This window comes from Apium graveolens, chromosome 5 (genome assembly GCF_009905375.1).
Source record: "Apium graveolens cultivar Ventura chromosome 5, ASM990537v1, whole genome shotgun sequence".
Taxonomy (NCBI): Eukaryota; Viridiplantae; Streptophyta; class Magnoliopsida; order Apiales; family Apiaceae; genus Apium; species Apium graveolens.
In genome coordinates, this window is record NC_133651.1 from 53,085,596 (window position 1) to 53,157,684 (window position 72,089).

Below are 72,089 nucleotides of genomic sequence, written 5' to 3' on the forward strand. Positions count from 1 at the left end.
TAGTTCCCCTGGTTTACAGAAACTTATAAAATTTAGATTTCTGTTTTATTTATTTTAAAAACAGGATTTCTTTTTATAAAATGATTTTAAAAATAGTTTTAATTATTTTAAAATTCTAAAAATAATTTATTTTAATTCCAAAATTCGTTTTTAATTCAAAAATAAATCTAAATTACTTAATCAATTAATTTTAATTAATAAATAAATAATTAATTGGTCAATTAATTTAAATATTAATTGATTAGTTAGTCTAATGATTTATTAATGGATTTTAATTGATTATTTAATTATATTTAATTATTTTAAAATTATTTAAAAATTCCGAAAAATAGTTTCGAGCTTTAAAATAGTATTTTAAATTATTTTCAAGGCTCGATAATTATTATAAAATTGTTTTGAAGCCAAATTTGGCCAACCGAACCCTATTTATTACTTTGAAATTGATCTAACGACCCGTTTTAATTCCGAAAAATGTTTTAAAAATCATTTTAAATACCCGAAAGCCTATAAATGATATTTCATTGATTGTTTGACGTGCTCTGTGCTATATGTGACTTATTTGTTTGACTGTCGGTCTATGTGATCAATTCTTACTTGTTTTAGCATAACTTTTAATCCGTAAATCGGATTTGGGTAAAATGAAGGGTAGTTTAAACCTTATGACGTCCATGTGACGATTAGAATAGTATGAGATGAATATTGATAGATACTTATGGTGCCTAGCAGAGTAAATAAGGTGTAGGAAAGGGAAGCAGGTGATCAGAAAATGGAATTGACATGTAGAAAATAGAGCAAGTGATCAGAAAAAAGAATCGAGGCATAGGAAAAGTAGACGAGTGGTTGTTGAAGAAAGTCATTGGGCGAGTACAAGTGAAATTGGAATCGATTATGATAAGGCAAGTACTTCTAAACCTTTTTCGAGATATAATGCAAATATTTCTAAACTTTCTCGTAACATATTGTTAAGTATTCAAAATAGCTCTGTTTTATATTGTAAATACATTGAATCCTTCAGCCTTGAACCTGAACCACATAATTTTTGATCTTTGAGCCGCAAGCCTTATTCTTTGTGAACCATTTCTTGTTGATTTCCAGATACTAAACCACACAAATAAGACACTACTCTCCAAATATACAACCACCAAACACTGGTATAGAATGGTTTGAACATCCAGAAACTTTTATACCCAACCATACCTTGTGACATCAAAGAACTAAATCTTGTAAACCATTGTTCATCTAATACCCGATTCTCCTACAAGCTGAAGGCCATTTCTTATACATACTTCGATACCCCTTGTGATACTCATGAAATGCATCATGCCTTTATACGAATGTTTCATCACTGCTGATTATGATCTTGTTTTATTAAATTATATTGTTTATCATATTGAACTGCTTTAGAATTGGATAGTTTTTTTATATATAGGGACCAGATTCGTGGTCAGACCATATCAATGGTCAAGTTAGGCCAATGTGTGCCTTGGATCTAGTAATTAGAGCAGTGTTGTGTGCTTTGCTCGGGGTTAGTGCGTGACTGATCTGCAGCCTAACTTTGGTTTTAAAACTTAAAAGGAATATCCAATTCTAATGATTGTTTAACAATAAATTTGATTCCTCTGAACCATTTCGTTGATCATTGATTAACCTCAATTATTGGCATTGTGACTTGTTGAGCTAGTTAGCTCACTCTTGCGAATCTTTTTATGTATTCTACAGTTAAGAAAGACACGGTTGATAGCGAGGTTTTCCCAGTTCAATGTACGAGCTAGGATTCCAGATTATGTTGGATTGAGCTAGCAGAAGCTTATTGCAGTAGTGAGATAGTAAGATTGTAAGAATAATTTCATATCAGTTATAAATTAAATTAGTTGGGATTTGTATGTTATAATAAAAGTTAAGGTTGTGGCTTGTTTTCATACTTTAACCTGTTGCGATCCGTGGTTATCTAAAGCAGGGTCATTGCAAATAATATTTCATATACAGGTTTATATATTGTGTATGTGTTGTGGACCCCAAACTTATGACCCGGGTTTGGAGGGCGCCACAGGTTGGTATTAGAGCTACATGTTATAAGTCACTGAAACAAGCCTAGATTATCGGGATTGGGTAGAGGGTTAGGATTAGGAATAGGAAATAGAAAGATAAGTCATCGTGAGATTGAGTGCGACTGTATAGTAGGTCTCCGGCACGGTTCGTGTTGCGATTCGGGATTCTCAGCTTGTGACGTGATTTCCAGACAACGACAACGGAAGATCTTGATTTCCCTGCATCATCTGATCATTTGGATCTTTCCGTTCGAGGATCGTCATCTTCTCCCGGATTTGATTTGCACCTTGTTCTTCCATCGGTATTAATGGTACTACCTTCTGTTATGACAGTTGCACCTCTTCAAGTTATTCCACGCTATTCTATTACCTCTTGATATGAGACGACCTATTTAAGAAACCTCCATCTGTTTATTCTTATTTTACTGGACATCGGTTGTGAGTGTGTCTTTTCGGTTTACGCTACACCCTGTTCTATATCCCAGTTTAATACTTGTTCTATGAAGCAATTGTATCTATGAGGATGGATTCGGGAGTTGCAGTAAGTGGTGAGTATTGAGATACAAATTAAGGTGAGAAGAAGTTTAGAAAGAAGATTCAAGTGTTCCGGAGGATGGCTGTTACCAGGTTACAAGAAGCTATTAGTAATTAGGCCACCCATTACTAGCTTGTGGAATGGAGTAGATAAGTGTTGAAGAGAGAGAGAGTTAGAGGAGATTAGGGATCTGGAGATTTCTGGAAGTTAGATAATGGTGTTATGATGATGTGATATATATTTTAACAAGATGATGTGACATTAGCTGACTTGTTGACTATTGGATAGTCTGTTCCACTTAATGATTGCAAAGTTATTAACGGGGGTATTACCAGTATGGAAGCCTTGATGTAAATTCACGAATAAGATAATATGCCACGACATTTAAAGTTTTCATCGATTAAGGAAGGTAATAGACCCAATGAAGGAGAGGAGATAAATGGAAGTGAATGGACCTTTGAGTGATCATTTCTTTAACTTGGTATCTGGTTATAAGAAGGACAACAACCAACTCATATAGTAAGGACAGCCAGATGTGTGATTTTCAACATTTTTTTTAAACAAGTTTTCTAAAAAGATTTTCCCTTACAAAATTTCTAAAATCCTTTTTGGAATAAAATAAGTTTTAAACATCGGTTGCCAAGTTACTACTTGAGTTTCTTGTTTGTTAAAAGACCCGGATTATCCGAAAGGATGTTGTTTCAGACTTAGTATTGCTAATTCAGAGAACGAAGTAATCTGCGATTATGAAGAAGTTGATTATTCCTAACAGTAAGGTGCAAGTATTGTTTGATAAGATTAACAATAGAACCAGCGTACGGAGAAACTATTCATCCAATTACTGGAACTATCAGAGTTCAAGGAATTCATTGATTTAGCGGAAGCCTGAGCATGACCGAAGAAGATCGGGAAGATTTCCAGACTTTTCTAAAAGAAGAATATATTTAACAAAAGGATCGTTATGTTGAATGATTCATGGTTATTCTAAATTAAAAAGAGGAAACTCGAGGTTATCTGATAAGAACGCCATTATGATCAAATTGTCAAAGTATTATATGTGTAGATACGATGTTACAGATGCAAGACTTAACAAGTAAGGATTTACTATAATACTTAGTTTGCGAAGGTATTTCAGTGTACCTTCTAAAGTTGTTATATGACGCAATTGGGACATGATCAAACAAGCTCGAAAGATGAATACAAGTGAAATGTGGATGGTGACCAATGGTATTGTTCTTGTCTCCAATATTACAGCGTATATTCCTTTTTAATTCCTAAAAATGTATGAACTTCTTTTCTTAATAAATTCTTTCTGATGATATCAAAAAGGAGGATGTTGCATTCTTTACAAATTTAATTGTTCCCCTCAAGTTTTACTTTCTAATTGGGACAAACAGTGTTATGGTGAGACACTTTGTCAGAATGATGAAGAGTCAGGTGGGACGCCATCTAATCATGTGCTGTATGCCATATGGTATGAAAGACTGGCCATCTTAAGTACCAATATGGTTGTCTCACTCATATTCAAATCCTTGTTCCTTCTTTCTTTTCAACTCTAATTTTTGTTGAATTGTGAATCCTTCTAGTTGTTTTGTTGTACTGTCGTTCTTTGCAAGAGTTTTTCCAATCGAAATCAACGTATTATGGACCAAACGGGCAAAGTTCCATCTATCTCTCACGCATGGAAAGCAAACAAGGGCATATGGCGAAAATTGCAAATCACTAGCCCCAGTCAGGGATGCACTAAGAGTCAAGGGAATCTACTCTAATGAGGAATACATCTCCAAGGACGAGAAATTGCGATTTTCCTGTGAAATATGTTATTCAGAATACGGATATGGTGATGTGAATGATTATCGTGGATCCCTTATGCGTTAAAGTATTGAAAGATGTGAGAGCAACTTGATTATTTAGCTCCCAAGGTTTTGTTGATAAGATGAATTACCCTGTTGAATTAATAAGATTGTGATTAAAGGACTAGCAATTCAAGAACATGTAGTTGTTAAATAAGTGAGTACCAATGGTGGAATTGAGATTTCTGGCAATAAGTTGTGAAGAATTGATATCATGGAAAATAAGAGGATTAGACATTATCCTAAGGAATGGATTAACTATTAAAGCGTGATGTCCAGACAGACCGTCGTGATGAAAAGATAATTCTGAGGACGCCAAATGAGAAGGTGATGAGGTTCAAAAGATGAAGAAGGTAAATAATTTGTTAATGATGATTACGGTGATCAAGATTTGAGCATTATAGTGATTATGGGATACATAAAAGTCAGAAACAAATGAAATTTGAAGATTTTATAGAAATTAAGGAGTTTCAAGATATGTTTCCAGGTGAGTTATCAACATCTCCTCCAGATAGGGAAATGAAGCTCGTGATTGACTTAGCACCTGAGACGAAGCCAATGACCAAAGCCTTACACAAAATGGCACCAGCTAAAATGAGGAAGTTAGCAAAGCAGATGCAAGAGATGTTAGAAGAAGAAGCGATTAGACCCGGTGTATTCCATAAGGTGCCTCAGTATTAATTATTAATAAGAAAGATGGAAGTATGAGATTATGCGTCGACTAGCGAAAGCTCAACAAGTTTACTATCAAGAGCAAGTATTTGTTACCTCGACCCAATGATTTGTTTGATCAAAGGAAAGAAGTAAAGTACTTTTATAAGATTGATTTATGACTTGATATTTGACCAATTGAAGATTAAACTTATGGATATATCAAAGATAATTTTCAGAACTAAGTACTGTTCTCGTATTGTCACTTGGACTAACCAATATACCAGTAATATTTGAACTTGATAGACAGAATCTTCAAGGAATATATGGATAAGTTGTAGTGTAATACTTAAAGTCAACGGAGGACCATGCAAAGCATTTAATGATAACTGGGAAGTTAGAGAAGAAAGAAGTTGTAGAAAATATAGTTCTTAGCATAAATAGTCAATGTGGAGAAGATTAAAAGAAATTCAGCAGAAATTAAAGTTACTATGAATGAAAGAGACCAGAAGCACCAACAAAAATAAGAAGTTTTATCATGGGCTAGTTACAATTGAAAATTTGTGCAAGATTTCTTGAAAAATGCAATATTTTGGATGAAGCTAACCAGGAAAAGCAAGAAGTTTATATGAAATGGAGAAGGGTGAAGAAAGTTTTGCGGAGTTAAATGAAAGAATGATTACAACACCTGTGTTATCACTTTGAAAGTATCAAGGAGATTTGGTAGTCTATAGTGATACTTCTCGTAAGGGAATAGGATGTGTGTTGATGCATCACAATAAAGTTATTACATATGCATCCAGACAACCGAAACCTTATGAGCAGAAGTACCCTACTCATAACTGGGAATTAGAAGTAACAATAATATTCGTTTTGAAAGATTGGGAAATATTATAAGTATGGAGAAAGATGTGAGATATATACGGACCATAAGAGTTTGAAAGTGTGTATTCACGAGGAAGAGCAAATGTAGTGGCAAGCGATAAACAAAAAGGAGAGAACGAACATGGAGACTGCACCAGAAGGATTATCTATAGAATTTTAGAAGTAGGAATTGGAAGTCAGGGTTCATGATCCAAAAGGAGCAAGAATGGATAGTATGACCTTTCAGTCAAAGTTGTTAAAAGAAGATAAAAAGATATCAAAAGAAGATGATGGATCAGAATGTTAACGGTTAGCAAAAAGAGATAGTGGATCACGATATTAACAGCTTAATAAGAGGAAAATTATGCACTTAAAAGAATGATCACGGTACCCTTAGATATCCTTTCAGAACTTGGATGCTACAAGTGGCAGAATTTAGGAATGCGATCCTAAAGGGAATTTACAAACGTAAGTATTTAATTTGTTCAAGAAAAACCAAATTATACAGAAGTTTAAAGAAGAATATTGATAGTCAAATATGAAAAGGAAATTTCACCACGGATCAGGAGGTGTCAGGCATATTAAATAAATAAGCAGAGCATCAGAGACCAAGTGGATTACTACAACCATTGGAGATTCCGGAATGGAAGTGGGAGCATATTGCTATGGATTTCATAGTTGGATTACGAAGGACAAAAGCTAATCATGATGCCATTTGGGTTATGGTGGATAGAGACTTACCAAGTCAGCTCATTTCCAGCCTACAAATGAAAGATTTTCACTCGACAAGTTAGTCCATATGTACTTGAAAGAAATCATAGTTCGTCATGGAGTTCCTGTATCCATCGTATCCGATCGAGATTCAAGATTTAATTCAAGATTTTGGAAGAATTTTCAAGAATATTTGGGAACGAGACTGAATATGAGTACGGCTTACCATCCAAAGACGGATGGCCAGAGTGAAAGAACGATCCAGACAATCGAAGACATGTTGAGTACTTGTGCTATTGATTTCAAAGGAAGTTGGGACGAGCATTTACCCCTGGTAGAATTTGCTTACAACAACCGTTATCACACTAGTATTGGAATGCCACCCTATTAAGCTCTTTATGGACGCAATGTCGATCTCCTGTATATTGGGACAAAGTGGGAAAAACGCAAAATACTTGGACCTGAATTAGTGCAGCAGCCGAAGGAAGTTGTTGAAGTTATCCAGAAGAGATTGATAGCAGCACAAGACCGTCAAAGGAAGTATGCAGATCAATCAAAGAAAGATATGGAATTCGAAGAAGGAAGATTGGTATTATTGAAAGTATCACCAGGGAAGGGATTAACGGGATTGGAAAGGAAAGGAAAACTGAGCCCAAGATACGTTGGACCTTTTTAGATTTTAAAGCGTGTTGGCAAAGTAGCTTACGAGTTGACGTTACCTCCGTACATGGAACACATTCATAATGTTTTTCACATATCGATGCTTAAGAAGTATAATCCAGACTCCAGGCATGTAATGGAATTTGAGCCAATAGAGCTTCAGGCAGATTTGTCTTATGTAGAGAGTACGATAGAGATTCTAGAAGAAAGAGAGAAAGTATTGAGAAATAAAGTGGTAAAGTTAGTAAGAGTATTGTGGAAAAACCCAAAGGTTGAAGAGTCAACCTGGGAGTTAGAAAGTGATATGAGAGCAAAGTACCCTCATTTGTTTTCTTAGGAGATTCTGAGGATAGAATCCTTTTAAGGGGGAAAAGATGTAATATCCGGGATATATCGTGTAATTATTTTTGCTAATAAATAATTATTATGTATGTTCAGTATTTATTCTGTGAATTATTTGTTAAGTGTTAAATGTGTTTGGATGTTTAAAAATAATATTAATTGAGTATTTTAATTTTTATATGTCCAAAATAAAATATAAATAATTGTCATAACTTCCTATCTATTTTTATGTTGATTTATGATTTTATAGGAAATATATGGATTTTATAAAATCTTTTTTCCGAGTATTTAATAACTATTTTATACAATCAAGAACCAACCGAAGTCATCCGTTTTTACGTTTTTATAACCCGAAACTCTTCCGAGAACTCCTTCCTAACCTAATTGCAATATTCCGAGCATTTTCCATGTTTCAACTTTTTCGACTCGGCGTACGGTTTGTCCTGTGCGGGTCCCGGCGCAACATTGTCGATACATTATTCGTTTCGGTAAATCAATAAAACTCGTATTTTTGATAAACGGGATCTTTTTATTAAACTATCCCAATTATCACCTAGTAATACATGTAACCAGGCGCTGAAACCAAGACCGCAGTATAAATTGTACTGGTTTGGATAATTATCTCGAAAACCGGTATCGTTTGGATCAGTTTTTATAAATAAGCGTACCATTTTGTATCTGGAATGATCCAATGGGATACTAATTTCCCGTAATTATAAATAGCCTTTACCGTATTTTATTTTGTACCATAAATCATTTGCAAACAGTATTTACAGAGTTTTTAAAGAGAAAATACTATAATTATATTTTGTTCTTCGTAATCAAACACAAATTCGGAGGCGTTATCGATATCCGATTTTGGCGTACATATACTCAAAACGAAGCTACTGAAGTCTAGAATCCAAATCTTTCATCAAAACAAACCCAGAAACATCAGGTGATTTTCTATTTAATTAGTTATATTCGAATTTCTTGGTATTTAAATTATAAATTTTTGTTCGAGAGATTGTTTGTATGATTTGATAATTGTATGTTGTAGAGCTTGTTTTCCTGATCATTTTGGTTTATTATACTCTTGATTTGTAGTTCAATAACATGTTTAATTTTGGGTTTGATTCTCTGATTAAAGAAATTAGGGTTTATATTCGTTTGAATATTTTTAATTGAATTTTGGCGTTTCTTGTTTAGGGGTTATCTGCTAAAATTGTTGGTGTGATTAGATAGATCGTTTAATAACGAATTGAATGGTGTATTTGGAATCAACGAACGATTTGATTGCATAAATGGGTGTCTGGAGTGGTGTAGATGATTTCCTGTAAATTTGATCGAGTTCTGACCTCGATTAAAGCTTTCCGGCGAGCTTGCGCGGCGGCGGGTCGCCGTTAATGGCTTCCCGGCCGTCCGCCGGCGAAATGGAAGGGGGAAGACGGCAAAATTGCTGTCTAGTTCCCCTAGTTTATAGAAACTTACAATTTAGTCCCTGACGTTTTAAAAACTTATAAAATTTAGATTTCTGTTTTATTTATTTTCAAAAACAGGATTTCTTTTTATAAAATGATTTTAAAAATAGTTTTAATTATTTTAAAAATCTAAAAATCATTTATTTTAATTCCAAAATTCGTTTTTAATTCAAAAATAAATCTAAATTACTTAATCAATTAATTTTAATTAATAAATAATTAATTATTTGGTCAATTAATTTAAATATTAATTGATTAGTCAGTTTAATTATTTATTAAATGATTTTAATTGATTATTTAATTAGATTTAATTATTTTAAAATGATTTAAAAATTCCAAAAAATAGTTTCGAGCTTTAAAATATTATTTTAAATTATTTTCAAGGCTCGATAATTATTATAAAATTGTTTTGAAGCCAGATTTGGCCAACCGAACCCTGTTTATTACTTTGAAATTGATCCAACGACCCGTTTTAATTCCGAAAAATGTTTTAAAAATTATTTTAAATACCCGAAAGCCTATAAATGATATTTCATTGATTGTTTGACGTGCTATGTGCTATATGTGACTTATTTGTTTGACTGTCGGTCTATGTGATCAGTTCTTACTTGTTTTTGGCATAACTTTTAATCCGTAAATCAGATTTGGGTAAAACGAAGGGTAGTTTAAACCTTATGACGTCCATGTGACGATTATAATAATATGAGATGAATATTGATAGATACTTATGATGCTTAGCAGAGTAAACAATGTGTAGGAAAGGGAAGCAGGTGATCAGAAAATGGAATTGACATTTAGAAAATACGACAAGTGATCAGAAAATAGAATCGAGGCATAGGAAAAGTAGACGAGTGGTTGTTGAAGAAAGTCATTGGGCGAGTACAAGTGAAATTGGAATCGATTGTGATAAGGCAAGTACTTCTAAACCTTTTTCGAGATATAATACAAATATTTCTAAACTTTCTCGTAACATATTGTTAAGTATTCAAAATAGCTTTGTTTTATATTGTAAATACATTGAATCCTTCAGCCTTGAACCTGAACCACATCATTTTGATCTTTGAGCCTCAAGCCTTATTCTTTGTAAACCATTTCTTGTTGATTTCCAGATACTAAACCACACAAATATGACACTACTCTCCAAATATACAACCACCAAACACTGGTATAGAATGGTTTGAACATCCAGAAACTTTTATACTCAACCATACCTTGTGACATCAAAGAACTAAATCGTGTAAAACCATTGTTTATCTAATACCCGATTCTCCTACAAGCTGAAGGCCATTTCTTATACATACTTCGATACCCCTTGTGATACTCATGAAATGCATCAAGCATTTATACAAATGTTTCATCACTGCTGATTACGATCTTGTTTTATTGAATTATATTGTTTATCATATTGAACTGCTTTAGAATTGGATAGTTTTTTATATATAGGGACCAGATTCATGGTCAGACCATATCAATGGTCAAGTTAGGCCAATGTATGCCATGGATCTAGTAATTAGAGCAGTGATGTGTGCTTTGCTCGGGGTTAGTGCGTGACTGATCAGCAGCCTAACCTTGGTTTTAAAACTTGAAATGAATATCCAATTCTAATGATTGTTTAGCAATAAATTTGATTCCTCTGAACCATTTCGTTGATCATTGATTAACCTCAATTATTGACATTATGACTTGCTGAGCTAGTTAGCTCATTCTTGCGAATCGTTTTATGTATTTTACAGTTAAGAAGGATACGGTTGATAGCGAGGTTTTCCCAGTTCAATGTACGAGCTAGGATTCCAGATTATGTTGGATCGAGCTAGCAAGAGCTTATTGCAGTAGTGAGATAGTAAGATTGTAAGAATAATTTCATATCAGTTGTAAATTAAATTAGGTGGGATTTGGTATATTGTAATAAAAGTTAAGGTTGTGGCTTGTTTTCATACTTTAACCTGTTACGATCCGTGGTTATGTAAAGCAGGGTCATTGAAAATAATATATCATATACAGGTTTATATATTGTGTATGTGTTGTGGATCCCAAACTTCTGACCCGGGTTTGGAGGGCGCCACAACTGCAAACTCAACTATGCCATGCTAGAATCACCCACCATTTTCTGTGAGGTTGTTGAAGAAATGTGGTCAACTGCTGTGTACAACTCAACTGATAAGACCATCACACTCACTATTAAAGGTAAGGAATTATGTATTAATAGTGATGTTGTTAAAGCATATTTCAAAATTTCTGATAATACTGTAACTTCACCACACACAGACACTGACATTGTTAATATGCTTAACTCCATGGGCTATGCACTATCTACTTCTAAGTTAAGTGAAATTAGGAGGCTGGGTCTTAGAAAGGAATGGAGTTATATATGTGATATAGTTACTAAGGTATTCTCTGGTAAAATCAGTAATTTTGATTCTATCAATATCTCTATGCTTAACATGCTTTACATGCTAGTTACTGATAAGTTTTTTAACTTTAGTGATCTTGTTTTGTTTGAGTTGGGGTTTAAGTTAGGGGAGTTAAATAAAAAGGGTAAAAATATTTGTTATTCTAGATTTTTAATGATGATTGTTAACCACCTCTATGAGGATATTGTGCTTGAGAACCCAACCAACAAATTAGATTGTTGGGTTCAAGAGAGAAGAATTATTGCAGATTTGAACAGGGCAAACCATCACAAAGAGGTGCCACTCTTCTATTTCCCTGTAATGGAAGCACCTCAGGTAAGTGAGGTAATTTCATCTGTCTCTACTCTTCCAATCTCACAAGTTTCTTTGCATTCTAGTGTAGCTATGACAACCGTGTCAATGACCCAACATTTGCCTACCCAAGCTACCAAATCCAAAATTTCTAAATCCAAGTCAAAGAAAGCCCCCTCTCGCATCTCTCAAAAGATGCCAGTTACAAAATCCGCCAAATTTAAAAAGGGGAGTGTGAAGGTGGGTAAGGTAGGTGAGGGACAGGGTAAACATAAAAGAAATCCTAAGGATAAGGTTGGAGAGGTGAGTGTTTCCCAGCCTAGCCACACTGCAGTTTCCCAACAGACTGCAGTGCATAATAAGAAAATAAGCTCATTGTTAGTTGCATCCTCCCAAAAGGATGTGACTATTGAACAAAGCTCTCAGCCAAGAGCACATGCCAAAAGGGTAAGGGACACAGGCTCACCCCAAACCTATACTAGAAAGAAGAAACCAAAAACCCATGGGGATGCACAGGGTTCACACACTGTGTAAACTGGTGCTAAAGACACAATCACTGCACCTTTTTAAAGTCAGTTTGATGTGGCTCCAATAAATTGGAGTCACAGCCAAAATCTTTAGTTATAGAAGCACCTCAAACACCAAATTCTCCCATAAACTCTCTGGATGTGGATATGATCAACACATCAATTCCTGATTTCCCTTCTTTAACTCTGTTGGGGAAGCCAAAATCTAGTGCAAGTGAGCATCATCTTTTGGATGATTTGTTGGTTCACTTGCCAATTCTTTCAGGAACTGTTGAGACATCTGTGCCAAAATTCTCATCAATGTGCACAAAGTCCACTATAGTTTCCACTCCAAACTCATTTATTCCTACTCTCTCGATGGATATTGTTCATCTGTCGAGTAGTCATCGTATCCCGACGGATAAGCTTAACAGCAGTTATCCGTCGGATAGTCAAACTGCTAACTCGATGGATATCCCTTATCTGTCGAGTGTCTTTGCACAGCTTCAAATTCCATCAATTATCTCAAGTGCAGAAGACTTAGTGGTAGTACAATCACTCCTAGGATTGAGGGAAGAGAGTGTTATGAGTGTGAGTCTAGGTTGCTCCCAGGAAAAAGGAGAGGAAAAGAGTGAAAATATGCAATCCAGTTCTTCAGGATTGGCAAAAGAGAGTGTGAGGAGTCCCACCTTAGATGGTGAAGGTGAGGGTGTGAGGGTGGGGAGCCAAGGTGAGACCTTGATGCAACAAAAGATAGATAATGAGAGAAATGCAGGTACAGGAGATATAAGGGTGGATGTCATTGCAAGTTAGTTAATGAATGTCCAGGATGCTGACATGGGGGACTGTCTCAGCAACCTCAAGCTGTTATAGATTATACCTCCCTTGATGCTGAGAAATTTACTCACCCTGTTCTAGCATATCAATTTCTAGCTGAACATGGCAATGACAATGCAGAAAAGATGCTCAACTTTGTGCACACCACACAGTCAATGCTAAGAGCTAAGGATGCCATCACAGCTTTGCCCTCTATAACAGGTGATGTTGATTATGAGACTGGTGGTTCAGAAGAATTCTTTGAAGGTGAAGGTGGAGATAGTGAAGAAGAGTTATTGGACATAGGGGGAGAAGTAGGCTCCAGTTCAAGATCAGGCATGCCATCTTGGGCATTTTCAAAGCACCATGACGCACACTACTTCAAGACAATCCTGATTCAACTCATAAATCAGACAAATTCTGCTCTTCAAACCACCACAAATGCCAACACCAAAAATCTCCTTCAAGCACATCTTGTTTCTTTGCAACTATAACAAATCCAAGGTTTTCAACATGTTCAAGATGTCAACACTATCAAAGGTGATATTGATGAGATGAAAAAGGCCATTTCTTACAAGATGGACTCTAAACTTCCAGAAGCTACAATGCTTGACATTAAGAGACAACTCAGGAAAAATTCTGATCTTGCCACAAAGATAGATGCCTTGGATACAAGAATGACATCAATGGAAGCATCTCTTACAGCAATTCATCTACATCAAGCTCAACAAACAGATTTGTTTCAGAAACTGGTGGCTGCACAAACCTCCTCCTCTACTCAGCTTGATGATAACAAAAAGGGGGAGATAGAGAGTTCTAGGAGTGAGGGGGAGCAAAAAGTGCTCAACATTCAAGTTAGCAAAGTAATTGTGCCTACAATTACTATCTCAAAGCCACCAGCTAAGGACAACATTGATCTGATAAATGAAGTAGCAGCCACTATAAGAGCAGCTGAAAAGGAGCAGTTGAATCCAATCAACTGGGAGAAAATTGATGAGGATATTCAAAAGAAGTTTGGGCTAGCAAAGAAGCCAGAAAAGTCAACCATTCATCACTCTCAAGTCAGGCAAATCTCTGTGAATGAAATGAGCATAAACTATCTGGAAAAAGGACAACCATCCTGCATCAAATCTCCAAAGGCTGAAGTACTTTTGAAGCCAAGGGTGAACTATCCAAAATCATCACTAAAAAACCCTTTGGATACAGTGTATGAGACACCAAAGCCTGATGAGAAGAAACTGTTGTCAAGATCCATTGCCTTCTACAAGGATCCAGCTTATTCAGCTTTGAAAAGGAGAATTGCTAAAATTTTCAGGAATGGTAAAAAAATTTGTGTGGTGGCTAGACATCCTCAATTTGCTGAAGCAAAGAGAGAAGAAAAGGCAAGATTGAAGCAAGAAAAGAAGCAAGCTGCTCTAGATGCTAAAAAGGCTAAACAAAAGAAAGAGCAAGCTGCTATCTTGGCCAAACTACAAGCTGTGAAACCAACACAACAAATTCCTGCTCAGCCATCTGAAATCACTGAATCTCAAGATCCAAAGAAGCAATTTGAACCACAACAGAAGAAATCTCACAGATACAAGGAATTGGACAAAAGAACCAAAAGGAAATTGAACTTTGTTGGTAAGGAATTAGAGGATCAATTTCCCAAGGAATCCACTCCAACTACAACTCAAGCATCAAAACCCTCAGTGGTATTTGAAGACATTAAGGTAGTGGATCCTTACAGGAACATTCATGGTGAACCTATTGTGCCTAAGGATGAACCAATAGACTGGGAAAGTCTACCAATTCCTGACTTCAATTTGCCAATCCTTAACAAGCCAAAGAGAACAAAGTCAAGAGCAGTCAAGAAAGTGAAGTTGTCACCTCTCAAATCCAAATCTCTAACCAAAGCTCAATCCAAAGTCAACAAGGGAGATTATATGTACTTATGTGACATCAAAGAATTCTCTGATCTAAACCTCTATCTAGATGAACTGGAAGAAGTTAGAGGGATTGATGCCTACAGGAATCTACCTGAAAGGTTAGTTTTCAAGTACAAGGGAGGAAAGAAAATTCAATGGCCACTTCACAGGATCCTTTAAGAAAGCCAATCTGTGCTGATAAAGGTTTATTCATCATTCAAGAAGAACTTTGGATTTAATGTAACTCCAAGAAGACTTGTTCTAAAGAAGATTGAAGAACTGAGGAGTATTAGAGCTAAAGATGCACTCCCAAAAACTCTAACCATTCCTACACAGGGAGTATAGTGCATCTAAGGCCCTACTGACTGACGGAGTTCATGGATGACAAAGGAGTTAGAAGATTTTTCAGATTATAAGACCAATTGAGCATCATGGCAATGAGACTCTTTTGGAAATGCAAGAAAAACTAAATCTCTTAGAATCTGATGAACTGGAATTCCACAGACAGCTCCAAAATCAGATAGAAGAAAATAACAGAAAGCTTGGAAAGAGATCCAGACCTTTAAGGAATTAGATTAACCTGCTCAGACTAGAGGAGCACCTTGAAAATGACTGTAAGTTAATCTTTGTACATTTTGTTATTTGAAGCACTTTACAGTTTTATCTACTTACTTTTAAAGTTATATTTTTAGGGTGTTTTGTTATCATCAAGTGTCTCTGAATTTATGGCTACAATTCCAGTAGACATAAATTGGGGGAGATTGTTGTGGATATGTTGTGAACTTGATGATTTCATTAACAAAACATCTTAGTAGATTTTACTTAGTGTAAATGTAGCACTCGACGGATAAGGAATATAGTCCCGACGGATGACTCAATATATTCCTGACGGATGATGATCAATTATCCATCGAGTGAGTAGCTTGTGTAATAATTAGTCTGTAGCACATTTCTGCATACACCTTGTTTAGATTCTGTAGTAGCACTCAAGTCATATTGACTTTGATTAGATATGCAGAATAGGTTGATTAATTATACATAGATGATGTCTTGTAATTCTGCATAAATGAAATGAAGTCAAGTGCCAGATAGCTACCCGACGGATAAACAACAATGCCACTCGACGGATGATCAACAAGGCAACCCGACGGATGATCATGTACCCGACGGATAATCAATTCAAACATCTGTTGACAATGACAACACAGTCACATGCGTCGAGTTTATGCAAAAGGAATATGGAAGCCTATTCAACTGGGTTTTAGAGAACAAACAAGCATTGCCATTTCCATGCTATTATGAAGATATTCAAAGATGCTGGAATAGAGTAATGAAGCAGCACAGTATTAGACTTGATAGGGTTTGTTTTATTATCTTGTCTTATTACTTTGTAATCTTGGTGATATATAAACCAATAAGTAACAAATAAAAAAAGAGAACACTAAGCAAGAACATTATCTCAGAGAAACAATTGTAAGCTGCATCCTTAATATTTCTCTGAAAATTTAGTTGTTCATATGTGTAAGCAGCTGTGAGCTAATTTTGCTACACATAGTTCTCTTGATATAATATATATCTCTGGTGGATACATTCAAATCCACCAGAAAGTTTTTAAAGACTTGTGTTTTTAATTACTTGTGTTTTGATTTTACTAACTTCTTATTCCGCACTTTGCAAATCAAACACTTATATATTATTAAGATAGAACGTTTTATAATTTGTGAAAAAGGTTCAAGAATTCCATTCAACCCCCCTTTTGTAATTCTTGTTGCATTGTTAGGGACTAACAGTCTCTCATGTAACAAAACAGAAAAAGGTAAACAAAATGGGTTTTCTTTATTATTTATATTATATCCGGATTAATTATTATTAATATTACAAAATCTTTACTCAATATTTTTAATATTAATAATTGAATAATCAATATAAATAATTAAACTTGTAATTGGAAAAGAAAAATATAAGAATTCCCATCAACACTAGGCCACACAACTATTCTACTTATACTACTAGTTGTAACACAATATCAATATTAACTCAAGATGCTATATTAACTCAATATCTTTTTTTACAATATCAATGTGAGACAAAATCCCCATAACCCATTTCAAACAAGCAACTTTGCCTCAATATATTTATGAATTCCACTAAGAAAATGTCTTAGATCCAAACATGAAAGTTTAAGTCCTCATGCCAAGGAACAACCTCCAAGTGTTGGCTTCCGAAAATCATATCAAGATCATATATAAAATATGTCTCAAATTTTTCATTTTCTAACATGAATATATAAAATAGTTTATTAAATTTAAAATATTATATTGATTTTTATATGAATACTTATGGAATTTATGATATAAAAAGTATATATTTGTTAATAATAACTAATATAATCATAATAATATATTAAATAATATTTTAATATTATAATATATCCAATTTTTACGCCGGTTAATCCCCGATTCTCCGATTAATCCTAAATCTGAGAATGGTTAAATGTTACTAATTTGTTTTATAATAATATGAAATTCGTATATATTTATGTTCGCTCACGAATTAAATTTCAACATTTTCATTGTCACATTATTTTATAATTATTTTGATACAAATTTTAGCTTAACTAATATTACTCTTTCGGTTATTCTCTGGAACTTAAGTTGGGTCGAAAAGTATATTAGTGTCTATTTTCATATTTCGATAACTAAAATAATCTGTAAGAGAAAAAAACTGAAAAACTATATTTAACTTGTTCATAAACAGAAGAGGAGGTCCAACTTATAAAACACAAGTACATATAATTTATTGATATCCCATCGAGTATATCTTTATTAAAAAGTTTACGGGATAAATATCCATCCACTGGCTCTGGCTCTGACGACCGTATCAAAGGCCAATTGAAGTTCAGTGTAAACTAAAATCTTAATTTGTACTTTCCTGCATAAAATTACTAAATGATTTATATAATATATTGACGGACTAATTTTGAAGAAATTCGACCATTGAAACAGATCTCGCAACATCAATCCCCCCAATTTGTAGATGTTGGAGAGACACTACATTGAAAGCTCGAAAAATAAAAAATCTTGATAAAATATAATATTTTTTCTAAATTATGTAATGTATTTTAATCTCATATTTGAATCCATTTATAAATTTTATAAGTATTCTTTTTCTCTTTTTTTCCATCTTAACATTTCATCCCGTGCAATGGAGATACCAGTATATTAGAGGTATTCGGAACATTTTATGAGTAATATTCGTTTATCACAAATTGAAGAATACGTAGATATGCATCCTGCATGTATACATGTCTGCACACATATATGAGTAGTGTACATCCAATTTTTTACATTTCAAAATCTATCAAATACTGTTTTATACATATTTCTTAATCTTTCTTCCCAAATCAAATGTAAACAATCGGCGACTGAGGGAGCAGCAGTGTAGCGACGACTTTGGAGGTTGAAATCAAAGTAAATACGTGAAGTCTATATCTTCAACAAGTCTCTTCACTCCTCGACACTATACGCGTTCTTTATTTGCTACTCTCTCTCTCTCTCTCTGCATCTTCCACCCTCCTTCCTTCCTTCTCACCAGCTACCGCGTTGTTTCCCTTTGATTTTATTGTTATTACACTTTATTTTTTATTATTTATTTATTTTTGTACCATCAGTACCTTTCAACATATCGTTACGCGGTTATTTCAGTTACTACAATTATTATTATTGTTTGTACCCAAAAAAATATAAAAAAAATAGTTGCTACAGTTTTCTATTATTACGCGGTTATTTCAGTTGATATAAATTTTCAGTTTTGTGTGTAGAGATAAAAGTTAGAACTGTTATTGATAATGCCGATATTCTTGTTTTAGCTTAGTTGATTCCGATTGGTCCAGGTGTTTGGTTTATGTTTTATATCAAACACTTTATTTTTTTTGACTTTAAGAGTTGGAGTGTTCATTTTATTCTTGCCCTGAAGCTTCTCTGCACTTTCTTTGATTTTCTATTATAACACAACTAGTTTGGCTGTTTTTGTGTTTTTGAGATACTCTGTTTTTCTTTTTTAGAGTAACATTCTAGTGTTTGTTGAGGAGTTGTTTGTTCGCGATTTGCTCTTTTTCTTCGCAATTTAGTTGTGCTGTTATTTCTTTGATGGTGAAGCGGTTACTTGGCGAGAGGAGTGAAGAGGACTCTGACATTCCTAAATGGGAATTGAAGCGTCGATGTGCATCTGCAACGTGAGTGCCCCTGTTTTGATTTACTGTGTTATTTCAGCATGCTTAATTTTGATGCTTACGTGCGTTTGTGATGTTTGTGCAGTGTTCTGAGAGATGTGATGAGTGGAATCTCGCTTCATGAGTTTGTGCCAAGACTCGAACCTTTTTTCCGCAGAATTGTGAGTTAACTTTATACTTTTACTTGAAAATTAACTTCAATTTATTTTCTGGAAATTCTTCATTTAATCATGGAACCATTTACTCATGCTTGTTCTAGCTACTAGTACTTAATAGTAAGAACCACTGGCTTACTATTAGTTAGTCCATGTTTTACTATGATGTCAAATTAACACGTAAGTGTTAATATCCTGTAGAAGTTACCATTCTATTCTAGTATGTAAGATATACTTCAATTTATTAAATTTTTGATGTAAGCAGGGAAGATTCTGGCCACTAGGCTATTAATGAATCTCAAAAAGTTACCATTTGATGTAATTTTTCTGGAAATGCTATATAAATATGTATTGTCACAGCTTTAACAGTCTCCTTCAATTTCGTGATTTATGTCTTAATCTACACGAGTCTGAATTTCGTGATATCGTTTTTTTTTAACATTAATCATTGATTCTGAACTACTTAGGCTAACTTATGCTACTGACCTAAATGTGAAATAGGCCAAGTACCTACCTGCACACTATATGTGCTAATGTTCTATATTGTTGTTCCCAGGTGCAGGAGGAGGTGAACTGTGCAATCCAACGGTTCCTTCCCTCATCTTCAAGGTTTGTCTTCTTAGTTTATACTATATTACAATTCCATTAGAGAAGATAAGATCTACTTAATTTAATGCCATGTAAATTTTTTTCCCAAGTAATTTATGTAATTTTATGTAGTTCTATATATCTTTTTGCTTTTACTGATTATATATATGATTTGTTGAGGGCTTAACTGTCAGCTTGTAAATTGAATTAAAGTTTACTTAATGATGCTATTTGATAGTTTAAATTTTTTACGAGACATAATGTTTATGCCTTGTGCAAAAAATAATTTATCAGTACTAGATCACCTAGCTGAATTCTTCTCCCGCCATTGCCTATAAGCTTCTCTTTCTTTCATTGTAGTCTACCAGCCCCTGTTTCATGAATATCTATTTAAATCGTAGTAGAATCGCCTAAATTTTTCCTCAGATTTTACAATTTTGTTATATTCCTATAATTTCTTAGCCAGTGACTTATCTTCTCAAAGTGGCAAACTAAGTTGTGGAACTCATAGTTTACTTGATGTAACAGATCATCTATTAGCCAGACTGAGTCATCTGGAACATGCGCGTGGCAGTTGTACTTTTATAGTAAGATACCCTCTACTTTGTTCACTAGCAGCAGGGTCGAATCTGAGGACTGTGAACCTATAAAAGTAGTTCTGGTGGACACTAGTTCCAAACAGATAATCACATCTGGACCAATGTCGTCAATGAAGATTGAGATTGTTGCTCTTAATGGTGATTTTGCTGCTTCTAATGGAGAAGATTGGACCAAGAAGGAGTTTGATGCCTGTGTCATACGAGCACGAGAAGGCAAAAGGCCATTGGTGACTGGGGATCTGACATTGACATTAAGAGATGGAGTTGCTGATCTGGGTAACATCTGTTTTACCGATAACTCCAGCTGGATTAGAAGTAGAAAATTTAGGCTAGGAGCAAGAGTTCAAGGTAATTCTACCCAAGCACGAGTTAAAGAGGCAAAAAGTGAACCCTTCATTGTAAAAGATCATCGTGGAGAGTGTAAGTCATCCCATCCTACTGTCATTTTTATTTTACTTTCTCAAACTGTGCTTATATATAGTGGTAGCACGACTCTGCTTTTGTTATAACATATGTTATTCTCTTGATATGCTTGTGTGGCATTTATTTGGTCATACTGAATTCGGACACAGTTTTATATCATTTATGATATCTGTGGAATGCGGATGGTGTAAGAAGAGTAGTATTGATGAAGTGTTTCTTATTCACATGAGCAAGGAAGATGAGTGATATGAAATACCTCTGCTGTGTTAAAAAAAAAGTGAAAATATTAGTCTTATCCTCTATCCTCTTGTCCATCTTTGTATCTAGTTTTGTTTCTATAGATGTAAAACTTCTTTAGTTTGGAGTTACTATAGAAACTCTATTATAAGAGAATCAGCAGTAGATAATCAAACTTGTTCACTTAGGAGTTACTATAGAAACTCAATTATTTAGATATTTTTCATGTATAAGAAGAAATCAAACTCTTGGAGATCCGTCACATCTGCAGTTGCATCTACTTTTTTCATTTGATAGTTGACAACTATCAGGGTCTGAACTAATAATACTCTTGATACAGCATACAAGAAGCACCATCCACCATCATTATCTGATGAAGTATGGCGCTTAGAGAGAATAGCAAAAGATGGCGCCTTCCATAGACGGTTGGCATCTGCTAGAATCTTCACGGTGGAGGACTTCTGCCGTTTATATATTACTAATCCTACCTCACTACGCAAAGTAAGATTAATGGTCTGCACTTCTAAATTATTTAACCTATTTATATGAGCATTGGCAACTTTTGTTTTGGACAAGTCAGTATAACCCTGTATCCCAATTCCTCTAGGTGCTCGGTGGTGGGATTTCTAACAGAACATGGGAAACAATCACTGAACATGCTACTCGTTGCACTGTAGATGATAAAATTTACCTTTATCGTGGAGCTGCAGGAAGGGTTCTGCTTGTCTTTAATTCCATCTGGAAGGCAATTGGAGCAATATTTGATGACCAAAATTTTCAGAACTTGGATAAACTCGCTCCATATCAGATGGTTTGTACTCCTAATTTAACCTTTTTATTGGCGTTGCTCCTAATAGATCATTATTCTCCATAATACCCCACATAAATAAAAGTTACTTAATCATGCAGAGAGGGGAAGTGGATGGGAAATTCTTAATAGGCTGCCGCTCGGTTGATATGTTATTTTTTTAAAATTGATTGTGCAAGATCTCCGCACTAATTATAAAACATTCACCGGAGTAGAAGGCATGCTTTAAAAATACCCAGGGTTTCCCCCTCGAGGCATACACTTCACATATATTTGCAATATATTCACCTCTTAAATTGCACATCGAATTCAGCAATATTTGGCCAAAGTAGGCAAGTACTTAACGTGATGGGCAAGTGCAGAAATCTGTACTCAGCAAAACTGCAAAAGTATTGTTTCTTTGTCGATGAACATGTAGGAATAGAACAGAATACATATAAACCCTTAATAATGGAGGAACATATGATATATTTGAAATCCAGTCCATTCTAGTCTTCAAATTGTAGTTAGGAACTTAGTATTATCTCTAATCCGATAATGATGAGCACTATCATTTTATTGCAGAGTTTAGTGGAAGATGTGAAGCTGCAGGCTTATAAAAATTTACATGAGCTGGAATTGTTTAATGAAGGGTCTTTTATAGGCCCGCCAATGCTATTATCAAGTTTGCAAGCAGAGATGTCAAACAATTATACTGTAGGTCAGCAGCATGTCCACACCCCAGTTGCTGATGAAGGTATGCACGCTGATGAGAATTACTTGTTATAGTATTATTCTTGACTTTTGTAACTTCCCGTGTATCTTGATGTATAAAAGCCATCATTTTCTTTTACCAAAATTCAGTGTAATATCCGTGTTTAATAATATGAAGAGATTTATAAGATCATAGCCCAAGAGGCTTCCAGATGTGCATGGTTGTTTCAATCTCAATCAAATTAATTGCTAAATTACTTATGAGGAAATTATATTTAGTTTAATCACTGAAAAAAATATGACATTATCAAGGGAAATTTTGGTATTTAGTTCTGTGTTGAGCATCATTACTTGTACCTTTCACGCTTGGTCGTATTCTGAATTTTGTATTTGGTGCGCAGATCAACTGCCAATGCTGCTAGGTTTTGACTACATGAAGGTGGACAATGGTAGTCTACATGAAGTTTTTCCGGAACATGATTGTCATTTGATACAAGCGTTTTCTTCAACAATGAAGGACAGTCTTGAGACAAACAATTTTTGTCATGAATCATATACAGAAGGATATAGTGTAGCTCCCAGTATGTCTCAGGGGTCAGTGTTGGTAACTGGAAGTCTAGCTAATGATGACACCTACCTAGCTCAAATGGCAACATTCCAAGGGAATGGAAATTTTCTTTTTCCAAGCAACCAATCAGACTTTGATTCTACCAATATAGGGTTTTGTGTTTCCAGAAAAGGAAGACCAGGATCAAGGTGGTTCAAGCTTCGCGCTGCCCTGAAATGGGGGATATCAATTAGGCGCGATGCAGCTGCTAAAAAATTAGAAAGGTTTCTTTATTATGATTTCTAAGCTGAGTCCAAACTCCAAAGGGTAGTTCAGTCTTCTGGAAAGTGCATATTTTTTGCAACTTTAGTTTTTTCCCTCTAGCATAAAATGCAAAGAAGGGTTTATGTTCTGTTGTTAATATAGTTTTCATCTTCTAGTCATTACTATTAAAAAGCACACTGTTAGTGTTTGTGCAGTCAACACAGATATTAGGAACCTGATTAAAATTAATGTTGTAAATTCTTTCTTATGTAAATTTACCTCACCAGGGTGTTCCTTATTATATATTCTGTTTCATCTGTATTGTTTTTGCCTGCAATTGTCAAAGCTCTGCATGTTGTAAGAAAATGAAGAACATTCACACATTGGAGCCGAATTGTACCTTATCTTTTGAGTTTTCAAGTATTTGCCTAAACCAAAACACACATATATGCTGTATCCGTATTGTTTAACCAGAACAAACGTATCCGGTATATTCAGCCGGTGTTTGAAATATTTAGTATTGCTTCTCCAAACAATACTCTGTACTCACTTGTTCAGTTTTTGCATGACCAAAAGAATCAAAGATAGTTGGGAGATCTGGACAGGGAATTGTGCAATGTCTTAATCCAGAGAGTAAACTTAACCCACAAGAATGGTATGTTGTTTATTATGATAGTGCCCGTTTGGGAAATCTTAAAATAAGTAACTTATGACTTAAAATGATTAAGTGCGAAATAAGTGATAAGTTGATAAATACTTATAAGTTCTATAAGTGTTTGGATAAATTTACTTATAAGTCAGAATTTTTTTTACTTAAATGAATTAAAACAAATAATTATTACATATAATTATCTTAGTTCATGAATCTTAAATTAGAAAATATTTAAAAATTTATATTTTAAAATCAAAACTTTAGAAAAAAGTGAAAAAATGAAAATAAGTTGGAAAAAAGTACGTCACTGCCAACTTTCAACTTATCAGTTTATAAGTTGTAAATTTAGCTTATAAGTTGGGTCGACAAACACTCGTCGATAAGCTGTTAAGGGCTTATAAACCATAAGTGGCAAACAGACCCATAGTTTTGGACTTTGCCTATCCATCACATTTTAATACTAGTTTTGTTCATCTTAAACAGTTCGTGCACGCTATGCCTTGTTACTGTACCAAGTTTATTATGTTAGGCACGTTTGTGTTGTACTATTACTATCATCCAAATCTATAAAATTTTAAAAAATCAAGCACAACTTAATTACATGCCAGAACTAGAATTAAATTAAAATTATCTTTTCTCTATAAATTAAAAAAAAAAAAATGAGTGAATCCGTTTTGTCTTTTCGCCACAACAAGCGGTAAACAAAAAGATGATAATTGCAAGATCGATAAACTATGTGTTTTAAAGAATAAATTTTACGATTTAACAAATGTCTGTTATGTGGCGTGTCACGATTAGATATCTAAAATGATAAGATATATTTTTTGTGATCATATATTCAATTTTCCAAAAATTTCAACTCATATAAATAAAAATATAAAAATTTGCATGATTTATGTAGATTAGGGTCCCATAAATTGATTTGGGCTATGACCCCAAAATTTAAGTCTAATTATTCCAGAAAAATATTCTATAATTAATTTTAAAAATACAGTAAAAATTGAATTAAACAATTAGTTAAAAAAAGAGAGGGAACATTGAGAAATGGGGCTACTGGGTCCGAAAGAAATGGATCTGGGTTATTTAATTAACTCCCTCCTCCCCATGTTCCTCCTTTCCGAATTTATATCCCCGCCCTTCACCCTAAGCTTACATTAGGGGAGGGGGCATACATACATACATATACATACAATTTACAAACACATGTATGTATATATATCTTACACATTTTAACTCAAACTAACTGTTTCCAACTGAGGCTTTGCATTTCTTTTCACTACCAGGACCAGGCATGTCTTTCCTTCAATTTCACTTCATATTCTAATTCTATCTTTTTTTTATTTGTTTTGTTTTTGATGTTTTGTTCGTTGCCCATGATTCCGGCTTCTAATGTTGTTACAAAGTTTTGGTCTTTTTTATTCCTTTTGTTGTCCATTTTTGTTGAATTTTTAAATATTTTAGAGTTTTGTTTAGATACTTGGGAGTTGAAAATTGTTACTATAATTTAGGGGTTGAATAGATTTATTGGAAAAGGTTAAATAGGTAACTAACAGAATGTGTACATGATTTTTTTTTGGAATATGAGTATTCAGTGTTCACTTAAGCCTAATTACTTATTAGTGTACTATATTGTTGTACCGATGAACTTGCCGGTAGGCTTATCTTGCTAAAAATGTTAACAATTGATTATTTAATTACTTGTGTGATGTTACAGTATTCCGAATGTTAAATTTGTTGAAATGCTAAATGTAGAATTTAGAGGAACAAAGGCTGTTAAACATTATTGGACAATAGCAAAACCATGTCCAAAGAACAGCAGAATAGAATAATTAAGAAACTGTGGCAGAATGCAACAGTGATCATGACGTGGCTGAATTCAAGTAAAAAAACATGTTGACAACTTGAAATGGTAAACCTGAAAATATACGATGACCAGGCTACTCGAATTCGAAATTGCAAAGATCTGCCCATATGCTGAACGGAAAATACTGTACATGAAGTGCTTTATTAAATATGTGTAGCTTTAAAGAAGCATGTGATTGGTCTTGTCACACTGTCAGGTTTTTAACCCTAACAAAATACTAATAGGTTAGCAGTGTTGGAATGATGTTGGACAATGAGAGTATTAGTTTGGTTAGCGCTAACCTGGTCTACTGTTTGCTTCATTTGCAGGTTCAGCGTATCGGTTGTGCAGTTCAGCATTGTTTACTAATCGGCTCTTCTTAAATTCACAGAATCAGATGAGAACAGTCTCAATGTGCTTCTCACTTTTTCCAGTTCCCAGATGTAGATTTCATACCTTAGCTGGTTCTTGGTGGGAAAACTTCCACAAGCTAGGTAGGACAGGAGGAAAAGGTTCTAAATTAAATCATCTTCGTTCTAACAACAGTGATCAAGAAGGAGGACATACCAGGAAATATGTTAGGACCGTGACCACAAAGACAGATCTTAAAAGGAAAATCGCCTTGAGCAAAAAATCGGATGTTGTCGGACATGAAACAAAGTACGCAATGACTATATCAAGCGATGAGTTACATACAAACAAAATAGAGATAAGTAAAGTTGAAAGAAAGGACTTTGGCACCCAACAAAAGGTTACCGAGAACAAAGACTTGGTCAAACTGATGACTCTTATCATTTTTGACATTGAAACCACGGGTTTTAGCAGGGAGAATGAAAGAATTATTGAGATTGCACTTCAGGATCTTGTGGGTGGTGAAAATAGCACTTTCCAGACTCTTATAAATCCTGAATGCTATGTCCCTAACGCGCATGTTCACGGCATTTCAACGCATATGGTTAGCAGGCCTGATGTCCCAAGGTACCTATGCCTATGTTTTGATTTTTACCTTTCCATTAGAAATGTCCTGTGAATTAAATCCTTATTTTTTAATCTTTTGCCATGGTAAAATTATGTGTCTATACTGGTTGACGAGTTAAAGCAACTTCTTTTCTTATTGACAATCTTCTTTTCCCTATTATTAACTTTGATGTAAGTGACCTAGATTTCTTTATTTCTGCTGAACAGTCTGTTGGTTTAATTTTTGTTTAGTTCTGTTCATTATTGTTCAAGGTGAAATCATACAGACATACATATATAAATGTGTGTGTGTGTGTCTGTGTGGCCTAGGGAGAACATTTTTACTGTGAGAACAATAGTTTTGCACTCTAAAAAATTTCCTTCTTCTGCACATGTTCTACGCTTTTGGTATTTTGTTGTTCCACTTCCTTAAAAGTGCAAAACAATTGTTCTCGCGCATTCACGCTAATGTTTTCTTTTGCTTTCTAGAAATGTATAAATGAAACATAATACTTAGCAATACACGTTACATACCCATTAAGTCGAAAGCAATAATCTTTTTATCCGAAGCTTGGAAAGTTCATCTTTTGCTGATTTTCAGTGTTTATTACCTTCCAAGTTCCAAGTGCTCTATAAAGTTCATATGTGAAATGTGTATTGTGAAGTGTTTTCGGAATTCGAAGATGAAGAATGCAATGCGATATAACCTATAAAATATCATTTCTTGAAGGTTATTTAGTTACAGTGGAAGTGGTCTTCTGAAAACTGAAATGCATCTTCAATTTTTGAACAAAGAGAGTTTTGCTTTCTGAAATATAAACTTATCTGCTAAAAAGTTGTTTTTTGAAGAATCTGTATTATTGATGTTGTATTCTAATTGTCATGAACATTTTTTTAGGATGAAGGAACTCATTCCCATATTGATAGAGTATATACAGAGCCGTCAGAAACCTGGTGGACAGGTACTGTGGATTGGTCACAATGCTCGAACTTTTGATGTCCCTTTCTTGATTAAGGAATTTAGTCGGTGCTCCACTGAGATTCCAGAGGATTGGCTATTCATGGACACACTTCCTCTAGCACGTGAACTGGTGAAGTCTGGAGGTCTCTTTCTACATGTCTCACCCTCTATGTTTGCATGTGTGTCTATATAACCAAATTACTTACAAATTGATCTTTTCAGGACCAAATTGTCCTTCAAAAACGTCACTGCAAGCTCTTCGTGAACACTATAAAATCCCATTGGTCGGTTCAGCACATAGAGCCATGTCAGATGTGTACTCGCTGTCACTAGTTCTCCAAAGGATGACTTTTGACCTGAAAGTACCTATATCTGGACTGGTTGATAGATCTTTTAAAGCCTCAGAAATAAGTATTGTTAAGAAGAAGAAGAGTTCAAAGTAGTTTCTGATGGTGCAGCCACGCATCTACAGCCATGGTTGTAAATTTACTGCAAATATATGGCCACATATTATATCCAGTTACAACTAAATTGCGTCTTCATTATAAGACAATCTCAGGGTGGGAGAAATTATTGTTCAGAATATGTCAGTTTGCAACCAAATCATTTCAGTTTGATTCTCTGTCCATCTTCACAGCAAGTTTAACTTGCCACAGTGGTGGAAGATCGTTGAAGAACATCAACGCCTGGTCACTAATACTATCGAATTGTCTTCCCAACACCATGAAGTATTGTATCCATTGTTTGGCCGACACATGTTGTATAATGGCAGTTTAACATTTATAAAAAAGCAATAGCTGCGAATTCAGGACTTGGACGAGGTAAATTAGGTGTAGCAGCTATTGATTAATGTATGCAACAAATTAACATTCTAATTTTTAGTTCCATTACATTTATGATCTGGGGAATAATTTTTACTTTCGATTACTGAATTTATTGACGTGTATGCCCGTGTATATGCATAAATCACTTCTAGTTTATTACATAAGCTAGAACAGAAATGCATCTGCACAGCATCTGAAATATATGTGATGTAGGGACTATATTTTGAGTGTTAATCCTAGACAATTTTCCTTCAAATTTCCTTTGGTATCTTTAAGGCTTTACGTTGGAAATAGAAGCACCCAGTATGCAATGAAGAAAGAGACATGTGATGTACTCTTTGTCATAAGCCCAAAACACATGACCAACCAACCGAATTAAAAAAATGCTTTCATTGAGAGTTGAACTCAAGACCTCCCGCTTACTAAACGGGTGCTCTAACCAACTGAGCTATGAAAGCTATTGAACAAATTTATAAATTATTATACATATTGATTAAATGAATTAAAAACAAATAAATACCGGAAAGCAAACCGCTCGTGTTCAACAGGACTTTGTGCTGGAGTTGTGTTTGGCCCCAAGGACAGACGATCTCGCTAACTCATATTCTTTCTCAGGACTCAGGTAAAATCCCTACACTTCTTCTATATTGATGATGCCAACATGTCCTGTTTTTAGTTTTTGCTCTTTCGAACATCGAATTTCGAAAGCAAGGTTTTCGATTACTGTGGTTGGGGGCTACATGTTTGATAAAATTACTCTGAGAAATATTGCCCGAAGCTATATCATTAAGTAGTGTCCGACCCTTACTGCTGTTAATTTAACCCTTATACATGATTTTTTAAGTATATAATTATGTATCTTCGCACTCTCGGTATTATTTATACATTTAGCATTATTCCTCTGTATATGTGATGTTAAACGTAATAGTATGTTCTCCTTAATTTGAAAGAAAGAACATTGGTGTATTTCTTTTGATTGATTAAAATGCTGCTGATTAAGGTGCACAAGGTTTTGAAATTGTGGTCATGGTTATACATTTAAAAAAAACATTGAGTTCGTTATAGTTTAAGGTTATATTATGACTATAGAACACCTCATTACATTATGATTCTCACTTGAATAAGATTAGGTTTTGCACATCGATTAGTTATATAACTTTTTATATTGTCTTTTTTTACCCGTCATTAATTTTCTTTTTGAGCCCATGTATTGATTATACTCTTTTTACTGACTTTGTTAATCCATCAATAATTATCTTATTGAGCTCTGATTGAAATCGTGGGAACAAGAAATAGCTTTCTAACCTCTTATCTACAAGAAACCACAACAGCTACATACAAATATACAAAATGTTACAAAGTAATTTGTGCTTCTTAGCTCCTTAACTAAACTAGCAAGTACAATTCCTCCTGTCTTCAGAATGCCCGTAGAGTCTTTAGCTCCTTAATTGTACGAGTTAGGCCAACAGACTTAATTATACTAGTTGTATTTGGATATTTGATTATGTCCTTCCAGTATTCTAAATTGAAATACATTTAACCCTTGTGTGTTATTTTTGTGTTTTAGGGTAAAGGGATTGATGAATATCATATTTGCTTTCTTTTTGTGGTGCTGATTTTTTACTGGATTGATTTCCTAGTACTAGCTGTACATTAATGTGATGTAATACGCTTTTACTTAAATAATCAGAGTTAATTGGTTGCTCCGAGTTTGGATAATGAATTATATAGTGATTCACAAAAGTTTTGCCTGCAGATGGAACAAGAAGTGATTGACGCAGAGTTGGTACTGCCAGTCCATTTAAGCTTTAAAAAGATTCAAATGTATGAAAAGTTTCCAAAGGGTCAATCTAGAGGTAGACACTGGAAGCATCTGAAGCAGATCATTCAGGCAGAGAATTACCAAAACTACCCTGCTGATGAACCTAATTGTAAGCTATCCTCAAGTTCGATTTATACGCACAGCTAGAATGGCAGAAGGATTTGAGATAACTTATAGAATTTTATTATTTTTTCAATTATAATTTTATTTAGTTTTTTGTAGTTAGTAACCCGTGATTAGATAGTGCACTTATTAAAAATTATATATCAGGATTTTACATCAATCCTAGAGTTGACAAGACATGCGCCCACATATTTCTTTATTTATGATTCTCGAAGTGTTATGCTACATTTTTTTCATCATGTATTCAGATACTAGGTTCGAGATACTTTCAACGTACTAGATGAAGTGTAATATGTCATCTTCATATATCTGCAGATGTTAATATTGAGTCACCACCCTCTATGCACCCAAACAAAAAGATTTGTGACATTACTGGTTACGAGGTACGTTTTTAAAGAATGATAATTTTTTTCTGTTTTAAGTAAAAATTCGACTAAGTGATATTTTGAAGCCAAAACTTTTGACTTCAGAATAGTTCAATTTTTCATCACTTTTTTATTCTGGAAGCCAAGTGCAAAAACATTGAGTATTGTATTGGATTGTTCTTTGATTGTCCAACCTATTGCTGGATGGTTTCGGTATTAAGCAATTTTAAGTGTCTAATTTTCCCTGAACTTATGGTGCTTAGATATATTTATGTTTCCAATTTTGTGTGGCTAAAAATATTTAACACCACTGCGAGAATGAAACAGATTGACACTAACACGAGATGATAAACCAAATAAATTACTACAGAAATAATAATTGAAAATGTGCAAATATCATTCCAAGTAACTACCAATTCCGGTAGTGTTTCTTAAATAGACCTGTTCATCTGTAATCTATATGATACAAGGCAAGGGTTAAAAAATTTAATAATGAAATAAAGACATCAGAAGAATATAATTTTTGGTATTAATCATAAAAAATTAACTAGCCCTAAGGCCTAAGTTGATCCAACCGAATCACTATCCCTACTATATTTTAGCCACAGAAGAGAAGCATTCATATGGATCAAAATTCATAAGTGCAATCACAAATTTAGATTTTGACCTCCTCCATGACACTTTGCTTGATAATATGTATTGTAGATATGACTAGGTCACCACTATTTTCATTAAAATTAACTTAATTAAAATTATAACAAGAGTGTCTCTTTCTCCTCAACAAAATGATACAAATTTGAACTATTGAACATTTACTTTTTTAGAATTCTGAATTTAGCATGAATCAACATATGTTATCTTGACACCTTTTAGTAGTTCCTTGATAAATATCATTATCCGGTGCAATATGGGGTGTGTGTGTCTAATTAACTAAACAAACATGTAAACCATAATAGTACAGTTAAATAGTTGTTGATGTCAAAGTCCATAGTTAACAGACTAGTTATCAATTTAGATTTCTAGTTCGTATCATATAAACAAACAGCTGAGTTCATTAATATATATACAAATTTTCTAAAAAACAAATTTTCTTAAAATAACTGTCCAATACTTAAAATTTATATAATTTCTTGCTATAACTTAAATGAGTTAATTTTGTTATGAACTGATTGAGATATATGAGTTTTGATTTTTAAAAAAGTTTATCAATGGCGAACATGAGTTTAGGGAAGAAGATGATAGTTGAATGACTAATTTTTCTTGCCTTTACTACGGAGTTAAGGAAAATAGATGGTACCAAACAAAGTTTAACGAAAAAAACAAGTTTGGTATTGCAACAAACTTCTTGAAGATCAATATTTCTAGTGATGATGCATGCAAAGTGCACTTTATATATTTTCTGGTTTAAAAATTTTACATATTAAATTTGGAATCCTCTAAATCCTAAAATTGTTTAATTGTAATAATTCATATCCATTATAACTTTAATAGTTGTACTTATTTACATTTTCCAAAAAAAATCTGATTCTTAAATTGGAATATTATCAGAATTTTTTAATGTGATACAGAAGAACTTAAAAAAGTTTCATAAGTTCCATAATTTGTTATATCATATACAATTATCAGTTGTATTGCTATATATTTTCTACCCAAATTTGTCATCAAATTCAATTTTGTAAAATGAATTAAAAGTGAAGTGACTATATTTAGTTATAATCATAAGTCTTTGCTTGTGAACCGGTCAGAAGCTAGTTTGATTAACCAAATATACTAAATTGATGCTTTAAGTCGGTCAAGCAAAGTAGCATTGCTCACGATTGTGACTTTGCACATGTAAGATTAATTTATCTCTTGCTAGTCAATAGAGTCTCGAATATGTTGAATGTGGCATTACTTGGGGTTGGTTCTTATGTTTAGTAATTAATAACTTTTCATATTCTTCATTGCCTAATTCTTACATTGTTGAATGGATGATTAATTTTATTAGCTGTGTGCATGTCTTACTTTATATGTTATAATAGATGTCTTAGCCATATTTTCTAATTACTCCGCGTATATAGTACTCTTTAATTATGTGGTTTGTTATTTTTTGTCGGTTTTTTTTTTATTTTTCGTGGGTTTTGTGTGCATTGCATACCTTAATTTTGGAAATATTCACTTTAGGCTAATTTTACTTAGGCTCCGTTTGGGAATACTGTTGAAACTGCTGTGCTGTGAGAAAAAGTGCTGGTGGAAAAAGTGCGGTTAGGAAAATTAGATGACTGTTTGGTGATTTTTTTTAATCTATGAATATTTTGAGATATAATATATAAAAATAGTTTGATGATGAAACTGATAGCTACTTCTTACAAAAGCTAAAAACAGTTTTTTTTCAAAAGTATGGGGAACATGCAGTTTTTAGAATTTACCAAACACCTTTCTGCCAGCTTTTTAGCAAAAAGCTGTTGTAGCTGTCCGCAATAGCAATACCAAACGGAGCCTTAAAAACATTTAACAAAAAAAAGACTTGAAACAGTTTGTATCCTGAACGTTAGTATCTTGTCACACTTTGTACCCATTAAAACAATTTTTAGTTAAATATGATCGGTAGTGTTTGTCATCACGAGGAGTCATTACAATCAATAATTATTCAAAATAATAAATTATTAGTTTTATAGATTTACCACAATTTTATCTATAATTTACAAATTTTCTAAAATATAATTTATAATTTTCAGAATTTCAAAGAAAATTAAAATATATATTTCTAAAACTTTCGTAAAGTATTATTAACATATAAACTATAATTATTATAATTTTCAAAATATTTATTTTTTAAAAATATTTTTCATTTTTTAAAATTTCTTTCTTTAAATTATGTTTTTTTTTATATTATTGTATAGAGTAAATTTGAATCTACACTTCATAGGTTTCTTCAATTGTCCAAACTTTAAAGACAAACGATATGCAATCATTAGTTTTATATTCATTTCATGTTGCACCGTTCCAGGGCCATTAAAATTAACTTGTTAAAGGGTAAATTAGGATTACAAAAAATTTTGATAAACAAAATTATCCCCATTTAAATATGTATGGATTATGATAATCCATTTTTCGTGTATTAACATTAATTACTATTATAATAATAATGACTTTTTACATGTGTATTATTATAACATGTTGTCTTCATTTTAAGTATAGATAGATACATATGATTCACAATTAAGTGAATATTGTTAAAATTTTTATATTTAATAAAAGAATATTAACAATATTTCAACTTCTATTAATTTACTAATTTTTAGAGTAAGTATTTTGTTGAATACACTACATAGCTTAGATTATAAAATAAAATAAAATAAATTAAATTAAAATTTTAAAGTAAGTATTTAAGTGACAATTAAATTACACGACATTTATTTCTTATGTTCATTTTTATTAAGAAGTTATATTTTAAAAATATCTAATAAGTTGAACAAGTAAATGAATAGCAATGAAAGAAAATATGACGAAGACATAATGGCAGTCAAAAGTGCAATTTAAAATGACAGAATCTTAAGTGCATTAATTGTGGTGTGTAAAGTGTATAAATTAAAAAAACAAATCTTAAGTGCAATAATGTTAAACTAAATGGATGTAAAATGCATATTAGTGTTTACTATTTGATGATCCAATAGTATTTGTTTAATTTTAAATTGGGCTATTCGTTATAATTTATAAATTAATAGTGTTTTCATGGTTCATACATAAAATAAGTTAGCTTCATGATATAGGCATATACACAGTTAGTCATATGACATTTTAGCCCAGCTGTTTACTGATGGACCACTAATCAGGTGCCTAGCTGTTACTTTGTTGTCGACTCAACTTGGAAAAATGCCGTGACAATTTTACTAGCTAAGCTAGTTATTTTTGGGAAGAAAGGGTATTGTTAAATTCGAAGGGATCTGACCAGGTTTTAAATATACAAGGCAGAAATAATGCAACTTGCTAGTAGATTAAAGGAGTTTGGTAGGACTAGGTTCGACCTCTATAAGGGGCTTTAAAACCTATAGGGTGTTAAGAGTTGAAGTCCTACACGTTGTGAAGATTCTATAGGGTTATTAAATTTATTTGGATAGTAGTAATTATCTGATTAGACTTGTAGAGATGAGTTTATTGGAACAGGTCAATTTATTTGGCGATTGAATATTTTAGCTAGCTTTACCTGATAAAATTTCCGTGGTGTCCAAATTAATAAATAGTATGCGAGATCCACGAAACGTTTCTATGTCAACATCTGTCCTTTAAGATCTGTTTATGAAATTTAATTCCTAGGCACATAATAAATATCTTAATTTACTTCCTTTCAGGCACCATACCATGACCCAAGGACAAAACTCCGTTATGCTAATACTGAAGTGTTTAAGCAAATCAGGTCACTTCCAAATGAGTATGTCCAGAGTTATTTGGCACTAAGGAATGCAGCAGTTGTTCTCAGGTAACCTCAGGACCACCATTACAATCCCTGTTCATTAATCCGTCCTTGGCTTGGCATATTACTAAGTAACTAGTGATTTCTGAATTCCCTACTGAATGATGACGGGATACTGTATTTTAATGTCAATGCAAGTTATGAAAATCTACAGCTATTCAAACAGACGATTGAATTATGTGGTTTATATGTTGATGCAAACCGAATTCAATTTCTATGCATCAGCCGGGGTATTTTTTTGTATTTTACAACTGTGACAATAATATATATGTGTATTGTGTCAATATTGATGCACTCATGCTGGCCATGCATCTAGATTAAATATCTGCCGAGACGCTGCTAGTATGCCTATATTATCAAATATATTAAAAAAAATTAACACAACTTACTACTGCAAGGCAAATTAGACTATCAACTTCACGCTACAATTAATTTTGGGGAACTCTAGGGGACCTGGAGAGAGTTCGGTCCCAGGCTTAATGGAGGCTTGAGGAAGGGACCAGGAGTTTGACAAGGAGTCATATTGATTATATTTTAAAATTGAGATTGCCCAATTCGCCCTCACACTAAATCTTGCAGGCCGATTGGATCATGAGATTGTAACAGCTTAACAGAAATTATTTATATTCTAAATTACATATATATTGAAATCTCATTACATATACATATTTGTCACATGCTATAAAATAGTACAAAGACACGGTAAGCCTACAATAGTTCTGAGAAGGAAGAAATGTTCGGAAGCCTAACAATTTAGGTAGAAAGTTATGGATTATAATTCCATAGATACAAGTAGTTGATAAAGTTATAGTCTATCAAAGCAGACAAACAAGTTGCCCATGTCGGCAAGCATGAGATGATTACGTAAATTTAATTGCTTTAAATTGCTTACTAACAACAAGATAAGCTGAGTTCTGTTTATGCATGTATCTAGTCTAGGCTGTCCTATAGATTAATGCAAGTGGTCAGTTCGATGTAAACAGGCCTAAAACATCATCTTTTCATTTTGTATTTTATTAATGAATTTTTGTATTAAATTCAGATTAATTTCCCTGAAAAAATATAAATGTACTTCTTCAAATTTTCCTAATATTTTTTTTACATGAAAACTATATGAAATTTAAGGGGTCAATTTTCTAGGGAATAAATAGGTGTTGGAAATTAACAATACCACCGCTAACCACAATTTATGACGTCAAGTACCTGCACAAAAAACATATAGCTGAACTCAGTTACAGTAAAAAACGTACCATATATATTGAGAAATCAGTTTACTTTGGAAATCATTGGGTCGAAGTCAGTTACAATTAGTGAACGCTAACGGAAATATGTAAATAGTAATCAGTTAATTTCAGAAATTAGAGGAATCAGAGTCAGTTAAAACTGAAAAATATAGTGCAGATATGTAAATATGGAGGAATCAGTTTATTTCGAAAATCACAAGAAAGAAAGTTACAATTAAAAAAAACGTACAGTAAATATGTAAATATTGAGAAATTTTAAAGTTATTATGAAATAAAGATAAATTTGAAAGTCAAAGCCACCAAACAAACATAGTGTAACTGTCTACCAGGGCCAACATTCTCTAGTGTATATATAGAGAGAGGTTCTGTACAACTAATCACAACACTAGCCCCCTTGAAAATGTCTAACAATCATTCCCAAATCATTGTTATTATGGTGCCTTTTCCTGCACAAGGCCATCTCAACCAACTTCTCCATCTTAGCCGCCTTATCTCTGCCTTCAATATTCCGGTCCACTACGTAGGCACCACCATCCACAACCGCCAGGCTAGGACTCGCCTTCAAGGTTGGGACCCGAAATCAATTTCCAACATCCACTTCCATGAATTTCATCCCCCTTGTTTTGCTTCCCCTCCTCCTAAACCTAACTCTCCACTTAGTCATCTCCAACCTTGTTTTGACTCCACTAAACATCTCCGAACCCCATTTGCTACACTTTTGAATAACTTTTCCTCTGTCGCTAAAAGGGTGGTTGTGATTCATGATTCTCTAATGAGTTCAGTTGTTCAAGGTGTGGCTTCCATACAAAATGCCGAGGCCTACGTTTTTCACAGTGTTTCGGCCTTTACTGTCTTCCTGCACTTGTGGGAGGAGATGGGGAGGCCATTTCCTATCAACGTAGATATGTTGAAAGATGTTCCGTCCCTAGAAGGTTGCTTCACTGAAGAATTCAAGAAGTTCATTAGCGATGAATATAAGTGCATCAACTTCAGTTCTGGGCGTATATTCAACACTTGCAGATTCATTGAATCCCCTTTTCTTGATTTAGCTGGCAGACAAGAAATAAGCAAGAACATGAAGCAATGGGCTCTTGGTCCATTCAACCCTGTTGTTCAATCCCGAAACAAGTGTCAAAATCGTCATAAGTGCTTGGAGTGGCTGGACAAACAGGCTCCAAATTCTGTGATCTTCGTCTCATTTGGGACCACTACTTCCCTAAGCGAAGATCAAATACATGAGCTTGCGATTGGATTAGACAAAAGTAACCAAAAGTTCATTTGGGTCTTAAGAGATGCTGACAAAGGAGATATATTTACTGATGATCAGGAGCCGATGTTTAAAAGACATGTCGACATGCTACCAAAAGGATACGAAGAGAACATACAAGAGAAAGGGCTGATTGTAAGAGATTGGGCACCACAATTGGAAATTTTGGGGCACTCGTCAACAGCCGGTTTCATGAGTCATTGCGGATGGAATTCATGCATGGAAAGTATTACGATGGGAGTGCCGATCTTGGCATGGCCAATGCACTCGGATCAGCCAAGGAACACAGTTTTGTTAACAAAGTTTCTTAAAATCGGTATAGTTGTCAAGAATTGGGGCATGAGAAATGAGTTGGTGAGTGCAGAAACAGTTGAAAAAGCAATACAAAAGTTGATGAATTCTGAAGAAGGAAGTGAGATAAGAGAGAGAGCAGCAAAGGTGGGTGATGATGTCAGGAAGTCAGGCAATAGCTGCTTGGAGTTGGATTCATTTGTAGCTCACGTTTCTAGATAAACTTGAACATGCATATGTATATCTTGTCGCTGTGCTAGATTTTTCTACCCAATGACTCATGAAAACGTGTCTATGTTATGTATTTGTCAGTTTTATTTGATTATGTTTTCAGTTACTATGTTAAGGTTTTCTTGGCAACTGGTGTTTGTGTGATGTGGATGGGACCTGAATCTTAATGTTCTGGCTGGGTAACGCATTCTTTCCTTACCCAGATCGTGATAAAAGTTGGCAGGTTTTTATGATGCGGAGTGATGTGAAAGTGTGAGTGCGAGTTCATCTAGTAACCAAAATTTTATATTGTTCATCTAGTAGATAGTAGTATTAGACTATTAGTTGAGAAAAGATGTTTTGCTACCATCGAGTCATAAGCGACCATACTTAAACCTATGTATCACTATATTTTTATCTCACTTTGAATCAGAACGTTTGCGAATTTATTTATCTCACTGGCCATTTAGTAACAGAAGTTGCAACTTTCGCTGGTTACAGATCATTTGTGACAAATTCTCAGTCAACACAAGTTCATTTGCACTAGTAACATAACATGAAAGGAAAAAAAATGATGGAAGGTGTCCATAAATAAAACAGGTCACTGAAGAAATGAATCTTAAACAACGTTAACCACCCATGCATGTTACTACAGTAAAGCTCATCAGACTGTCGACAAAGAAGTTAGGTGATCCACTGCCACTGATACTGACGGGAGTCTGTAGCCTGTACTAATAATATCTACGCCTTAGATTCGCCATTTACTACATTGCTCGAAGGAAATCATACTCCCTCCGTCTCTCCCATTTGTTTATGTCCCTTCTAATTATTTATATTTCAAAAATTTTAAAAAATAATAAAATTTTTATAATATAAAAAGTAATTACATCCACTGCTTCTCTCTACTATATCCACTTTATACATTTAGGTCTCGTTTGTTTCGTTAATTTTCTAAATACATAGAGAACTCAAACTCCCCCTTAACTAAGTTACAACTACAAGTTCCAAGGTAATTAGAGTACTTGTATTTGGTTTATTACAATGCAATTATAAATTATATTGTTAACTTTGGTAAGTATTTAATGTTTTTTTATATTGAATAGCTATGTAACTTGTGGTGACCATGGTGAACCTTGGTAACTCACTTGTCATGTTTTGTGGTAAATATAGAAACCATGTAACTTGGATTTCCCTTGATCTAAAATATAACAAACCAAATACCGTTACTTATTTCAAATCCAAGGAACTTAAAGCTACATAGCTGAGTTACATCAAACGAGACCTATAATATTAATCGGTCTCACTACTTTACTCACTTTTTATATTTTAATTCATTATTTTATCATTTTTTTAACCTTCATACCCAATCCAAATGTAAATAAATGGGAGGGACAGAGGGAGTAATACATACTTGTCTCGACTTATGTTTGATACAAATTTAGGGGTCTCGTATGAGTGAAGAAATACACACATTTAAAATATTTTATGTATAATAAATTTTATTAAAAATGAAACACTGAACAACTCCAACTAGAGTTATTCACGAATCGAGCCGAATTTTAATTTTTTTTCCTGACGAATCAAGCTGAGTCGAACTTTCTTATCAAGCAAAATATATCGTGCTCGAGCTCATTAACTAATGAGCCGCACACGAGATTTTAATTAACACAAATGAGCCGAGTCAAATCGATCCGAACACGAGCCTCCATCAAAACGAGCCGATTCGAGTCATAGTAAAAAATTATGGTCAAACCACCGGTTGACTGTTAACATGGCAAACCAAATACATTTATTTTTTTAAAAAAATTATCGTATATAATTAGGTATGAATTTCTTAATGCCTCGAACCAGCTGCCAGTTACACACTATCACTATAAGTATTGTGCATTTATCATATACCTCAATTGTTAGACTATCTTTAGTACTACACTTAGTTAAATCATTTAGGTGTCGACGTGAAAATGAAGGGCTCAGAGTCGAGAATTATCAAAGATATAGAGATCTGTGCAACAAGTTTATTAAGATAGATGGTACCAACCTAATATCACGATAATTGTTCTTCGCCATTCAACTATCACCTAGAACATGATATGATAGTACCTTTTTTTATCGTAGGTAACCCGCAGCCGCTACCCTTCGAGTGCACACTGGCTAAACCATACGGGCTCACACAATAGCCTGCAAACCACGTGAATTAAGGTAAATTAGTTACTACACTTAGTTAAATCATTTAGGTGTCAGCGTGTAAATGAAGGGCTCAGAGTCGAGAATTATCAAAGATATAGAGATCTGTGTGCAACAAGTTTATTGTCTAAGTCGGGGGTTTGGGGAAAAGTACAACTTGTGTGTTTTAGTTTAGGGGGAATATTACCGCCCAACTTTTTCACCTTGATAACTGTCACTACGCCATAGATTGCATGCTGCAACCCTTCATACTGGGGTTGCAAAGAAAAGTGTAATAGTAGCATTCTAAACAATTGTCTATCGCAACCCCTCTTTTTTGATGTTGCAGTATAGTTACAATGTGTTACCAAAATGATATATATATAATTAAAGATGATTTTTTAATTTAACTAATTAATAATTATTCACATAGAAATGAAATAATAATTGAAATATATATTATTTATTTTTAGAAGTTAATAATATTAGTTACATGATTTACAGTATTATATTGATAAATTGAACGTTTCATAAAACTTAACAAGTCATTAATTTGTTGATATATTGATCATTTTATAATATTTACATATTGTTTAATTTATTTATTTCTCATAATTAAATGTTAAAAATAATATTTATTAAAAAACAGGGAAATTAATGATTTAAATTTCAGTAAAAAAAGTTGGGTCGGGCTATTTATTTAGATTAAAACTTGGGCCGAAAGTTGAAATTGGTGGGCGGGAAATGAAAAATAGGGAGCGGGGTATTGAAATACTAACAAAAAAAAATACACACAGAAACTCACACTCTCATACTCACATTTCAAACTTACAATCGCACGCTCTCTGTAATCAAACACTCTCTCTATTTTCGGGTTTCAAGATTTCAGGTTTTCATGTTGTTTATCTCGGGCTTCAAGATTTAGGCGTCGATTGGGGCTAATTAGGTGTTTAATTAGTGCTAACTTGGATTTCGATTTGGTATTCCAAATTGGGGCTTCTCTAAGAGTTGAGGCCACTACACCAAAAACAGCTTGTTGTAACCAAAAAAATATTACAACATGGCCCTTTTAACGTTACTAAAGGCCAAAAATAACCTAAGGTAACATAAAATTTAAGTTAGTTTTTTCGGTGAAAGCTTAGGGTACCTAATCTAACATAAACGTCGCCTACTGTAACATGGCCTTTTCTGTTACCCTAGGCCCCTAAGGTAACAAAAATAGTCCAAATGTAACGTAAAACGTATGTTACATTAGAGTGACACAAAGTTTTTAAAATGACGTGGAATGCTGATGTGGCATGCTGATGAGGCATGCTGATGAGGCATGCAACGTGGCATGCAACGTGGCATGGAACATGGTATGCTGATGTGGCAGTATGGGCCCACATTGATGACATGGCATGTAGTGACGTGACATCTGGGTCCCACTTTTATGGTATATTTTAGGAACCTATGGTAACATTTTTAGTAGCTAATGTAACATTTGTAAGCAAGCTACTGAAACATTTTATATTGTCTACGGTAAAAATTTATGAAGCTAATGTAACACTTTGACAAATAAGAAATTAAAAATGTGCTATTGGTATTTAAGTAACCCCAAATTCAATAAAACATCCAAAACAACAAACATCTAACAAACATCCTCCCAAAACATCCAACCATCCAACAACCATCCTACTAAAATATCCAACCCCCTACTAAAACATCCAACATCCAACATCCAACAAAAGTTGAACTACATAAACAAAAGTTAAACTAGTTCACGACTTAATAGATAGCGTTATACGCTTATAAACTTGAAAAATACTGGTACTAGAAGCTGTTGTGGCCAGTTATTGGTGTACCATCATCATTGTCACTTGCGGCAATAACACGCAATCACAAACAAGTCCTGGATATCAATTCTGATGTTCAGATTAGCTTACACAAGTCTTTTAAGAACAACTGCCAAGTTTTGCTCCATCTGAGTACTTCCGGTGGAGTTTGTTGTACCACCTTGACTTCCTGAAACACATCAAGTATAATACTGCAGATGTTACCTCAAAAAGACGAGAAGCACTAAAAGAATATCATGCAAAAAACCACTGTACACGATCAACTGATATTGGCATGGTAAATAGATATGTTTCAAAAATATAAATATCAAAAGTCTGTATCAGCATATTGCTGCGAGTCAGCAAGGGGAAAACAGTACTTACGTATCAAGCCTTTCCCATGATGTTGAAATATTACCACTGACTATATTAAAATACTCGTTGGACCAACTATCATCATTTAAACTAACATCATAAGTAGTTCTGAAAAGAATAATTTAAAAGTATTTGAGTAATTTTATCTCAAAGGTCATCAGGACACATAATAAAAAAAATCATTTCAGCATTGCTGCATTTCCAAAAACAGTAAGTGACTATAATATAGTAATGTTTATGGTAAGTTTTAATATCACAATACAACATAGCTTCATTTTGAAGGCAACAAAGATTCTAGCATCGAGATTTTAATCCTAATGTAGTAATACCGTTGTTGAAAAAATGATTTATTAACCAACTTGGATAACAACTTATTTAATATCTCCATACTCAAAGACCACCATTTGATATAATATAAATTGATACTGCTACCACAATCTGCAACTCCATTCCAGTTGGTAGGATCTCTTGGCCTATCAATTTACCAAATAAATGTAATATCATTTACCAACTTGGATAAAAACAACTTATGTAAAATGAAAGGCAGTGTTAACTTAACTGTCATTATGCTAAAGTAATAAAAAGTTAAAATGAAACAATACAACCTCTCCAGGTTGCACATTGACCATACGTGGAATAAATCTCATCCTTGCTGTTCGTGCAAAGTAGAAATCCTCATCGAAATTGTGATAATAGATTGGTAACTACATAATCACATTCTACCATAAATGACTGTCTTTTATTAAAAAAATAACATGAAACTAATTCTGTAACTGGAATAAAAAGGGAAAGAAACAACAGACCATCTGCTTGTTGGATTGTTAATTATCATTATAAAAGTATAGATTATTCTATTAAGTCAAATTGCAAGGTTGTGCCTTTTCGATTGAGGCTCTATTTGATGCTGGTCTTTTTGGCTATTATTATTAGCTAGTAATAATACAGATGACATGTCAAGATTGTTCATATTCTGGCTTAAAAACTGATGATTCACGGGCAAAGCAGAATTGGGGTTTTGTGGATTAGGGTTGTAATTTAAAACCCTAGAATTTGGAGCTAAAGCTGAAGTCTGAACAGAATATGAAGCCCCTAAACTTGAATTGAAATTAGTAACTACATTACCTCAAGGCTGTACACTAAAGGTGTCTTCGGTTTCTTTATTGCTTTTGCCTTGCAGAAGCTGTTTCAAGCTCAAGGAAGTCTCACCAACATCTCCAGAAATCCATCTGAGCTGGTCATGTGATGCCGAATATATCTAAGTACTAATCCAACAAACAACATAACAACATAACAACAAAACACAAGATATATGTGTGCACATATACTAAAACATCAAAAGACCTGCCTTGAAAGTTCAAACCAAACCTAGAAACATAAAATCAAGAAACCAAAAGATAAATACACACACAAAATCAACTAACTTACCTGTAACAAAAATGGGATTTTTTATATCTTCCGGATTTGAAAAGTTGAGTGAGAAAGAGTTAAGGCCAAGAATATGAATCTATCAAGAACCCCATGTTCTTGTCTTCAGTTCAGTGTCTTCTCTTTCATTTAACTTCCATCTTTTCAGCTCAGCACACAGGAAGCTGCATACCTTCTAAAAATATTACAAAAGGCCCTTATTCTTGTTCTTCTTCTTATTATAAAAGAAACAGCTGTAGCTTCTTGTTTCTTATCTTCATTAATTCAACTTTTTACCCTCTTGAATGTTAACTTTGTAGATCTCGTAGGCTTCTGTGTTCTACTGCCATGGATGCGTACATCTTGAAAAAGGGCAAACAAAGCTGTCCATTTTCTCTTTCGCATACCAACACACACACAACAATCTCTTCTTTTTTCTATTTTTGAGATTTATTTATCTCCATCTACAATATTTAATTATTATTCCTCATAAATCATACTCCCCCGTTTTCACCCCATTCTTTACTTTGGATTGAGCAAAGAGTTAAGAAAAAATACAAATTAATACAGAAAAGTAATAAAATTGTATAAAGTGGTGAGACCTGTAGTTAATTTTTTTTAATTAATAGTAGTAAAATAGTCCATGTACTTTCATTCATTAAATAGTTTTCTTTAAAAAACAGTCAAACATTCAAAATGTCATTATAAATAGGAAATATATGAAACAAGTAATAAAGTTGATGCATTTTTGCTCCTATGTGTGCTCTCTAGATTGTAAGAGGGAGGAAACGTAAATACAAAGGTACTATTTAATTATACATCCACAAAGGTTTCATACTCTCATGTTAATTATAAATATAAAAAACAGAGCTTTACTATAAATCTGTGTAGCGTAGCTGATCCACCATCATGTATATTATTAGCTGAAATCCACCATAGGATAGAGTTTCAAGATATACCTGATGTAGTATCATAGGTTTATTCGCAAATTTAACAAGTGGTTTGGGGTCGCTGAGAGTCAGTGGCCTCAAGCAAGTTCCAAATCCTCCAACAAGTATGGTTCTTTACTTTCAATAATTGCACGTAATTGGGTTCAGTATGGTTTGAGCTCAAAACCACACTTCAAGCATTCAAGACTTGTTACACAATCTGCATAAATCAACGAATCAAGAGCAACTGTGTATGCGACTAGAAAATATGTATATGCAAGTAAAAGCAAAACACAGTAATATTGTCAACAGAATATCAAACTTGCAATGGGATGCAATTATGGATAACTAACCAGTAATGACTAAATGGTCCACCAAAACCAAACCCAAATAAGCTCGTGATTGCTACTCTCTTCCAACTAATTTAGAATTCTTCGTCTTCATGTTGTTGTGCAAAAAAAAATTGTCAGTAGAATATCAAATAGCTAGATATATCGAACATTGTAATTAATGAAAGAACACAAGCGACCAGGCAACTACGGGTTTATGGCAGATAGAAGAAGGTAAGAAAAAGGAAAAGGGGGGACAAAAATTAAAACCCACAATCAAGCTGCAACTCAAACTCCAAATCGAAGCTCAAAATCTAAAATTAAAAGCAAAAAAGCCCTAAAATCAAAGATAAACATTAATTAGTCGAAGCTTAAATAAAAAAATTGAGTCAATATGAACTAAAAAAAACCTCTTTTCAAAGACAGTGAGGAATATCTTCTTACCCAAGCCCTAATTTGAGGAAGAGTTAAAAACCTTTAGGGGTAAGAGCAAGACAGAGAGAGATTTAGATGGCGGCTGGGAGAGAGATTATGTACTGAGAGAGACAATTAGAGAGATTAGTGAGAGAGGGCGTGTATTGATAGAGAGACAACGAGAGAGAGAATTGAATAAGAGAGCATAGGATGAAAAGAGTTGAAAAAATTGGGCGGTTCTTTTATCCCGCTTCTCCCCAAAAAATTATCAGCCCTCTAAGATTTTGGGTGTTCAAAATTTTGAGCATTCAAAATTAATATAAGGTAACTAATATTTTAATAAATAAATTATATATATATATATACATACACTCTATTATTTTTTATAAAATCATATAATTAAATTTAAATATTTTTTATTTGTAAAACTTAAATATCAATGCTTTGTTATTGAGGGGAAATTTTTACTATTTTTATCCTTTTAATAATTAAACTGAAAAATTGATTTTTTATTTTTAAAATTTTATTACTTTTATAAGTATTATTTAAATTATTTAAATTTTTTATGTAAAAATCGTATATCATCATGTATTTTATTTATTAAATTGGTATATTACCTCACATTCTTGTCAAATTAATATTTAAACTTAAAATCTATTATATTTATATTTAAATAATCTAAGCTAACACTTTTGCAATAATGTTGCAAACCGCAACACTTTTTAGCTAATGTAACATCTTGTTTTTGGCAAACGTAACACAATAAATATAATGTTATATTAGGGCACAAGTAGCATAACTAATGTAACATTTTGGGGTAACATTTTTTTGGTGGGGGTTGCGATAGGTGATATTTGGTGTAGTGGGCAGGTCAAGTTTTGGGGCTTCGATTAGAATCTTTATGTATCTCTCCCCCATCTCTCTCTCTCTCTCTCTCACTCTCTCCCCCTCCCTCCCTCTCCCTCTCTCCCCCCTCTCTCTACGTCTCTTCCACTAAATAATTAAGCATGACCAAATCCAAATTATTATTTCGAGGTTTTGTTTTTGTCGAGATTGATGTTTTTATTTTGACGTAAATTTTTGAATTTGAATCTTATTATGGATAACTATTTTTTGGTATTTATGTTATTTATGCTTATGGTTATGTGCTTCAATTATGCTTGCAACAAATTTACTCCCTCTTTTTATTAGTTTTTGTTTTGCTTAATTTTATTATTTGTGTTTCAGTGATTTGTATATGGAGTGGTTACTTACTGTTACTTATTGTTATGGATTAAAAACTAAGGTATATTAATTGTTGTACCTACAACAAGGGTTCGTGAGCTTCGAGGCTCGATTTGACTGCTCTTGTATCTCGTGACTCGATCTGCCTTAACAAGATGCCTACGTACCTTGCCGATTGCCAATGATCAAGTCAAAAAATGTAGTACTGATCTGTGGGGTGAGACCCCTTATATAGGCATGGAATGCCTTGAATTCGACTAGAGTTAGGAGACTTGGTGGACAAGTCTCTGAATTAGAATGGACTTTGGTATCCTAAGAGATAGGAAACTGATTCCTTATCCCCTGAGGTTCCCTGTAGGCCAATCTACAAGGATTTATATCCCCACTAGGACTCATCTTAACAGTTGATTTATCCCTCGTTAATTAATTACAAAATTAATTAATATTCAGGGTTTTGGGCCCTTTCAAATGGGCCTAGCTGTCAGCCCAATTCTGATATAATTAATGCGACATTAATTACACAATCAGGGTTTATTTTATTCCCTATTATTTGCCCCCCAACTTCTGGGAAACCGTAAAAAGATTTCGTAGAAGTTAAGTTCATTCGTTCCCTTACAGGGTATCGCTTTTGCGTAAAGTATGGATCGACCTACACATTTACAACGATTTGCCTTTATTCCTATTTTTAGGAGTTATCTTAATTTTCAGGAATTTTTCCTTAATTTATGGGAATTTTCCTTAATTTCCAAGAATTTTCCCTTAATTTCTAGGATTTTTTCCTAAATTTCTGGAATTTTCCCTTAATTCTGGGATCTTTCCTTAATTTTCAGGAATTTCCCTTACTTTATGGGATTTTTTCCTAAATTTCTGGAATTTTTCCTTAATTCTGGGATTTTTCCTTAATTTTCAGGAATTTTCCCTTAATTCTAAGATTTTTCCTTAATTTTCAGGAATTTTCCCTTAATTTATGGAATTTTTATGAGCTTTTTCAGGAATTTCCCCTTTTTTCTCTTTTTTTTTAAAAAAATTCTCCCATTTTTTCGACCAGGAATCCTATTCGACCAGGATCCTGGTCGAATTAATGCTCAGTATGCCCTGGTCGATGGCCATTTCGGGCAAAAGTGTTCGAGCAGGATTCCTGGCCGAATTTTGGTCAGGATTTTTTTTTTTGGCAATTCGATCAAAATCCTGTCCTTTTCGGTCAAGATTTTTTGCTTTTGACCGAAATATGCTTCTTTCTAGCCCTGGTCGAAGTTATTTTCGGGTGAGAACCTTCGATCAGGACCCTGGGCCTTCTCCTGGTCGACAACTTCCTTTAGGGTCAAGACTTTTTGACTAGAATCCTGACCCTTTCGATCAGGATTTTTCTTAATGAACCAATTTCTGATCGAATAAATAACCTATATTTTTTGGTCGAAGTTTATTTCGACCTCAAGGTTTCGATTAGAAATCTAATGGGGGTTTTGATCGAACTGGGTCAGGATGTCTTATTTTTGGGCCATCCCTTTTCTGGACTTAAGTTGAGCATTTTGCATTGAACCTGGGCCCAGAACTTGGACTTGATCTATTCCCAGACCCAACAAGATTTGATTTTATTATATTTTCTAACTTGGGCCCCTACACTGGGCTTCCATACTCCCAGGCCCTGTAAGATTTGGGCTGGGCCTTTATTCATAAGCCCAAATTCAGAATTTTCTAGAATTTCTGAAGTATTTTCCATTTTATCAAATTTGCTTCCAGTTTTTTCTGGATTCTTCCAGAATTCCAAAAAATATATATTTAAACTAAGTTTTTACTTAGATTTTTCCAAAATCATCTAGAATATTCCGGATTCTTCTATTTTTTGGGCCCAAATAGGCTTTTTTCAGGCCCAATTTGCCTTCTTAGAGGCTATATAAGAGTGAGGTGGGAGTGTGATCTCCTCACATTCTCATTTCATTTCTCCTTACTTCTCCAAATCTCCTCTACTATCCCCCACTCTCAACACTCTTCTCCCCTTAGGAATTTTTCGGCAACCTTTCAGCCTCTTCCGGCCTCCTTTCAAGGTTTCAAGCTTCCTTTAATCTCCGTCAATGACAGACAAGAATTCTGAGAGAGCTGCTAAGATTGCCTCTGCTTCGAAACGAGGTAACGATATTGAAATCCGCTCTTCTTACATGTCATTACTAGATATGATTAACACTAGAGGGGATGAGTACCCCTCTAATGCACATCTTGATTCATTTGACTATTGTAACACATGGCATAATATAGATTTTGATAAAATGAATGAACTTTATAACGTTCGTCCTCCCTTAGGCTAGTTCCTGTTAGTGGTGGTGATCGTACTTGCCACTGGAAACCGGATACTCTTTTTATTTACACAGATGCCCTTAATGCCGAGCTTAGGTTTCCTTTCCACGACTTCATCCCTCACTTGCTAGCAAGCTTGCAAATCAACCCCTGTCAGCTTTCTCCAAATGCTTGGAGGAACAATTTATGCTTCATGGTTTCCTATCTTAGGGGAGGTTTTCCTTTGTTATTAGCAGTTTTAAGGAAAATCTTCCAGTGTTACAACAGTTCTCAAAGTCTCTGTGGTTGGGTCTACATTAAACAAATGCCTAAGTGTAAACACATATTAAATAGTGCTTCCATTCCCGACAACAACCCACATTGGAGGAGTAATTTTGTCGGGTTAAAGTGGGAGAATGGGACTGGGGCACCCTCTTCAGATTTTCCTTCGGGAAGGTTAGCGATGGTAGTCACAAATCCATTAACCTAACTCCCGAGGAGACTACCATTTATAATGAGCCCATTCTGGATGATGGCGCCACTCCTAGCTGGACTCTTCTAGAGGAGTTTTCCCTTATTCAAGTGGGGCTCTCCTCAGTTTCTCCTCGGGGTATTTTTCTTCCCTTCTTATTTTTATTTTCTTCCATGCATTATTGACACCACTTATTTTCATTTTCTCTTATTTTTGCAGCTGCTAAGGAAATTAATGAGGATAACGTGCCTGTTGTTGAGGAAACTGTGAGGATGAAGAAGGCTCGGCTTGCGGGGCTGGACACTCGAGGAAAGGCTACAGAGCCTAGCTTCTTAAGGAAGCACAAGGAGCCTATGGTGGAGGCTCCTTCTGAGGGGAATGAAGCCCCAAATGCTCCTATCTCTGCTGCTGCTCCTGTCTCTGCTGCCACTGGTGCTTTCCAGCCTCTTTGGGGATTTCACCGAGGGTATACTGTGGTTGGATCCACAAAGCATGTCTGAGATTGGTCTTACCACGGTGTAACCCTCAAGTACTTCACTGATGTTGTGGCTGCCCCAGACTTGGAGAGGATAAAGCTCATGGGAGCTCAGTCCTTGGCCTCGGTACGACCCTTTCTTCAAATTTTACTCTCTTTTTACTTGTATCATTCACTTGCCTTATATCTTTGTTTATTATTTCATTTCAGTCTAACGCCTACTTCCAAGGCGCTGTGAGGCAAGCTGAATCGTGGAAGAGGGCCTCAGACAAGGATGATAATGCCCCTAGGAAGCAGCAGAGGAAGTACGTTTCTTTGGAGAGAAAGTTGAAGCGTAAGGAGGAGGAACTCGGAGAGTCTAATGCCGAGCTGGTTGTGCTGAGGGCTGAGAAGGATATGGCGATCGAAAACTACTTGGACTCGGAGGAGTTCACTCAGTCTATGAGAGTGAGGGACGACTCGGTGTTCCCTAGGTTTTTTAGGACTGGCTGGGACACGGCTCTTGGAACTGTGAACGAGACTTGTCCCGACATCAACCCAACGGACTACATTTGCCCTGATGACGAGGCTTTACTACAGAGGTTTCACACCCGAGTGGTTGTGTCAGACCGCGCTCCTCAGGCCCCACTTCTTCCTCCTCCTGAGTTATCTTCTCGGCCCTCAGCCGATCATAGCTCTTCTTCCTCCGGGACCACTGAGACATCCAGCGAGAGGTGGAGACGATGATATGGATTCCGAGGGCACCTCTGCCCCTTAGAGCTTTTCTAGCCCTGCATGGCTTATTTATTTTACTTTGTTTTTAAGACTTTATTTATCAGACTTTGTATTGCCTATTCGAACTAGTCTTATTTATCGAACTTTATGCTTTTATCTCATGCACTTAGTTAACTTGCCATGCCATAGGGATTTGTTAAACATATTTCAGAATCTTTCTAAATTTCATAAACTGTTGGGATTCTTCCCTTACATAAGTCCCAATAAACCTCAAACTTAAAGAATAAAACTAAAACATGTAATCCTAAGAAAACAAAGCTTTAAGGTGCTTTTCAACCTACTTGTCATCTTGACAAGTGAGAATCGTGCTCAACCATTTTATACATAGTAAACCTTCAGGTTCTGCGTGTGCCAGGTTCTTGGGACTTCAAAACCATCCATAGTCTCTAGCTTGTAGGTTCCTCTTCCTTGAACACTTTTGACCTTGTATGGCCCTTCCCAATTTGGGGCAAGCTTTCCTTTCTGCCAAACACCGGAAGCTTCCACCTTCCTTAGAACCAAGTCACCTTGCTTGAAGAACCTTTCCTTAACCCTTAGGTTGTAGTAGAGCAAAGCCTTTTTCTGATATTCCACTATCTTCGCAGTTCCTCATCTTGTACTTCATCAATTAGATCCAGGGCTAATCTTTGCCCTTCCTCATTTTCCTCAGCATTAAAAGCTTGAATCCTGGGAGACGAATGTGATATCTCTACAGGAACAACCGCTTCTTCCCCATATGCTACCATGAAGGGATTTGCTCCAGTCGTGACCCAACAGGTAGTCCTATAGGCCCATAGAATTGGGAGTATTTCATCCACCCAGTTATTCCTCGACTTCTCGATCCTCTTCTTTAGTCCATCTAGGATTATTCGATTTGCCACTTCCGCTTGCCCATTGGCTGGCGGGTGATCCACCGAGGTAAATCGTAACTCAATTTCATTCTCCTCACAATACTTCTTGAATTCATTATTGTTGTACTGTGTTCCATTATCGGTAACTACCATACGGGGAATTCCATATCAGCACATGATTTTTTCCCACAGGAATTGTGCGACATGCTTAGTTGTGATCTTGGCCAAAGGCTTGGCTTCAATCCATTTAGTAAAATAATCAATGGCTACAATCAGGAACTTCCTTTGTGTCGTGGCCATGGGGAAAGGCCCAAGTATATCCATTCCCCACATGGCAAAGGGGATGGGAGAGTTGATGGAAGTTAACATCTCGGGGGGTTGTCAAACAACAGGTGCAAGTTTCTGACAACGATCATACTTCTTCACATACTCTTTGGCATCGGCCATCATCTATGGCCAATAGAAGCCTAAACGGGTTATCTTATGAGTCAGCGCTCTGCCCCCAAGTGTTGCCCACAGACACCTTCGTGTACCTCTTCAAGAGCCAAGCGTGCCTCATCGGGCCTGAGACATCTTAAGTAAAGAACTACATAAGATCTTTTGTATAAAATCCCATCGATCAAGGAGTATCTCAATGCTCGAACAGCCAACTTCCGTGCTTTAGTCACATCATTTGGAAGCCAACCAGTTTGAATATAGGCCTTAATGGGATCTATCCATGATGTTCCCAGCCCTATAGGAGCTACAAGCTTAACATTAATGCTTCGTGTCTTCAAAACGCGGAAGTATACGCTTCCTGAACTTTCCTCTATCTCAGATGAAGCAAACTTTGACAATGCATCCGCCTTAGAATTTTCCTCCCTTGGGATGTGCTCAACATGGCACTCATTGAATTGAGTCATCACATCTCTCTCTTCACCTAGGATATGACCAACTTCGAGTCTCCACAGACCTTCAAGTTCTTGACTCTTAGTATCCCTGCTAGGCCGAGGCCAACTATCAGAGCCTCATATTCTGCTTTATTGTTTGTGGTTGGGAAGTCTAACTTCATAGCATATTCAATCACGAACCCATCAGGGCTTTGTAAAACTAGCCCCGCTCCACTTGAATTTGTTTTTGATGCTCCATCAAAATAGAGAACCCAATATTCCTTCTCCTTAACGTCCTTTTCTTTGCCTCCTTTATCAACTTCTGTGTCTTGAGGTATAGTGTCTTCCTGCCCCCCGAATTCTTGGTTGGGTATGGTACATTCCACCATGAAGTCAGCCAATGCCTGGGCTTTTATTGCCGTTCGTGGCTTGTACTTGATGTCAAATTCTCCCAACTCTATTGCCCACTTAATCAGCCTCCCACTAGCATTGGGACTATGAATAATATTTCTCAATGGCTGATTTGTTAGCTCCTCAATTTGATGAGCCTGAAAATAAGAACACAACTTTCTTGAAGCCATTACCAAGGCTAAAGCAAACTTCTCAATAGTTGAATAATTTAACTCAGCCCTATGCAGAATTTTGCTAACATAGTATACGGGTTTCTGGACTTTAATTTCCTCCTTAACCAATACAGCGCTCAAGGCATTTTCTGAAACGGCCAGGTACATATTAAAGATTTCATTCAGAGCTGGTTTGGTCAACAACGGGGCCTGGGCCATATATTTATTTAATTCCTCGAATGCCTTTTGGCTTTCCTCAGTCCATACACAATCCTTAACATTCTTCAAGGACTTGAAGAACGATAAGCACTTGTCCCCAGATTTGGAGATGAATCGCCCCAATGCAGAACCTTTCTAGTGAGCTTTTGAACATCTTTGATAGTTTTTGGTGGCTCCATGTCCAAGATTGCCTTTATTTTATCGGGATTGGCCTCGATTCCTCTTTTGGAGACCATCAGTCCCAAAAACTTTCCAAATCCCACTCCGAAAGCATACTTTACAGGATTTAACATCATCTTGTGGTATCTCAGGACCTCAAAAGCTTCCCTCAAATAGGTTATGTGGTCAGTCTTTAATAGACTCTTGACTAACATGTCATCGACATAGACTTCCATGGTCTTGCCCATAAGATCCTTGAAAATCCTATTTACCAACCTTTGATAGGTGGCTCCTGTATTCTTGAGATCAAATGCCATAACAAGATAACAATAAACACCAAAGTCAGTGATGAATGATACCTTTAGAATGTCGTCCTTGTGCATCTTGATCTAATTGTATCCACTAAATCCATCCATGAAGCTCAGCATCTCATGTCCAGCAGTAGCATCTATTAATGTATCTATCCTTGGCAATGGGAAATAGTCCTTGGGGCATGCGTCATTCAAATCGGTGAAATCCACACACATCCTCCATTTTCCATTAGTTTTCTTTATCATCATAAGGTTTGATAACCATTCCAGAAATTGTATCTCCTCGATGAAACCAGCCTCTAAGAGCTTCTCTACTTCTTGTTTAATAGCTTCTTGCCTCTCTGGAGCAAAACTTCTTTTCTTTTGCTTCACTATCTTCCGATTCGGATCCACATTCAGCTTGTGAGTAATCAGTTCCGGGTCTATTCCTGGCATATCAGCTGCCGACCATGCAAATACATCACTATTTTCTTGCAAAAATTTCACCAACTTCCTTCTAAGGGGCTCCTCTAGTGTGGCTCCAACGAAAGTCACTTTCTCAGGATCCTCGGGAGCCAAAGGAATCGAAACCAAGTCTTTTGCTGGCTTCCCTCTTTTCTCATCATTCTCTCGGATATCCAGATCTTCAATAGGCAGAACTTGCCCCCCAACTCCATCTGCCCTAAGAGAGGCCACGTAACAACTCCTTGCCATCTTTTGATCTCCTCTCTCTTCTCCAATCCCATTTCGGGTGGGAAAATTCATCACTGAATGGTAGGAGGAAGGGACTGCCTTGAAGGCGTGTATTCCTATTCTTCCCATGATCGCGTTGTAAGTTGAACTAGCCTTTACCACCACAAAGTCTAACATCTGAGTTGCTTGTCTTGGTTCCTGACCTATGGTTGTTGGCAACTTAATTATCCCTTCCACGGGGCACTCCACTCCTGCAAATCCATATATTGGCATATCGGTCGGGGTTAGTTGAGAATCATTGTAAGCCATTCTTAAAAAGGTATCATAGAGTAAAATAACCACCGAGGCACCGTTATCTACAAGGACACTCTTCACCGGGCTATTCCCTATTATTGGTGTTAAGACTAGCGGGTCATCATGAGGAAATTTCACACCCTCCAAGTCAGAATCATCAAACATCATTGTTACTCCTGTCCTGGCCCTCTTCGGGGCTTCCCCAACAATATGCATAATGTAACGTCTGGGGAAATTACGTCTGTATTATATCATATTTATAATAAATAATGTGTGTTAATGTGTCATTTATGTGTAATTAGCTGTAAAACCCTAATTGCTATGTGTTACGTGCATTCTGTATCGTCTAGGTATTTTCAAAGTATTTTTCAGATATTTTATTTTTTATTTATAGCTTTAATATCAAAGGTTATATGACCCGAATCATGATTTTATAACTGATATTTCAAATAAAATAATGGGACTTATTTTTTCATCAAACAGCTTGTACCATCGCATTATTCTGAACATCTACGTATTTTACAAATTTTCTCGTTTCGCGAAAAACGACTTTTCCGGGCCCCAATGGGTGTTAAAAACCCCACAAAAATCACATTTTTATTTTTATAAAATTATAGGACTTTTATTTATAGCATTTCTTATATTTTTGCATTATTCACAATTTTTGAAAAATTTTGGCATATATATTGTATATATAAAATATTTATAAATTAAATTTTAATACTCAAAAATTATAAAATTAGGGGCCAATTAATTTTAAAAGATGTAAAATTAGGGCCTTAATTTTAATTAGGAGTATTAATTTTACTACTATAAATAGCCTAATTATTATTAATTAATTAATTAAAATTTTGAAAAATCACAAAATTCTCTGAAATCGGGTCGGGAAGAACCAGTTCAGGTCAAGAATTCAAGCCGTGATTTCTAGCTGATTTCTGCATCAAATCGTGTGATTCAAGTACTCAAATCGAAAGTTTTAATATGTTCTTTCTGTTTCTAGCATCAATTTCATGTTTTAATTCGTAGTTTTTGAATTTCGATTTCTAGGGTTTATGTTCGAATTTGGGCTTTTTGATTTTAGGGTTATTATGATGTTTTGATGATTGATATAGCTTTGTTAGATAATTTACAGTCGATTCATGGTGTTTAATTGAATAAACGATATCGGGATAGTGATTCACGATTATTAAGGTTTATGCTTAATTTTCAAATCACAACTCCGTAATTTCTATGAATATTAGGTTCTTGAAAGTTTAGGGCTTTGATTGTATGTGTTCTTAGCTTTAATTTGCACTATAGAACGTTTGATTTCATGTACGGTTTTGTGATTTCGTATTTTGGCCGGATTGATGGCGGTTGTGATCGGAGATGGTGACTCCGTGATGTTTGTGGTCTGTTTTGGCCGGGAATGAATTGCTGGAGTTAATTGGAATCGAAACCCTGTGAAAAATGAACCAAACCCAGTCGTTTTTGCCCTAAAATTGGCTCGCCGACATTTGCTCCGGTGGCCGGTTTCTGGAAAAAATTCCGGTCATGTTCTTCATGACCCGGAATTGACCCGTTTGACCCGTTTAATTAACCCGGTTTTGATCCGTCTCTGTCAGAGTTTGATTTCTTAAAAATGTTTCTGGAAATTATTTTATTTTTATTTTATTTTAATTATAAAAATCAGTTTTATTTATTTTATAAATTGATTAATTAATTATTTAATTAATGAATTTATATTATAAATAATTCTGAAATATTTTATAAAAATCAGATTTAATTATTTTTTATTTCTTTATTATTTCTTTATTAATTATTAATTATTTAAAAAATGGTTAATTATTTTGATAATTAATCATTTAATTTTCAATAAATCATAATAAATTTATTTTAATTTCAAAAATTATAGAAAGATCTTTTTTAGTTCTGATATTTCCTAAATAATTATTTAAAAATTATTTAGGGTTTAATAATTAGTAATAATTATTTATATTGAATAATAAATTGATTTATCTGTGTTTAATTGATATTAATTAGATCGTTAATCCGATTCGAGCAAAACGAAAGCCCTTTTACTCAGAAAAATGAATTATTTTCATTAAAAATAATATTAAAACCTAATTTATTCTAGAAATTAGTTGACCTTTATTTATCTGATTATAAGCCGAATCGCGTGCAGAGACGAATCCGATAAATCCCGAAAAATAGGAAACGAGTCAGGTAAGGATCAGTTAAGCGAATAACAAGTCGATTTTGATTCTAAAAATGATTTTAACCATAAAAATGATTATGTGGCTTATGTGTTCATGTGTATTATGTGGTTAATCGAGTATTGCTTGTTAATAAATAATATATGAGTCAATAATACGCGCATGGGTAGACAATAGGAATGACGTGAAGTCGGTTTGAGACACAATTGAAGTACGAAATGACTAAATAAGTATATTTCTCTAAAAGAAGCTAAGCCAGCAAGGCAGGTTGAGCCAGTGATAGACAAAGGTGACATAATTGAAGTGAGTCACGCAGAAGTCAAGTTTTTCCCTGTTTCTAATTTCAGAATAGTGATATTTCTTAAGATTCATATCACGCTTGCACTCTTTTGATTTTTATTTATATACACTAATACACACTTGTTATTCTCTTGTTCGTATTTCATTTCGATTCTTGATTTATCCTTTTCCTTTGGATTCCCTATTCATATTCGAATTGTTATACATACACATTGGTATATTCTGGTGATTAGAATATATCAAAGCAAACCGATTGTTCCGGTTGCTACTCCATGGACTGGATAGTGATATTTTGGGATTAAGTTTTACTTGATCCTATGGACCGGGACATAACCGGATCCTTGAGATGGGCCGTAGAGCCTGGGCGCCCGACTGGATCTATATAGGGAGATATAAATCTGCACTGTATCCTGGCTGATCAGCAGAGTATAGATGCAAACTTGTGTCCAGTTTAGTCCGTTTGTATTCGTCAGCAGTGGCCTTCTTTCTATTCTCGCGGGGTTATATCTTTGCAGATGTACCCAGACTACCGATTCATTTAAACTGCTTTAACACTGTTTGTATCTTGTGGACTTGTTGAGCAATTTTTGGTCACCCTTTTTTGTGTTATTCACCTTATTGTTTTCAGTTAAGAAGGAATATGAAACCCATCAGGACTAGAGTGGTAAAGAAGTGGGTCAAGCCTCGGGATCCTCTCATACCCAAGATGTTGATCCCAATCCAGGAAGAAAGCTTTGAGTTGCCCAAACATGTGGAGTGTAGATAGTTAGTGTGTGTGTTTGAATAAAAGATAAACTTAGTTTAAAACTGGTTAGATAATGGTTTATAATAAAGAGAGTTTGTAAGATTTTAAATTTGGTTTGTAATAAAGTAGTTAGTGGTTCTTGTTTTCATACTTCAACCTAAAAAGATCCTGATTAGTGTTAAAGGGGTTTAGATACATTTCATTATTATTGTTATTCAGATTGTACATGTTTGGTGATTAGCTAGTAACCCCCAGACTTATACCCCGGGTCTGGAGGGCGTTACCGGTTTGGCATCAGAGCTGTAGGTTATGTCCCTGAAAATAAGAACATTAGGATTAAGATAAGATATGGAGATGACATAGGATAGGAATAGTCAAATAGGAAGAGAACTGTTAGGAATTAGATAAGATTAGAATAGGGAAGTATAAGTTTTAGGAATTATTTAGTGACCTTTCTTCTTTCTTTGGTATATTATCAGATTGTGTCATCAGGTTATTCGTGTTCTTCTGAGAGGACAGTTACAAGACCAATTGCACCAATTATTCCACCGATGTCTGAGTATATGTTTCCACCTCTTCCACCTCCTCCACCATTGCCCAGGAGCCAGCACCCCCAGTGCCAGATCTGATTCCTGATCCAGTAGAGTTCTTTGAGCCGATGCTTCCACCTCCACATCCAGTAGAACATCAGTTTATGCCAGGGATTAAGCCAGAGCTTCCACCACCAGCAGTGTTACCTCTTATTCCGGTACATGCTCCAGAGCCGGAGATATTCCAGATGGTTCCAGTTGAGGGTATGGGTGAGCATGAGGTAGAGTTACAGTTCGGAGGACCACAGAAGGGTACTGCAGGGATGCAGAGGGTTCAGTCACAGGAGTCAGTAGGACATGTTGCACAACCACACATGGAACCGTATCATGACTACAGTGTGATGAGAGAGGACGCTGAGTACTGGAGAGCTCAGTGTAGAGAGATTATGCACTTATTTGATCAGAGAGACCGAGGACCACTAGCCGTACTACAACCGGATTATATGATGAGACAGAGGTCACAGTCTACCCTGATGAGTGCTACATCGGAGTTAGATGCTCTGACACATGACGGGTCGCCTTCCTTTGCGGAGTTTTATAGGATTTTCCGTCTAGCACAGACATTGGTTTAGGTACTTCGAGATGAGTTGAGGCGTATACCGCCGGGATTCTGAGATTCTGACTACTGGGGATAGATGTGGTATAGATGACTGATGTACATAGATGCAGCCTAATATGGTATAGTGAGTAGTGTATGTGTGTAGTAGTAGCTTGACTTGTAACAACAGCCATGACCACCTAAGCGAGACTTTTTGTATATCAAGCATCCATACCTGAGGCTGGTGTTATATATAAAATGAACTTTTTTAAAATCTCCTTTATTTAAATTTCAGTCTTTATAATTTTACAGCATTTACCTTTATTTTATTGTTTTTACAGTTTTCCGTACTTTAAATTCTGAAAGAAAAAAGAGAGAGAGAAGAACAATCATTTTATTTAACTGTTTACATTTTCTATTTTTATATTAAGCAAATTATTTTCTTACCTGCTGTCAATTGTTTAATAAACTGTTAAAAAGACATCATTTGTTTTATTATCAGCAAATGGCACCAAAGAGAAAGACTAGAACCGAGACCTCCAACAACAACTCCGAAGAACAGACCAATGATACCATGACCTAAATGTTCCATCTGATGCAACAACAGATGGTAATGATGCAACAACAGATGCAGCAACAGCAGTAGCAGATTCAACAACAAATATTACAACAGCCACCGCGTCCCGAACCCCAGATACCACCAGCTATACCTATTGTTACTTTCAAGCAGTTTCAGTCGGTTAAACCTCCAGAATTTAATAGAATGGCAGATCCTATTAAGGCTACCACTTGGTTGAAAGAAATAGAGAAAGCATTTGCACTCGTGAAGGTATGTGAAGACCAAAAGACTAATTTTTCTAGTTACTTGTTGAAAGGAGAAGCGAACTATTGGTGAGAATCTAAGAAGGATTTAGAAGGTGAAGACGTTATTTCCTGTGATAGGTTTAAGGAGCTGTTCTTAAAGAAACATATTCCTCGCTATGTGAATAATCAAATACAAATCAAATTATTGGAACTGAAGCAGGGAAGTATGTCATTGACGGAGTATGAAGCCAAATTTACTGAATTGGCTAGCTTTGTTCCAGAACAAGTTGATACTGAGGAAAAACGAGTCCAAAGATTTCAAGAAGGATTACGACCATGTATTCACGGCCAAGTTGTAGTTTTTGAACTAACGACTTATACCGCCGTGGTCCAGAAAGCCCTGATTATTGAGGGAGAAAGCAAAAGATCTCAAAAGGAAAGAGGACATGAAATTTCCAAAGCCGCTCTAGCAGGAAGCCGGAATTTTAATCCCGGACAAATATGAATTTTAAAAGGATAGGACAAGGCAACCATCAGACAAGTAATCATTTCCAAGCTCCCAGCCAGCAGGGAATTGTCAGAGTCTCAGTGCCGTACTATAAGACTTGTGGTCGAAAATATATCGGCGTCTGTATTAAAGCAGATGTGACGTGTTTCAAATGTAAGCAGAAAGGGCACTATTCTAATGAATGTCCAACGAGAAAAACAGAAGTTACTTGCTTCTAGTACGGAAAGAAAGGGCATATCGTCAGGAATTGTAAAGGACCAGCAATGGCAGCTAGCATTCCTAAAGTGTTGGCATTATCTCATCCACCGCCGTTTTAATCAACCCAGAGCAAGAACTTTCAACATGACAATGAAAGAAGCCGTGCAGAGTCCTAGTGTAATTGCAGATACGCTTTTGGTGAATTTAATAAATTCAAAAGTACTAATTGATTCTGGAGCTACACGATCTTTTATTTCTGAAGAATTCCTTGATAAGTTACATTGCGAAATTGAATGGTTGGGCGAGACGTTAATTATAAAATTAGCGAATGACGACCAAGTTCCAGTAGATCGAGTATGTCCTGCATGCGATATTGAAATAGTCGGACATCATTTCTCCGTAGACCTGATTCCTTTTAAGCTAGGAGAATTTGACGCTATTTTGGGAATGGATTGGTTAGCTTGTCATAATGCTCAGATCGATTGCGCGAACAAGAAAGTAGAACTGCGAACTGCGGAAAATGTAACGGTAATGTTCAAAGGCGAAAAACAGCGGAAGAAATTTCTGACAGTAATGCAGATCTAACGATTGCTTCGACAGGGATGTGAAATGTACATAGCCTACGTGTTAAATATCGAGAAGGGAAGTCCCAAAATAGAAGATATTCCAGTTGTGTGTGAATTTCCTGATGTCTTTCCAGATGAGCTTCCAGGGTTGCCGCCAGACCAAAAAATTGAATTTACTTTTGACTTAGCGCCAGACACGTTTCGAAAGCTCCGTATCGAATGACACCAGTCGAGATGAAAGAATTTTCAACGCAATTACAAGATGTTCTAGACCAAGGAGTCATAAGACCAAGTGTATCCCCATGGGGTGCACCGGTGTTGTTCGTAAAGAAGAAAGATGATAATATACGACTATGCATTGATTATCGAGAATTGAATTAGCTGACTATCAAGAATAAATATCCTTTACCGAGAATCGATGATTTGTTTGATCAACTAAAAGGAGCCGCATGGTTTTCTAAGATAGATTTGAGATCGGGCTATCATCAATTGAAGATCAAAGCTGAGGATATTCCCAAGACTGCTTTTCGTACCAGATACGGACATTACGAGTTCCTCGTAATGGCATTTGGTTTGACCAACGTGCCAGCAGCATTCATGGACTTGATGAACAGGGTATTCAAGAGGCACTTGGATAAGTTTGTGATTATATTTATTGATGACATCTTGATTTACTCAAACACTGAAGAAGAGCATGCCGAGCATTTGAGGATCACTTTGGAAATTCTAAGGAAGGAACAACTGTACGCGAAGTTCTCAAAATGCGAATTCTGGTTGAAGGAAGTGCAGTTTCTAGGGCATATCATCAGTAGAGAAGGCATTCAAGTTGACCCAGCAAAGACTGAAGCTGTGTTGAACTGGGAAAGACCGAAGACACCAACCGAAGTTCGAAGTTTCTTGGGATTGGCCGAATACTATAGAAGATTTGTAAAAGATTTTGTGAAAATAGCAACGCCACTGACCAAGTTAACTCGAAAAAGTGAAAAGTTCGTATGAAGTGACAAATGTGAAGAAAGTTTCCAAGAGCTGAAGAATCGGTTAGTAACCGCACCGGTACTTGTATTGCCAGACGAGCATAGAAATTTTGTCATTTACAGCGACGCTTTATACCGCGGATTGGGATGTGTACTGATGCAACACGGTAACGTCATTGCATATGCTTCGAGAAAATTAAAAACTCATGAACAGAAGTATCCTGCACATGATCTGGAATTAGCAGCGATCGTATTTCCATTGAAACTTTGGTGACACTATCTTTATGGTGAAAAATGCGATATCTACACGGATCATAAAAGTTTGAAGTACATTTTACGCAAAAGGAACTTAATAGGAGGCAACGACGATGATTAGAACTGATTAAGGATTACGATGTTACGATTAGTTATCATCCAGGGAAAGCGAACGTTGTGGCAGATGCGCTGAGCCGAAAGGAAAGATTGAATTTGTTAACTTCATCTGAAGAATTAGCCAAGGAATTTGACAAGTTGGAAATTGGGATTCTTTTTCCCAATAAATCTACTGAAGCTATCTACGCGATGACTTTTCAACCAGATTTATTGGAAAAGATTCGACGATATAAAGAAGAAGTGATGAGTCAAGATGACAACTTAACGGGAGAAGAAATCACAACCTAGAAGGATGACGAAGGAATTCTATGCTTTGCATCAAGAGTCTGGATCTCTAATGTGGCCGAGCTAAAGAAGAGATATTGCGAGATGCACACAGTTCAAAATATTCCATTCATCCGGGAAGTACGAAAATGTACCGTGATCTAAAGGAAAACTTTTGGTGGCCAAATATGAAGAAGGAGATAGTAGAATGGGTTAGTAAATGCTACACATGCCAACGAGTTAAAGCGAAACATCAACGTCGAAGTGGGTTACTGCAATCATTGGATATTCCAGAATGGAAATGAGAACATTTAGCAATGGATTTTGTGGTAGGACTTTCAAGGACTAAAGCAAATCATGATGCGATATGGGTAATCATCGACAGACTAACAAAGTCGGCACATTTTCTACCGATTAATGAAAGATTTTCACTCGACAAACTAGCGCACTTATATCTCAAGGAAATTGTGATGCAACATGGAGTTCCAATATCTATCGTGTCTGATCGAGATCCCCGTTTCAATTCAAGATTTTGGAGACAATTTCAAGAATGTCTTGGAACCAAATTAAACATGAGTACCACTTATCATCCGCAAACTAATGGGCAAAGTGAAAGAACTATCCAGACAATCGAGGACATGCTTCAAGTTTGTGCGATTGATTTCGAAGGCAGTTGGGATGAACATCTACCTTCAGTTATTTTTTTACAACAACAACTATCATGCAAGCATTGGAATGCCGCCTTACGAAGCTTTATACAGAAGAAAATGTAGATCACCAGTATATTGGGATGAAGTTGGGGAACGCAAGATTTTGGGTCCAGAATTAATTCAACAGACTAATGAAAAGATAGAACTTATTTGAAAACGACTAGATGTAGCGCAAAATCGGCAACGCAAATATGCAGATCAAGCTAGAAAGGATATGGACTACCAAGAGGGAGAACACGTGCTACTCAAAATATCGCCATGGAAAGGATTGACCAGATTTAGCAACAAGGGTAAATTGAAGCCACGATACGTCGGACCATTTGAAATCTTAAAGAAAGTAGGAAAAGTTGCTTACGAGTTAGCCTTACCGCCTCATATGCAACATATTCATAATGTGTTTCACGTGTTGATGCTTAAGCGATATAATCCTGATTCTAGGCATGTAATAGAATATGAACCGGTAGATATTCAACCTGATTTGTCTTTTGTAGAACAGCCGGTAAGAATTTTTGATCGGCAAGAGAAAGTATTGAGGAATAAGTTTGTATTTTTAGTGCGAGTTTTGTGGAGAAACCCTATGGTTGAAGAATCAACCTGAGAACTTGAGAGTGAGATGTTAGGGCATCTCCAATAGAGGTTGCTAACAAAGTTTCCAAACCATGACAAATCATTAAATATATTATTTGTTAATTTTCTCTCACATACATTTAACTCTTGGCAACATTTATTAAAATTTTGCTCTAATACTTAAGCAACTTTAAAGGTTGCCCATGTGGTCCCTCTATATTACTTTTATATTTAGTTCAATATAAAAGTGGGTTGAGTAATATACACTTTAGATGTTTTTTATGACTTTTTGCTAATTTAGGAAGTTGCCAAGTTTTGGCAACCTTGGCAGGCAACCTTTTGGCAACCTCCCAACTCCAATAGGTAGGCAACCAAGGGTGCCATGCCACATAAGCTTGGCAACCTCCTTGGCAACCCCTATTGGAGATGCTCTTAGAGAAATATCCTCATTTGTTTTCTTAGCGAGATTCTGAGGACATAATCCTATTAAGGGGGGGGGCGAGGATGTAACATCTGGGGAAATTACGTCTGTATTATATCATATTTATAATAAATTATGTGTGTTAATGTGTCATTTATGTGTAATTAGTTGTAAAACCCTAATTGCTATGTGTTACGTGCATTATGTATCGTACAGGTATTTTCAAAGTATTTTACAGATATTTTATTTTTCATTTATAACTTTCATATCAAAGGTTATGCGACCCGAATCATGATTTTATAACTGATATTTCAAATAAAATAATGGGCCTTATTTTTCATCAAACGGCTTGTACCATCGCATTATTCTGAACATCTAGGTATTTTACAAATTTTCTCATTTCGCAAAAAAATGACTTTTCCGGGCCCCAGTGGGTGTTAAAAACCCCACAAAAATCAAATTTTTATTTTTATAAAATTATAGAACTTTTATTTATACCATTTCTTTGTATTTTTGTATTATTCACAATTTTTGGAAAATTTTGGCATATATATTATATATATAAAATATTTATAAATTAAATTTTAATACTCAAAAATTATAAAATTAGGGGCCAATTTATTTTAAAAGACATAGAATTAGGGCCTTAATTTTACTTAGGAGTATTAATCTTACTACTATATATAGCCTATTTATTAGTAATTAATTAATTAAAATTATGAAAAATCACAAAATTCTCTGAAATCGGGTCGGGAAGAACCAGTTCGGGTCAAGAATTTAAGCCGTGATTTCTAGTTGATTTCTGCATCAAATCGTGTGATTCAAGTACTCAAATCGAAGGTTTTGATTTGTTCTTTCTGTTTCGAGCATCAATTTCATGTTTTAATTCGTAGTTTTTGATTTTCGATTTCTTGGGTTTATGTTCGAATTAGGGTTGTTTTATTCTAGGGTTATTATGATGTTTTGATGATTGATATAGCTTTGTTAGATGATTTACAGTCGATTCATGGTGTTTAATTGAATAAACGATATCGGGATAGTGATTCACGATTATTAGGGTTTATGCTTAATTTTCAAATCACAACTCCGTAATTTCTATTAATATTTGGTTCTTGAAAGTTTAGGGCTTTGATTGTATGTGTTCTTAGCTTTAATTTGCACTATAGAACGTTTGATTTCATGTACGATTCTGTGATTTTGTACTTTGGCCGGAATTGATGGCGGTTGTGATCGGAGATGGTGATTCCGTGATATTTGTGGTCTGTTTTGGCCGGGAATGAATTGCTGGAGTTAATTGGAATCGAAACCCTGTGAAAAACGAAACAAACCCAGTCATTTTTGCCCTGAAATTGGCTCGTCGGAATATGCTCCGGTAGCCGGTTTTTGGAAAAAATTCCGGTCATGTTCTTCATGACCCGGAATTGACCCGTTTGACCCGTTTTATTAACCCGGTTTTGATCCATCTCTGTCATAGTTTGATTTCTGACAAATGTTTCTGAAAATTATTTTATTTTTATTTTATTTTAATTATAAAAATAAGTTTTATTTATTTTATAAATTGATTAATTAATTATTTAATTAATTGATTTATATTATAAATAATTCTGAAATATTTTCTAAAAATCATATTTAATTATTTTCTTAATTATTAATTATTTATTAATTATTTAAATAATGGTTAATTATTTTGATAATTAATCATTTAATTTTCAATAAATCATAATAAATTTATTTTAATTCCAAAAATTATAGAAAAAAAAATTTTATTTCTGATTTTTCCAAAAGAATTATTTAAAAATTATTTTAGGGTTTAATAATTAGTAATAATTATTTATATTGAATAATAAATTGATTTATCTGTGTTTAATTGATATTAATTAGATCGTTAATCCGATTCGAGCGAAACGAAAGCACTTTTACTCAGAAAAATGAATTATTTTCATTAAATATAATATTAGAACCTAATTTATTCTAGAACTTAGTTGACCTTTATTTATCTGATTATAAGCCGAATCGCGTGTAGAGACGAATCCGATAAATCCCGAAAAATAGGAAACGAGTCAGGTAAGGATTAGTTAAGCCAACAACAAGTCGATTTTGATTCTAAAAATGATTTTAACCATAAAAATGATTATGTGGCTTATGTGCTTATGTGTACTATGTGGTTAATCAAGTATTGCTTGTTAATAAATAATATATGAGTCAATAATACGCGCATGGGTAGACAATAGGAATGACGTGAAGTCGGTTTGATACACAATTGAAGTACGAAATGACTAAATAAGTATATTTCTCTAACAGAAGCTAAGCCAGCAAGGCAGGTTGAGCCAGTGATAGACAAAGGTGACATAATTGAAGTGAGTCACGCAGAAGGCAAGTTTTTCCCTGTTTCTAATTTCAGAATAGTGATATTTCTTAAGATTCATATCACGCTTGCACTCTTTTGATTTTTATTCATATACACTAATACACACTTATTATTCTCTTGTTCGTATTTCATTTTGATTCTTGATTTATCCTTTTCCTTTGGATTCCCTATTCATATTCCAATTATTATACATACACATTGGTATATTCTGGTGATTAGAATATATCAAAGCATACTGATTATTCCGATTGCTACTCTATGGACCGGATAGTGATATTTTGGGATTAAGTTTTACGTGATCCTAAGGACCGGGACATAACCGGATCCTTGAGATGGGCCGTAGAGCCTGGGTGCCCGACTAGATCTATATAGGGAGATATAGATCTGCATTGTATCCTGGCTGATCAGCAGGGTATTGATGCGAACTTGTGTCCAGTTTAGTCCATTTGTATTCGCCAGCAGTGGCCTTCTTTCTATTCTCGCGGGGTTATATCTTTGCAGATGTACCCAGACTACCGATTCATTTAAACTGCTTTAACACTGTTTATATCTTGTGGACTTGTTGAGCAATTTTTGGCTCATCCCTTTTTGTGTTATTCACCTTATTGTTTTCAGTTAAGAAGGAATATGAAACCCATCAGGACTCGAGTGGTAAAGAAGCGGGTCAAGCCTCGGGATTCTCTCATACCTAAGGTGTTGATCCCAATCCAGGAAGAAAGCTTTGAGTTGCCCGAACAGGTGGAGTGTAGATAGTTAGTATGTGTATTTGAATATAAGATAAACTTAGTTTAAAACTAGTTAGACAATGGTTTGTAATAAAGAGAGTTTGTAAGATTTTAAATTTGGTTTGTAATAAAGTAATTAGTGGTTCTTGTTTTCACACTTCAACCTAAAAAGATCCTGGTTAGTGTTAAAGGGGTTTAGATATATTTCATTATTATTGTTATTTAGATTGTACAGGTTTGGTGATTAGCTAGTAACCCCCAGACTTATACCCCGGGTCTGGAGGGCGTTACACATAACCTCTCTAGTATACGCTTTCCTGGGGTTCCTGGATAATCCAACAGCAGTTGGTCCTCCAAAAATTATATTTATCACTGGCCCTCGGGGTCGCGGCCCTCCAAAGATTGCATTTATCACCGGTCCCCTATGCTGGGGATTCCGCCCCTGATCGTCTTGGTCCCTCCTACGATCTTCAAAGTTCTTTCTCCCAATGTTATTCCTATCTCCTCCGACTCCAGTGTACTTGCTCAATCTTCCTTTTCGAATGAGGAACTCTACTTCATCTTTCAATCACCTACAGTGTCGTGACTAGCACCCTTGTGAAACCTGCAATATTTGCTCTTATCTAGCTTGGTAGGGTCAACCTTCAAGGGTTTATGCAAACGAATATCTCTTTCTTTCTCGATTTCCATCAAGATCTGGCTTCTAGGAGCATTCAACTTAGCATATTCAGTGAACTTTTGCCCAAGTCCTCTCTTCTTCGGGGTTGGATCAGGGTTTTGCTCAGTTCTAGGATACTTGCCCTTAGAAATATATTCCAGATCAGTTTTCCGCTTTTTGCCTCCAACGAGCTTGTTACTTACTACTGTCTTCCTCATGCTCTCCTCCACTTTGATATATTTCCCTGCCCTATCTAGGAGCTACAACATGCTTTCAGGGGGGCGTTTGGCCAAGGACATCTTGAAAAACTCGTCCCTAGTTCCCTGTTACAGTGCTATCATAGCTACCTTGTCGTCAAGGTCTGGGACTTTCAAGGCTTCCTTGGTGAAATGATTCAAATAGTCCCTCAAGAACTCTTTTGCTCCCTACACAATGCTCATGAGGGATGCTGAACTTTTCTCATGCACTCTCCCGCTGATGAATTGCTTAATAAGAGCTTGACTTAATTCTCTGAAGGACTCAATAGAGTTCGGGGGCAAACGACTATACCAGATTTGAGCCATTCCCGACAGGGTTTGAGGAAAGGCCAGACACTTAATAGCGTCATTCACGGGCTGCAACAATAGTGCATTAGAGAATGTCCTGACAAGATTAGCGGGATCTCCAGTTCCATCATAAGCTTTGATGGTGGGCATCTTGAACTTCCTTGAGATATGGGCACTCATTATCTCTTCAGTGAATGGTGGAGTAGGATCATCAGGATCTCCGAGGGGAAGAAGATTGCTTGGATTAGCCCTTGGGACAACAGCCCTTCTCTGTATTGGACCATCCAGGTCTATGATTGGAGGAGGATTTCTTCCCCTTTGAGGTAGTGGGGGCCTGGTGGTCTGGTGCGCCTCCAAGTCGCGCTTCAGCCTTTGAATCTCAGCCTCGTGAGCCCTGATCCTCTCCTGCACTTATTGGGGATTTGTCCCTTGGGTGCTCCTAGAATGCTGGTGACCATCAGGCATCGGCTCCCTACCAGCACGCCTTCTTCTTGGGGCCACATCATCATCCGAAGATTCAGAGTCTCTCTCAGTATAAGGACCAAAAAATTCTTGATCCTCAGGGATAGGAGCCAAACCACGTATATATTGGGGAGTCTGCCCTTGTGCTTCACTCCTATTAGTATGTCCACTTCCTCTAACCTCGGGGTAAAGGGGCATCCCATAAGGGGGGTTAGTGGTCATAAATGTTGAATACTCATATCCAACGGGTCGAGAATTCACAGGTGTATATAGCTGTTGGAGTTGGGAATTCGTCCCTTGAGGAGCCGGGGGAATCGTCCCTTGAGGCTGAGCTTCAGTTGCCCCTACTTGGGCTTCTCCTTGGGTGGCGGCATAGGTAGAATGCGGAGGTATCTCCACCGTTGACGAAATCATTTGGGACATCCCCGCTGGTGTTCCTCCTTCAGGGGAGCTGTTTCCTCTCCGTGTTCTCGCCATGGTTGTTGTTGTGCTTCCCCACAGTCGGCGCTAAATGTTATGGATTAAAAACTAAGATATATTAATTGTTGTACCTACTACAAGGGTTCGTGAGCTTCGAGGCTCGATTTGACTGCTCTTGTGTCTCGTGACTCGATCTGCCTTAACAAGATGACTACGTATCTTGCTGATTTCCAATGATCAAGTCAAAAACGTAGTTCTGATCTGTGGGGTGAGACCCCTTATATAGGCATGGAATGCCTTGAATTGGACTAGAGTTAGAAGACTTGGTGGACAAGTCTCTGAATTAGAATGGACTTTGGAGTCCTAAGAGGTTGGAAACTGATTCTTTATCACCTGAGGTTCCTTGGAGGCCAATCTACAAGGATTTATATCCCCACTAGGACTCATCTTAACAGCTGATTTATCCTTCGTTAATTAATTATGAAATTAATTAATATTCAAGGTTTTGGGCCCTTTCAAATGTGTAATATCCGGGAAATATCGTATAATTATTTGTATCAATATATGATTATTATGTGAATATTATATAAATTTTTGGTGAATTATCTGATGATTGATAATAATAGTTGGAAGTTTGTATATAATAAAATGTGAGGATGTTAATTTTAATATGTCCAGAATAAAATATAGATAATTAAGGTATTTTTCTGGTAATTTTTGAAGTATTATATGATTTCATAATAATTTATGAATTTATTAATTATTTTCTGAATAATTACAAAATTATTTTATAAAGCCGGGAATCGTCAGACTTCAACCGTTTTTGCGTTTTTACAACCCGAAACTCTTCCGAAAATTCCTTCCTAACCTAATCTGGTAATTGTGGACATTTTCCGTGTTTTAACTTTTTCGATCTGGATTACGATTTGACCCCTGGGCGGCCCGACGCAAGATTTTCGATACGATAATCATTTCGGTAAATCAACAAAACCCGTATTTTTAAAAGACGGGATATTATTACATCATTTTCGTATAAAGTGTTTTATAAAAAGCCCGGTTGGGATAATTATCCAAAACTGATATCAAATCAGATCGTTATTGTAGTTACTTAGAGGCTAAGCAACTAATTTAACGATCCAAAACGATCCAGAACGAGCCAATATTCCGTAAATATAAATAGCATATTTTTTATTTAATTTTATTCCTTTATTCATTTACAACTAGTAAAAATACAGTAAATACAGAGAAAAACCCTAGAAACCGATATGTTCGTGAGAATTAAACGCATGAACGAAGGCGTTACCGAACTCCGATTTAAGCGTGTAATATATCAAAACGAAGCTCTCGAAAAGTAATTTATGAATCAATCAACCATTTTAGTGTAGCAATTACGGTAATTTTCTTATTTATTTATTTATTTATATTCGAATTATTTGATGATTAAATTATGAAAAATTGTTCTTGATGTTGTTGATACGATTTGATGATTCCATCTTGTAGATAATATTTTTCTGGTCAATTTGATATATTATATGTCAAAAACCGAGTTCAATAACATATAGAAATTGATGTTTGATTTTTCTGAAAATTAAAAGTTAGGGTTCTTGAATGTTCTTGAGCTCAAATTCGGGGCTTTTCGTTCTGAGGATTATTGATTGAATTTGATGATTGGAAAAGCTTCCTTTTGTAATTTTCAGTCGATTCATATACTCACTTGTATCAAACGATTGCTAGAATGATTAAACTAGGTTTTGATTGTTTTTATTGTATTCGATTTTTATTTTTATTTTTCTGATTACATGTGAAATAATTGCGTGTTTTAATCCTGGGATTAGACTACTGTAGTTGTTAGCTTCGTTTTAAGCTATTGAAAGCTGTGTTTGGCTGATAATCGATCAATTTCGATCGATCGCCGGAAAGCCGCGGCGGTTGCCGGTTTTTATGGTGGTTTATGCCGGAAACAACGATCCAAGGATCGTTCCTGTT

At 35.2% G+C, this 72,089-nt stretch overlaps 4 protein-coding genes, 1 long non-coding RNA gene and 1 other non-coding gene across 12 annotated transcripts; 4 read left to right on the forward strand and 2 right to left on the reverse strand.

The window, feature by feature from the left end:
* The first annotated feature begins 18,474 nt into the window (after positions 1-18,474).
* Positions 18,475-23,901, forward strand: LOC141724014 (calmodulin-binding protein 60 B-like). Its single transcript, XM_074526001.1, has 8 exons — positions 18,475-19,289; positions 19,372-19,447; positions 19,998-20,050; positions 20,558-21,048; positions 21,629-21,789; positions 21,896-22,099; positions 22,661-22,832; positions 23,191-23,901. Exons 1-8 carry the CDS (start codon positions 19,204-19,206, stop codon positions 23,640-23,642), a joined length of 1,695 nt encoding a protein of 564 aa, XP_074382102.1. The 5' UTR covers positions 18,475-19,203; the 3' UTR covers positions 23,643-23,901.
* Positions 23,902-25,331: 1,430 nt separating this feature from the next.
* On the forward strand, positions 25,332-28,945 carry LOC141724015 (exonuclease DPD1, chloroplastic/mitochondrial). The gene is made up of 4 exons (XM_074526002.1): positions 25,332-25,541; positions 26,425-27,073; positions 27,951-28,156; positions 28,236-28,945. The coding sequence occupies exons 2-4, from the start codon at positions 26,493-26,495 to the stop codon at positions 28,454-28,456; spliced, it is 1,008 nt and encodes a 335-aa protein (XP_074382103.1). The 5' UTR covers positions 25,332-25,541; positions 26,425-26,492; the 3' UTR covers positions 28,457-28,945.
* Positions 28,946-29,221: 276 nt separating this feature from the next.
* Positions 29,222-29,295, reverse strand: TRNAT-AGU (transfer RNA threonine (anticodon AGU)). Its single transcript has one exon. It is a non-coding gene; the product is annotated as a tRNA-Thr (tRNA).
* Positions 29,296-29,351: 56 nt separating this feature from the next.
* LOC141724017 (protein EIN6 ENHANCER) lies at positions 29,352-35,884 on the forward strand. Its single transcript, XM_074526004.1, has 4 exons — positions 29,352-29,459; positions 30,594-30,768; positions 31,098-31,165; positions 35,479-35,884. Exons 2-4 carry the CDS (start codon positions 30,594-30,596, stop codon positions 35,608-35,610), a joined length of 375 nt encoding a protein of 124 aa, XP_074382105.1. The 5' UTR covers positions 29,352-29,459; the 3' UTR covers positions 35,611-35,884.
* Positions 35,885-36,632: 748 nt separating this feature from the next.
* Positions 36,633-38,742, forward strand: LOC141724016 (zeatin O-glucosyltransferase-like). The gene has a single exon (XM_074526003.1). It carries the CDS (start codon positions 37,245-37,247, stop codon positions 38,622-38,624), a length of 1,380 nt encoding a protein of 459 aa, XP_074382104.1. The 5' UTR covers positions 36,633-37,244; the 3' UTR covers positions 38,625-38,742.
* Positions 38,743-42,333: 3,591 nt separating this feature from the next.
* LOC141724019 (uncharacterized) lies at positions 42,334-46,292 on the reverse strand. 7 transcript variants are annotated; one of them, XR_012576444.1, is made up of 6 exons: positions 46,071-46,291; positions 45,901-45,963; positions 45,651-45,735; positions 44,390-45,517; positions 44,087-44,195; positions 42,334-42,779 (listed from the first exon to the last, which is right to left on the reverse strand). It is a non-coding gene; the product is annotated as an uncharacterized LOC141724019 (long non-coding RNA). The 7 variants fall into 7 exon arrangements; XR_012576441.1 differs by having other exon boundaries at positions 45,651-45,963; positions 46,071-46,290; XR_012576446.1 differs by having other exon boundaries at positions 44,390-44,561; positions 45,328-45,517; positions 45,651-46,283.
* Positions 46,293-72,089: the final 25,797 nt, after the last annotated feature.

Excerpts from the sequence above, each read along its gene's own strand:
- LOC141724015 (XM_074526002.1), top strand. The coding sequence starts at position 26,493 with ATGAGAACAGTCTCAATGTGCTTCTCACTTTTTCCAGTTCCCAGATGT. Across the intron at positions 27,074-27,950 it reads AGCAGGCCTGATGTCCCAAG|GATGAAGGAACTCATTCCCA; the intron begins GTACCTATGCCT and ends ACATTTTTTTAG. Across the intron at positions 28,157-28,235 it reads TGAACTGGTGAAGTCTGGAG|GACCAAATTGTCCTTCAAAA; the intron begins GTCTCTTTCTAC and ends TGATCTTTTCAG.
- LOC141724016 (XM_074526003.1), top strand. The coding sequence starts at position 37,245 with ATGTCTAACAATCATTCCCAAATCATTGTTATTATGGTGCCTTTTCCT.
- LOC141724017 (XM_074526004.1), top strand. The coding sequence starts at position 30,594 with ATGGAACAAGAAGTGATTGACGCAGAGTTGGTACTGCCAGTCCATTTA. Across the intron at positions 30,769-31,097 it reads CCCTGCTGATGAACCTAATT|ATGTTAATATTGAGTCACCA; the intron begins GTAAGCTATCCT and ends ATATATCTGCAG. Across the intron at positions 31,166-35,478 it reads GTGACATTACTGGTTACGAG|GCACCATACCATGACCCAAG; the intron begins GTACGTTTTTAA and ends ACTTCCTTTCAG.
- LOC141724014 (XM_074526001.1), top strand. The coding sequence starts at position 19,204 with ATGGTGAAGCGGTTACTTGGCGAGAGGAGTGAAGAGGACTCTGACATT. Across the intron at positions 19,290-19,371 it reads CGTCGATGTGCATCTGCAAC|TGTTCTGAGAGATGTGATGA; the intron begins GTGAGTGCCCCT and ends ATGTTTGTGCAG. Across the intron at positions 19,448-19,997 it reads AACCTTTTTTCCGCAGAATT|GTGCAGGAGGAGGTGAACTG; the intron begins GTGAGTTAACTT and ends TGTTGTTCCCAG.